Source organism: Salvelinus alpinus, chromosome 1 (assembly GCF_045679555.1).
Source record: "Salvelinus alpinus chromosome 1, SLU_Salpinus.1, whole genome shotgun sequence".
In the NCBI taxonomy this organism is placed as follows: Eukaryota; Metazoa; Chordata; class Actinopteri; order Salmoniformes; family Salmonidae; genus Salvelinus; species Salvelinus alpinus.
The window spans coordinates 48493904-48562766 of record NC_092086.1 but is presented as its reverse complement, the minus strand read 5'-3'; the positions used below and the strand labels follow the sequence as shown (position 1 = coordinate 48562766).

At 44.3% G+C, this 68863-nt stretch overlaps 3 protein-coding genes across 3 annotated transcripts; 1 reads left to right on the top strand and 2 right to left on the bottom strand.

Annotated features, from left to right (window-relative positions):
- Window positions 1-11653: 11653 nt before the first annotated feature.
- Window positions 11654-14853, bottom strand: LOC139578552 (frizzled-2-like). Its single transcript, XM_071406295.1, has one exon. The coding sequence runs from the start codon at window positions 14601-14603 to the stop codon at window positions 12954-12956; it is 1650 nt and encodes a 549-aa protein (XP_071262396.1). The 5' UTR covers window positions 14604-14853; the 3' UTR covers window positions 11654-12953.
- A 2225-nt stretch (window positions 14854-17078) lies between these two features.
- On the top strand, window positions 17079-27474 carry LOC139562165 (meiosis-specific coiled-coil domain-containing protein MEIOC-like). The gene is given in 8 exon segments (XM_071379596.1): window positions 17079-17084; window positions 17526-17645; window positions 17893-18050; window positions 20037-20141; window positions 20326-22147; window positions 22335-22469; window positions 26284-26464; window positions 27302-27474. Coding segments are annotated over 8 exon segments (2700 nt in total).
- Window positions 27475-28715: 1241 nt separating this feature from the next.
- LOC139578556 (coiled-coil domain-containing protein 43-like) lies at window positions 28716-36624 on the bottom strand. Its single transcript, XM_071406307.1, has 5 exons — window positions 36108-36624; window positions 30751-30841; window positions 30471-30615; window positions 30228-30274; window positions 28716-29790 (listed from the first exon to the last, which is right to left on the bottom strand). The coding sequence occupies exons 1-5, from the start codon at window positions 36279-36281 to the stop codon at window positions 29603-29605; spliced, it is 645 nt and encodes a 214-aa protein (XP_071262408.1). The 5' UTR covers window positions 36282-36624; the 3' UTR covers window positions 28716-29602.
- Between the last annotated feature and the right edge of the window lie 32239 nt (window positions 36625-68863).

Sequence of the window (68863 nt, the reverse complement as noted above, 5' to 3'; positions counted from 1 at the left end):
ACATTTGGAGCTATAGAAATGATGTGTTAATTGAGCCGCACAATTCAAGAATTCCAGGTGTTTGTACACATTTCAGATGAGTCTCATGGTTTTGGTGTGTTAGATCTATACTGGTAATGCATATTGGTCAAAACGCTCAATGAAGTACAAAATGTTCCCGTGTACCTACCCTAACTGATATTTTCTTTAGCCTATTAGTACAAAAAATATGTAGGTATAGGCAAAGTTGTACAAGTTATAGAAATATAGAGAAGTGACTATAAAATTAGAAATACTGAATGTGGACTTCAAAATTCCTGTATACTTTTCAGTTTGGAAGAAAATATTTAAAAAGTTCTTCTTTATCCTCCTAAACACTTTATTCTGGGTAAGTCATGCATTCACCTCTTACATGCACAATGTCCTCAAATATACACTACTACCTGTCCTGATCACTCCAGGGGCACTTTCATAGAACACATATGTGCCTGACTGACTCCAATTGCTCTAGAGTGAACCATTAAAAAGGTTTAAAGGTTATATTGAGAAAACTACAGTTGTTTGACTAACCTGTGATTTATATGGCATGTGTTAATGTTCCACCAGGTGTCTGGCTTGGCCCTGGTCCTGGTCGGGGCGATGTCTCGGCCCACCTACACAGAAATGGAGTCTTTCACCCACACATCCCAGGGCATGTCTCACACCTCCATCCTCCTCATAGTGGTGGGCATCATCGTCTCCCTGCTGGCCTTCCTGGGTAGCATTGGGGCGTGGTCAGACAGCCGTCTGCTCCTTGGATTGGTGGGTAGTACAGCACAGTGTGAGATATGGTAACTTGGGGCTTTATGTTTTGGAGAACAGTTAATATGCCGTGTTCCATTCTTCACATACTAAATCATAACCTGTCCGAGCTCTGCCACACTTGCATTTTGTTTTTGGAGAGTAACATCTTACTTGTTTGTACTCTGCAGTTCACACACTTCCTAATGCTGATCCTCAAGTCTGCAGATAGTGTCTGGTAGTGTCTTCAGAAACAAGGTCAACGTGACTCTGCTCGGCTGTCTCAACCTACTGCAGTCTTGGATGATCACTGTATGTTTTCCAGGGAATTCAACTAGTATTGCTTGAGTGACAAGGGTGAAAATGCTTTTTGTGCTCTCTGCACCCTCTGCAGGTGGAGAGAAGGATCACACTGAAAGTCAACGAGGTGATCGTGCAGCACAGCCCCAGGTATAAGGTTTCCATCGTTGACCTACAGCATGCAGTAAGTAGCGTGCTATTCACTCCTTACCAGGGGAATGGTCTCTGTAACTTTGATAGTGTATATGTGCGTTTCAGTTCCATTGTTGTGGTGCAGAGAACTACACTGACTGGCTCCTGCAGAGCTCTCATGGGAATATTAGTTTTGCGCCACACTCCTGTTGCCATGTGGATTCTGTGGCCTGTGTGAAAGTCGTCACCACAGACAAAATCTACCAGAGGGTCAATGTTAACCAGCACAGGGAAGGGCGAGGGGGTTACAAAGGCCTTAGATGAGGTTAACAAAAAGGTGATCATGATTCCCTACATGGGAATTGCTGTGACAATGATGAGAGGTTTTAAGGGCCCTAAAGAGTAATGAGGCTTTATCTAAAATGCCCTGAGTCTTTTCACTAAAACCTATAATAACAAGCTTTTAGTCATGCTTAGCTCAGATCCTGGAGGTCTGCAATTCAGCAAGTAAGACAAGCAGGGACTTGAGGGGATAAAGTTAAACACGGTCAATATATATCAGCTGGTTCTCTGAGTGACTGACTGCAGACACTGTGGCCCCCGGAGGACAGACAGTTCATTAACAGCTCATTTAGTCACAGGAAGAGAGGATTCACAACACTCTGTGTGTGTGTGTGTGTGTGTGTGTGTGTGTGTGTGTGTGTGTGTGTGTGTGTGTGTGTGTGTGTGTGTGTGTGTGTGTGTGTGTGTGTGTGTGTGTGTGTGTGTGTGTGTGTGTGTGTGTGTGTGTGTGTGTGTGTGTGTGTGTGTGTGTGTGTGTCGTCCCTCCAGGGCTTTGTGCAGGTGATCAAAGAGTCCCTGAAGAGGCTGGGTGCCGCCCGCATCGTACAGGGTCTCATAGAGGTAAAACAACATATCAGATGTTCTACTTAGGTCACATGTTGCATCATTGTACTTACTGTGTTATTATCATTTTATCAGTTATCAGTGGGATGCATCATGGGAATTGAGCTCTTTCGGGATGTCAAGAAGAGAGAGAATTTGGGTTAAGGAGGGAGGGAACGGCTTCGGTCAAGATCCAGCCCGATGCTAAAACCATATACCCATGACAATGCCCACGCTATTCTATCGCAAATTGGGGGAGAATGCTGTGACTCTCATCATAATGCAGTTTAGATCCTGTGCAGCCTATTGTCTTTCCCAATATTGAATTTTAATCAGGGATTTTTTGTTTAGTTGTTTTTTTCTTTCTGGAATGTTCAGCATTTTTATGGTGGTGGAGGTAAGGGTGTAGGAATAACAGTGCAGCTTGAATTCACACATTGTTGAGTTGATTTGTTTTTGTTGTCGTTTTGAATGTCTCTATTCTGTGTCTGCCGTGTTTCACCAGGCCATTTGGTCCAGGAGGTGAGGCGGTCACCTGTCACACACAGTCATTCTCCCATGTTATTTAGGCTGTTGTTCCTGGGTGGTTTACTAGGAACATTTGCTCCTGTCACCTCCTGGGGTGTGGTGCTAATTAGAGTTTATTCAGACAGCTGGTATCAGCTAAGGCTGCAGCTCCGCCACCTCCATCGCTCTCCATCCAAGCACATTCCCCCCCGTCTGAACAGGAAGCTTTATTGATAAACTCACATTTTATGCCCGGTGTTTTACGAGCACTCTTACTGCACCCCACCCTGCCTGTTAGTGGATCCAAAGTGTATCCGTCAGCCGGACGCTGGACCCATGGCGGCGGGCTGGGCTGAAGGCGGGTCTCCCTTGGCCTACAGTGAAACAGGAACACTGGGCCTCTGGCTGGCTTCGATGGAGACAGGAGACTGCTGTCTGTCTGCTGTGGGGCCTGCCTGCTGCTCTACCTGGCCCGGCCCCTGTAATGTCAGTAACTAGGTCAGTAGTAGTACTCAACATCGCCAGGAAATTGGATGGGCTCCCAGCAAGTCTTCTGTTATTGAGGATTATGTTGTCAATCCCTAATTCAGCCAACATCCAGGCCAGCAACCCCAATTTGTATGATTTCAGGACCCTTGTTAGTTATTAGACATATTGACCCAGCAGAAGAAAACAAACATTTAGCAAGAGCAGACATTTGTAACTGTGCTAAAACCATGACAGAGTGGCTGCGCCCTGTGTCACCCAGGATAACAGGACATGTAGAAGTGAGCTAACCCAGTGTGAGTGACTGGGGATGGAAGAGCAGCAGAGGATGTTGCTCACTAGAGATAGAAGAACGCTTAGGTAAAGTCATGGACCTCCTCTCCTCTTCTCCTCAGAATGTTTAATACTGTAATGTGTGCCAGGGGGGCATGGTGTAATTTAGGATACTTTTTCTGGTGATTCAGAGGAAATGTTCAAACCAGCAGCACTGGCAGGCAGCAGACACCACTAAATCCAAGCCTACGGGGCCTCTATTCACTGTCTGTATGTAGCCTGCAGTCGCTTCAGGAATGTTCTCTCTCTCTCTCTCTCTGATAAGATCACACGGCATCTCTCCTTTCACCTTTTATTTTTCTCTTTTTACTTTCATCTTCTCATTCAGCCTCTGTTCTGAAGGATGGTAAAGGACGACATAGAACTGATAAGACCTCATTCAGCATTAGGATTGGCCTACTTTAGTTGTCCCTGTGGTCAGCGGTACAGCGGAGATCTATCTGAGCGGTCCGCTTGGCAGAGGGTTTTCTGTGCAGAAGGGCCTGTTTTAATTTTTTGATTATTATTAGTTACGCTGCACGTTGACCATGAACGTCTGGTCTGGAGAGCCTGTCTGTCTCTCCCCAAGGCCTTCCAACATACAGCTCAACATGTGCAGCAGGACAGATGGAACCACCCCCAACAAAGAGGAAGAAACAACCTCACGATTGAAGGAAGGAAATGAGAAAATGCGGTCTTATGCCCTTACCATAACCACACAATGCTAAGAGTTGCTCAATCAATTTCTATTGATAGTGTGGGCTAAAGTTTTCAATGAGATTAAATGTTTTTTTTTCTTTTTCTGATATGACTGGTTTAGAGGGCTAGTAGTAGCAAATGTAATAATGTCCCAGAAGGATTTGATGAGTGGTGCGAGACTGGACATGACTGTTAGGGTGTTTTTGCTTGTCTGAAAGCTTTGTAGAATGTGACTGTTCTACTGTTAGTACGTTTTTGGAATGAGAATATGTAGACTGGATGTGTATATTAGTGGGTGTTGTGTGTCTGCAGGAATATGGGTTATTTATGAGTGTGTGCATATGATATGGGTGTGTGTGTTTAACTCTCACCTCCTTGACGAGGCCCCTCCACCATTTCTCTCTCTCTCTCTCTTTGGGCAGGGCTCAGATGGAAGTGATTACGCTGCACAGGGAGAGAGAAATTACAGAGAGAACCTACAGCGCTCCAGCCCTTCTCCTTTATCCACTCACTCATTCACTCACTTACACATACAGGCACGCAATCACATGCTCAGGAACACATGCCCTGCCGCCAGTCCCACCACCTCGCTTCTGGTGGTACATTTCCACTCCTGGCTGTGTCAGGACAATGCGCCAGTGTGCTCCCCTCCCTCCCATCTCGTGGGCCGAGTGAGTGCGCGAGCGGTGAGGGCCAGGGTTGTAAATTCCTCTGAAAGAGCAGTTAAGAAGGCTCCCATTAAAACGGGGATCGACGCTCGCCAGAAAGGAGCCGAAGAAATGAGTCATCACCAGGAGCCTGAAGGGTTCCAGAGCCTGCAGAACCACAGAGGAGAGGAACTGTAGAAAAATACTGTATCTTTCAGATGTATACAACTTAGGTCAACTAAGTTGAGATGCCAAGGAAGCATTGTGATTAGATAGCATGAGCGTTATAATTGTGATATTTAACTACAATGTCAAATTTCTATGTTTTCTAATTTAATTATTTGGATATATTCAAAAAAAATGATATGTCTTTTCTTTGCTCCATTTCATATGTTTTGGAACCCTAAGGCTAGTGGCGCTAGTTTCCTATGTTGTAGAGTGTAGGTTTAGGCTTAGGGTTCTAACTGACCACTAAATCTTCACATCAGTCACGGAGGTCTATTCTAGCCCGTGAACCCCGCCCTCTCTCAGTTTCAGGTCTGCAGGTCAGCTGAGTTGCCATAGGAGCTCTCTGTGCTGTACCACACAGCTACTATACAGAGGCTGATTCAGAAGGCCAGGCAGCGAGCTCCAACCAGTGAACACAGCTACGTCAGACAGGTGGCTTCCTGTGCACTGAGGTGGGACAGTAAGTGCTTTCACCCCAATCCTTCAACCTAGCTGACCACCGGTGTATGTGTTTGTCTTAGCAAGGGCTCTGTGCCACGGGAGTCAGGACAACAATAGCTGGAAACCAACTCAAACAGAACTGTCTGGGTCGTATACAGGTTGGATTAGAGTTGTAATCGACTGTTTCATGTACTGCCTGGAGCACAACAGTTGCTGGAGTTTCTTATTATAGGAGATCATTCACAGTCAGTTGCGCGAACACAATAGAAGATGATGACATTGACTAGAAGAATTCCCCCCAGTGCTCTGTTTGTATTCTCATCACCAGATTGTTAACCTATACTCGTGCCATGGCCCGAGGAGTGGCATGGTTGTATACACAGTGTGGTGTCTGGCTATGTATCAACCCCCCTCTCTCCTCCAAATCAAGCCCATTATTATCCCAGGCGAACTCCAGGCTCCCAAAATATACGTAACGCAGCTGTCAGCACCACTCTGGGCAGCAGCTGGAGCAGCTCAGGGGCACTCCCTCTCTCCCGACCCTGTCTACCACACACACCCAGACTCCCTCTCTCTCTTGACCCTCTCTCTATCACACAAACCCAGACTCCCTCTCTCTCTCTCTCTCTCTCTCTCTCTCTCTACCACCCCCCCCCCCAGACTCACGCTCTCTCTACCACACACCCCCAGACTCCCTCTCGCTCTCTCTCTCTCTTTCTACCACACACCCCCAGACTCCCTCTCGCTCTCTACCACACATACCCAGACTCCCTCTCGCTCGCTCTCTCTCTAGCACAAACACCCAGACTCCCTCTCTCTTTACCACACACCCCATGGTTTGTGTGTGTGTGTGTGTGTGTGTGTGTGTGTGTGTGTGTGTGTGTGTGTGTGTGTGTGTGTGTGTGTGTGTGTGTGTGTGTGTGTGTGTGTGTGTGTGTGTGTGTGTGTGTGTGTGTGTGTGTGTGTGCCTGCCTGCCTGCCTGCCTAGCCTGAGCCCCACCCGTCTATCTCACTGAAGCCAACTCTGAATGGCCTGTGTGTACTCTGTGGGTCATAAAACCCCAGACAAATGGTGTGTGTGGGGCGTGAGAGTGAGCCAAGGAGGGGGTGGAGCAAGTGAGGCTGGTTGTAACAGAGGCTCTGCCACCACAGTTGTTGTCTGCTTCTGTTCCGTTCCCTACTGCTGTAGTTAACTTACAAATCCTCTGAGCCCCAGAACAGACCATGGACTATCTTGACTGAGTGGCCAGTTGGTAAGATCATCCAAAGTCGAGGAGTTGAGAGTAGGCTTTCCAAATATCCATTCCCTTCTCTTTCTGTGTATCTTTTCCCCTGATAGTGTCCAGTCAAGGAATCTGTGAACATTTCAACTGCTGCCTAATAAATCTAGAACTATGTCCACAAAGACTCTCACAGCATACTGATAAAACCAGGACAGGACATTAAAAACACTCATGTTAAAATGCATTTCATGGCCATTTGCAATGGGTCTGCCCGAAGAGAAGCACTGTGACCGAGCAGGATACCACTATATTGAAGCGGAGGGCCTCTGTAACATAGAAACTGAAAATGCACATTTTAACCTCCTTTCTCCTGCCAACTCTCTGATTACCCCTCCCCCAAATCTATACGGTGGCCTCAGGAAGCAATCCATGCAGGGAATAGGAGGAGAGGGAACATATTGGACTTCCTGTTTTGATTTCAAGGGGAAAACGAGATCCAAAGATATGGAGAGCGCTGGAAAATCTAAACTGCCCTGATTTAGCAGGGCTAATGTCTGACTATAACTAACTGAGCATAAGCGCTCAGAGCATGATACACCTCTCTGAGATCAGAGCAGGACTTGATTAGTAACAGACTGAAGTCTGGGTCTTTTTTTTTACCTTCATCTTTTTTCATGCTAACTTTCACAGAGAGCAACTTTTTTCACTCCCCTATTTGTCTCTTTTTTTTTCAGACCAACAACATGGTCCATCTTTGTTAACAGCCTCTGATTGCTTCTTTCAATCAGGGTGATATGAGATCACATTATTAACATTCTCTGGAAGAGCATTCTTTCTCTCTTTCTGCCCAATCCGCTGCTTGTCCCTTCTTGCCCTCGAGGAGAGAATATGGCAGCATGGCAGATCTCAGACCAACAAAGAGAGAGAGCTAATCCACAGCATAGACAAGCTTAGCTGAGACCACCTAGAAGAGACTTGGTCAATAGCGCGCAGAAAACAGACAATATCTGGTCTACATAGACAGCAACTTTTTTCCCGGTAATACATTTAGCTTGATAGATGTGTCTCTATGCAATAAATGTGAGACCTGTGTACAGGGTGATAGTCATCATACCTCTACATATAGTACAAAAGGACAAAAGGTATAAACCATGTAAAGGTCTACAGTCTCCCTGCTGAGTCATGCTATCAGACTTCAGGTTTCCTGACTGAGAATATCAAGTGAACAGGGCTTTGCTGGCGAAACTCAAACATTCTGAAAAGTGAATCTGGGCTTCTGTTTCTGTTTAGTTTTCAGGCTCCGAAAATACACTTTTTCTTCTTCTACAAATGTACAATATGGCAGCAACATCTTTCCCTACCCTGATACTCCTTTTATTCCCTTCTTTCTTACCTTGAGAGGAAGAAAAAAAGCACCCCTATTAAAGTGCATTTTCCAAAATACCTTCCAATCCCCCTCCCCGCCCACCCCTTGTAACAATCTTAGACTCTACCTGAAACCACCCCACCCCGCCAACCTCCCCCCCTTCTCTTTTCTCTCTCTCCTCATTCGTCTCTCTCTGCTTCACTGAAAAGCCAAACAAGCCAGTCATTAAGTTGAGTTAAGCGCAGGAAGCGGGCCTTCAGGCCAGGCAGCCCTGTTTACAAGGAGCTAGTCGGGTTTCAGCGGCCCTTTTGAAGTGAGGCAGCTCACAGGAGACTGTCACTGGGCCAAGGCCCGGCGCTGCTCCACTGACTCACTGCATTCCCCCCATTTATCAGAGTGAAGAGGGGAAGAGAAAGAGGGGGGCAGGGAGGAGAAAGAAAGGGGGAGCTAGGGCTGAGGCACAAAGAGGTGTGGAGGAGCAGAACATAAGTGGGACAGTTAGATTTATGTATTTTTCCCCCCAACAAGGCATGGTCTCTTTTGCTGTCCTAAATCACACATACTGTACCTGTCAGTTGTTACAACCCTGGTACTTATACTGTACCATGCCATACACTGCCCCCTCTTTCTGTACAAGACAGACAAACGATAGATCTTATCTGACGAGGGGAAATATCCAGTGGTCTTCAGCGAGTACAAACTGTTGAAGCCCTGCATATCGTCAAGTCTACCTCTATAGATTTCTTGTTGTAGATTAGGTGAAAAATTGGTAATCCAATTCTATTCCTTTCTTACATACAGGAGCTGTTCAGAAAGTATTCACACCGCGTGACTTTTTCCACATTTTGTTGTTACAAAGTGGGATTCAAATGGATTTAATTGTATTTTTTTTGTCAACTATCTTAACAAAATACTCTAATGTCAAAGTGGAATAAAAATTATAAAATGTATTAATTAATTAATGGAAAATAAAACACTTATGTATTGATTTAGATAAGTATTCAACCCTCTCAGTCAATACATGTTAGAATCACCTTTGGCAGCGATTACAGCTGTGAGTCTTTCTGGGTAAGTCTCTAAGGGCTTTGCACACCTGGATTGTACAATATTTGCCCATTATTCTTTAAGAAATTCTTCAAGCTCTGTCAAGTTGGTTGTTGATCATTGCTAGACAGCCATTTTCAAGTATTGCCATAGATTTTCAAAATGATTTAAGTCAAAACTGTAACAATGCCACTCAGGAACATTCAATGCCGTCTTGGTAAGCAACTCCAGTGTATATTTGGCCTTGTGTTTCAGGTAATTGTCTTGCTGAAAGGTGAATTTGTCTCCCAGTGTCTGTTGGAAATCAGACTGAACCAAGTTTCCCTCTAGGATTATGCCTGTGTTTAGCTCTATTCCATTTATTTTTATCGTAAAAAAAACTCCCTAGTCCTTTTCGATGACAAGCGTACCCATAACATGATGCAGCCACCACCATGCTTGAAAATATTAAGAGTGGTACTCAGTAATGTGTTGGATTTTCCCCAAACATAAAGCTTTGTTTTCAGAACAAAAAGTTAATTTCTTTGCCACATTTTTTAAAAAGTATTGCTTTAGTGCCTTATTGCAAAAAAGATTATTCTGTACAGGATTCCTTATTTTCACTCTGTCATTTATGTTAGTATTGTGGGGTAACTTCTACAATGTTATTGATCCATCCTCAGTTATCTCCTATCACAGCCATTAAACTCTGTAACTGTTTTAAAATCACAATTGGCCTCATGGTGAAATCCCTGAGTGGTTTTCTTCCTCTCCGGCAACTGAGTTAGGAAGGGCACCTGTATCTTTGTAGTGACTGTGTGTATTGATACCCCATCCAATGTGTAATTAATAACTTCACCATGAACAAAGAGATATTCAATGTACGCTTCTTTTTTTGCCATTTACCAATAGCTGCCCTTCTTTGTGAACCATTGGAAAACCTCCCTGGTCTTTGTGGTTGAATCCTTGCTTGGAATTCACTGCTTGACTGAGGGACCTTACAGATCATTGTTTGTGTGGGGCACAGAGATGGGGTAGTCATTTAAAAATCATGTTAAACACTATTATTGCACAGAGTGAGTCCATGCAACTTATTATGTGACAAGTTAAGCACATTTTTCCTCCTGAACTTATTTAGGCTTGTCATAACAAAAGGGTTGAATACTTATTGACTGAAGACATTTCAGCTTTACATTTTTTATAAATTTGTAAACATTTCTAAAAACATAATTTCACTTTGACATTATGGTGTATTGTGTGTAACCCAAAATTGTGTGACCCAAAATCTCAATTACATTTTTCAAAATTCCGTCTGTAACACAATACAATGTGGAAAAAGTCAAGGGGTGTGAATACTTTCTGAAGGCACTGTATGCTTACAGTATGTTTTGGAAGTATTCCTCATATCCTCAGTGCTGGAGGTGTTGGGGGTCCGGGGGTATCCACTTTCTCCAGCCAGCACTATATTTATTTCATTACATCACCACAGAGGAGGTTCAGTTTCAGCCATCTATCACTCGGGGGATTCCAGCTCAATATTGTGTTTACTTTAAAACGTTTCTTGAAAGATAAAGTACTCTGTGAAGCCAAGCACCATTCTTTTCCTTTGCTTCACTCGCATGTAGAGACGAATGCCATGTTCACAAAGAAACACACACACACCCACACCCACACAAAGTAGCATACTCAAGTTCTTATTGGCATAGAAGCTAATATTCCATCTTAGGGTATGTCATTCCAGGTATCCAATGTTACCTTGGCGAGCAGCGTCAGGGTAATGCATCCTCGTGGCAGCCGCCACACAGTCTGAAAGCTAACAGATGTTGAGGTATGACTCAACTGTCAACACATTGGCGAGGGCAGCGTGATGGAGACTTCTCAGAGTAGGCCTATTTTAGCCACCCATCATGAGAGAGCAAGAGAGAGATAGCTGAGAGAGAGATGCGGCCAGACGGGCAAGTCTACCGACAGACAAGGCTCACGTACGTACAGCCACGCGTTGTGCACACAAGAGCACGTTAAAGTAGGGCTTCTTACAGCACCTCATCATCGTAACTGAATGACTTTGGAGTGAAGGAGGCCATTGTATTGGGTCCAGCCCGTAAAACTGCGTGGCCTCAAGACATACATCAGAGCCCAAATGTGATCCCCTCTTCAACAGAGGCACAGTGATGTTTATAATACCCAGCATTTGGATTGTTTCCAAAGGGGGCATTGTTAGTTTGAACCTGGAGCATACACCGTGGTACAGCTAAGCCCCCTCCAACCAAAGCCATAGAGGTTTCAACCCTATCCCATTTTTGTTGAACCATAACTTTATAACATGATGTAGAAATCCTTTTTATGGTCATTTAATTAGGGAACTGGGAATTTATGATGGACCTGGTGAAGTTGGGCAGAGACCACCATTTTGTAACTTCACTTACATCTTTGTGCATTAACATGTTACCACTCAGTTCTAAGAAATAACGGTAGCTCTTGAAATGACACCGCATAGTTTGTGGTGTAGTATAGAACAATATAGTAACAGGGAACCCCTTTTCTAACCCTCATCGACAAACCCTTACTTTCAGACAGTGACCATATGTATAATGTTATCATTTCCATACTATAACTATTTTATTAGCACATTCTGAGCTGTAATGTAGTGGTAAGAAAATCACTTTTTAATTAAAAGACAAACGAAATAGACAAGTTCAAGAAAATAATCCTGCTAGTCAAGATAACACAGGACACACACAGCAAAACAAAACAAAAATCATGTGGCTTTTATTTTGTCGTCACCTTCCCATCCCCTAACCCCCCCAGCAAATCACGTGAGATACATTTGTTGATTAGTGGTTGCCAGATTCACGGTTGCCAGATTCACACCACTTTTCACGTGACAACATTAAAATACCTGATTCTTCTTTGATTTCGTTTTTCAAAATACTTTTTTTTTTTTTTAACAGTTTGAGCAACAGTCTCCAGAAGTGGATCTTTTTGGTGTGACTTTTTGGTAATGGAGTGTAGTACTGACAATTAGGGCTCGCTTTCCCACCCTGGAGGCATGACCACAGTGTCCTTGCAGCCTTGTCTTCACCCCTACCACCCAGCTCAGCTCAGCTCCTAGGGATTTAATTGGTGGGGGGAGAGGAAGGAGAAGGGCTAAGTAGGGAAAATGCACAGCCAAAGACTGCCTTTACTACAACCCAGCTTCCCTGATCTGATACATCAGAAGGAAAATGATTACAGATCTGGGTTTGACAGGAGAAACTTCAAATGTGTGTGTCATACTGCCAGTGAAAACAGCACTAAGAGACAGACAGTGTGTGCCTCTATGGCTCCTTTCAGAAGGGGTGCTAGTTAACCAGGCACTACGGCTGTCGGAAGACAAAACAAAACATGTCCTTTCTTTAAATACAAATATATAATTTTATATTTTACAATTCCTATTTACAGCATTTAATTACATCTCACACGTTCACAGAGTGAAAATAAAGTCTTAAAATGGCCGCCTGTCCTTTCAGGCCTCCTTCCTTCCCCCGCTCACTGTATTCCCAGCTGGATTCTCACTCACACTGTTTTTATGGCTGATAACTTAAAAAGGGAGTAGGAACAGAGTGGGGGAAGAGAGAGAGCACTTCAGCACATGGCATCCACTGAACACCTTTGTTGTTTGGTCATTCTGAGGTTTGGCCATTCTTCAGGTGAGCAACAGTTTGTCCTTTGGTCAAGACCCCCGTCCCCCACCCCCCGACTCTTAAAGCTTGATTTTGGCATGCAATATTTGACTTCTTAAAAATTCTGTCAATGTTCCATAAAATACTGACAGTATCTGATGGTCAATGTATAAAAGTACCACTGAGTCTCTGACAGTGAGTAAACAAATAGGAGGGAGAAAAACACACTATAAAACATCCAAATGAATGTCCAAAAACAAGTCCCATGTTTTGGCCTCCCTCCCTAGACAGTGGTCTCTCCATGCCTACGATTTGAGAGTCTGGTATAGAACTTGCGCCAGGACTGGAGTGTCTTGCCAGACCAGATCCAGAACCCGGAGGTGATGCCCACTATGAGAGTCATCAGGTACTTGATCATGTAGACGGTGAAGTCGGGGGTCATGCGGGGGGTGTACTGCATGGGGCAGGGGATGGCTAAGCCTTTACAGTTACGACTGACCCAGCTTCTCTCCCAGTGGTGGCGGAAGGCCTGCTCGTAGAAGAAGCAGGCGATGACGATGGTGGCGGGGACGGTGTAGAGCACGCTGAACACCCCGATGCGCACCATCAGGCGCTCCAGCTTCTCCGTCTTGGTGCCGTCGTGCTTCATGATGGTGCGGATGCGGAACAGGGACACGAAGCCGGCCAGGAGGAAGGAGGTACCGATGAAAAGGTAGATGAAGAGGGGGGCCAGGACAAAGCCCCGTATGGGGTTCAGGCTGTTGAGGCCCACAAAGCACACCCCACTGAGCACGTCCCCCTCGATCTGCCCCATGGCCAGGATGCTGATGGTCTTCACGGCGGGCACCGCCCAGGCTGCCAGGTGGAAGTACTGGGAGTTGGCCTCAATAGCCTCATGCCCCCACTTCATCCCAGCTGCCAGGAACCAGGTGAGGGACAGGATGACCCACCAGATGGAGCTGGCCATGCTGAAGAAATACAGCATCATGAAGAGGATGGTGCAGCCTTCCTTCTTGGTCCCCTGGACTATGGTCTTATATCCGTCTGGGGTGAAGCTGTCATTGCACACCACCTTGTCCCCCAGGAAGTAGCCAGCGATATAGGCTATGGAGACCATGGTGTAGCACCCAGAAAGGAAGATGATGGGCCTCTCTGGGTACTTGAAGCGCTGCATGTCCACTAGGTAGGTGGTGACGGTGAATAGGGTGGAGGCACAGCACAGAGACGACCAGATGAGGATCCATATGCGTGCAAAATAAATCTCTTTATCATTGAAGAACATGTAGCCTCCACTGCTCCTGGAGTGTTCACATGGTGCTCCACAATCCAGCTCCCCCAGAAACGAATAATTCAGATAAGTGGGGACTTTGAGCACAGATGGACAGCGGAAAGGCCTGTCTGATGTGGAGTAGACATGGACGCCAGGGGTTCCAGGGACTGGCATGTGTACGGGCGGGGCAGTGGCAGTAGATTCATTCTGACCCACGCAAATGTGCCCGTCTCCAAGCACGGGGAAATTCTCGCACCGGAGGCGTTCTGGCCACTGGAACCCAAATTTATTCATGAGCGCCTCGCAGCCGTGCTTTGCCCTCTCGCAAATTGAGCGACAGGGTGGAATGGCCTTTTCCAAAACTGTACAAACAGGCGCATACATTGAACATAGGAAGAATTTAAGTTCCGGCGAGCACTGTACCTTTACCAAGGGGTAAAACTGGTGCACCTCCAGTCCTGCGTCCTCTTGATTGTAATGCCCCACCAGATTGGGCATGATAGTTTGATTGTAGGCGATGTCCGTGCATAGTGGGATTGAAATAGGCTGGCAAAATCCGTGGTCCGGGAAAGCAATGCCATTATCCCCTTGCGCTGATATCATCAATGACGGCATGATCACTGCGAAAAAAGTCACATAACTCGTTCGAAAATCCATTTTCATTGTGAGCTGATCAATAACAAATCTCCTCTATTTAACTTGATAAAGTAATACAATTTACAGAAACTTTTTATATTCCGTAGCTTCGGTATTTTGGCTATAAATAACGGAATAATTAATACAATTTATGCAGTTGTCCCGGTGAGCGAAAACCTGTTGCTGTTTGCTCGCCTGCAAGAGGCTGCTTGACTTTTCCTTTGTGCAACTTGCATGGCCCAATCAGACAGTTTCAAGTTCCCCCTGCAACTTTCTGTGGTTGGTTTCAAAGTAATGTCGAGAGGAGGAGGGATGGGGATAAGGGGGCTCTGGAAACAGATTCCCACCCCTTCCCAGTGTGTTTCTGGCCAATGGAATTGCAGAGCAGTATCAACTTGGGAGAGTTGGAGTAACTTCAGTACAGCATGCGTCCCCTGAATGAGCCATACTGCAGTGTACTCTCGCTCACAACGCCAAGATGTGCATATATCTATCTATCTATTTACCTATCTACATATCTATTAAGTTTCAAGTTTTATTTGTCACGAGAAATAAGAGATAAGAAAGGCAGAAGAAGAGAAACAGTGACAGTACCAAATTTACAGTGAGCAGGGATACTCGAGATGTACATGTAGGCAGGCATAGATGAGGAAAAAGTGATTGGTAGCTGGATAAATAATAATGATATTAATAGCAATAAACAATATAGCAGTGTAAACTGGGCTGAAAAGTGACTGGTAGCAGGAATATTTCAATACTATGGTAATATACTAATGGTAATATCAACATGTAACCAAGATTAATAGTGACCAGTAGCAGGATAAATTGGACGATATTCATGGGGATGCAATCAATAATCAATGAACAACGAACTGCAGCGTAATGGTAGTAATACATCGAATTAATAATAATTTAGCAGCAGTGTGGGTGTGAGGGTGGGTGTGAGTGTGAGGCATCAGTAATGATTGTGTGTGGATGTGTGTATGTGTGTGTGTGAGTGAGTGTGAGTAAAAGTGACAGTGAAGGTGTGTGTGTGTCAGAGTGGGTAGAGACCTGTGGATGGGCCTAGAGTCCGTGTGGATAGTCTGTGGGAGAGGGAGAGAAGTACTAGTTAGCCATGTAACAGTCTTATGGCCAGGGGATAGAAGCTGCGTAGGCCCTTACCAAAACAGATAGTGGTTTTGAAATTGCAGTAAAAGTGCAGTAACTGCAGTCAACTGTGGTATTTTGGACGCAGTGATTGCACTGTAACTTCAGTTACACTGCAAAATTACTGCAGTAAAAACAATTGTGTTATATTGGACACAGTATTTGCAGCATACTGCAGTTATTCTGCATCCTAACTACAGTTAGTGCAGTTATACTGCACTCTGACTGCAATCTTTTTTCGTAAGGGGGAGTCTGTTGGTCTGAGCCTTGATGCACCGGTACCGCCTGCTGGACGGAAGCATGGAGAAGAGTTCATGTCTCGGTTGGCTGGGTCTTTCTCAGACACCGCCTGGCATGTACGTCCTGGATGGCTGGGAGCTCACACCCAGTGATGTGCTGGGCCATCCTCGCCACTCTATGTAGGGCAGTGGCGGTTGGTGACGTTTAAGAGGAGGAAGGGCGTTTTTTTTAATGGACATGGCCTTATTTCTATTACAGCATATTGGATAACTGTCATTCATATTCCATTCACCCAGTTCAATGTAACATACATATTAATCTATCTATCAAGTCTATCTAGTAGGCCAAAGCAAAAGAACTATGGACATAGCGACATCTTGTGGGTATTGTAGGACAATGCATTTGCAACACTTGTAACCAAAGATGACAAGTCTCCAACAACTTGTACAAGGGAAGTTTATTCATATTTGGTTGAATAAATTGAGGCCCTGGACTTGACTAAGCACTATTTTTGCTATGACTTAGTTATTAGTATTTAATGTAACACATGATTGTATACTTTATTAGGATGTAGCCGACCACATGTTTACTTATTTAAAAAAGTTCCATGAAGATGATTCAAGAAGAACAATACGTGTTCAACAAAATCCTTCACTATGCATGAAAAAGCCTTATGATATAGTCTCTCATTGATAGTAAAATAGGATTCCCCCATCTTTTAATTTTATGAAAATGATTGGTTGCTATGCCCTATATGTGTACAATCCCTATTGGAACCCATTGGGTGAAAAAGCTTCTTTATGGACCAATCATCACCTTTGAGACAGTTAGTGATAAAAGAAGATAATTTTATTCGCGGGGGTTGTTGTGAAGATCTTGAATGAGATGTCCGCTGAATGTCTTGCTCGTGACAATAGTTTACAAAAGCGAGAAGAGCAACTGGCAAGCTCGAGATCAATAATTTTGTAGCTAGCCGCAATGTACTAGTGATTTCCCCTGTCATTGTTTATAGTCCGTTTGATTTAAATCATATTTTTGAAAAGTTAGATTTTTAAATCGTGAACATTTCCTCTGGGAAAATTCCCTACAGAAACGTTGTTTACAAGTGAATTTATGGAGGTAAGTAGCTAGCTAGCTAGCCCAGTTGGCTAGCTAAATTTAGTTAGACATAAATCGTGTGACTGAGGGAGACAAGGGACACAAAAGCTAACTTAGGACAAAAGTGAAACTGTCTGTTATTACTGTGTTTTTCAGAATACGTTGTTGATTGAACTCATAAAAGTTAATTGTTTTGGGTTCAGCTAGTTTAGCTAGCTAGACACCTGCTGAGCATCCTTCTTTCTATCTTTGTAACTAATTTATCTAGTTAACGTTCGCAAACTTACTGTTGCTAGCTAACGTACATTTAATTACAATTTGACTTGGGCCGAGTTAGCATTGTGCAATACAATATGTTATTACCCTGCTAGCTGTAACGTTATATCTAATAATCAAGATAGCTAGTCAATGAAACTGTATTGTTCTGTTGAATGTTTGTATGAATATCTTTGTAATGTTTAGTTTAATAATGCAGTGACGAATAGAATAAGTGCAAGTTCAAGAGGAGTGAGAATGGCGTTTGATCGATTCCAGAGTGCATCAGCAGGTTCCGACTCATTCTTTTCCTCAAATAAGCAGCAGGTGAGACATTCAAAATAAATGTTTTACTTTTCTAGATTGCAGTTCATTACAATGTAGGCTATAGATGATAAATAATTCAAGTAGTATGTTTATTAATGGTTTATATTAAGTAGCTCGTGTTTATTAAGGTATGAATTGGTATGAATTGTCTATTGTAGGCAAAACAGAATCAGAATGGTATATCTCACCAGTGACTGGCTGACGTTTTCACTAGGGTTCATGAATTTCCTTTTTTATTGTCTCACAGACCTGTGGAACTGCGGACAATGAAAGACTCTTGCAGCCATACATCCCCTTACCTGAATTCTCATTGCCAGAAGAACCTCCCATGTCCTACACACCCTGGTCTGCACAGGATGATCCATACCAACTCATTAATTGCACCCAGAACAATGTTAAAAGCAGGTACCTAAACTAACTACTTCAAATGCAACTCTCAGAATTGTATACTGACCTGGTCCATACTGTGTTTTGTCATACCAGTATTTAACATTGACAGTCTGAAGAATGTATTGGGAAAAGGAAGACCAAGTCTTAATTTATACTGAACAAAAATATAAACGCAACATGTAAAGTGTAGGTTCCATGTTTCATGAGCTGAAATAAAAGACCCCAGAAAATGTCCATATGCACAAAAAGCTTATCTCTTTCAAATTTTGGGCACAAATTTGTTTACATCCCTGTTAGTGAGCATTTCTCCTTTGCCAGGAGAAACACAATGCCACAGGTGTCTCAAGTTTTGAGGGAGTGTGCAATTAGCATGCTGACTGCAGGAATGTCCACCCGAGCTGTTGCCAGAGAATTTAATGTTAATTTCTCTACCATACGCCATCTCTGTCGTTTTAGAGAATTTGGCAGTACCTCCAACCGGCCTCACAACCGCAGACCACATGTATGGCGTCGTGTGGGCGAGCGGTTTGCTGATGTCAATGTTGTGAACAGAGTGCCCCATGGTGGCAGTGGGGTTATGGCAGTGGTGGGAAAAGTACACAATTGTCATACTTTAGTAAAAGTAAAGCTACCTTAATCGAAAATGACTCAAGTAAAAGTGAAAGTCACCCAGTAAAATACTACTTGAGTAAAAGTCTAAAAGTATTTGGTTTTAAGTATACTTAAGTATCAAAAGTAAATGTATTTAAGTATCAAAAGTAAAAGTATGAATCATTTCAAATTACTTATATTAAGCAAACCAGTAGGCACAATTTTTGTTTTTTATTTATTTACAGATATTTATTTACAGACTCCAACACTCAGACATCATTTACAAACAAAGTATTTGTGTTTAGTGAGTCCGCCAGATCAGAGGTAGTAGGGATGACCGGGGATGTCCTCTTTATAAGTGTGTGAATTGGACCATGTTCTGTCCTGCCAAGCATTCAAAATGTAACAAGTACTTTTGGGTGTCAGGGAAAATGTATGGAGTAAAAAGTACAACATTTTCTTTAGAAATAGTAGTAAAAGTAGTCAAAAATATGAATATTAAAGTACAGATACCCCAAAAAACTACTTAAGTAGTACTTTCAAGTATTTTTACTTAAAGACTTTACACCACTGGGTTATGGTATGGGCAGGCATTAGCTACAGACAAAAAACACAATTGTATTTTATCAATGGCAATTTGAATGCATAGAGATACCGTGACGAGATCCATTTTCGTGGCATTCATCCACCGCCATCACCTCAGGTTTCAGCATGATAATGCACGGCCCCATATTGCAAGGATCCGTACACAATTCCTGGAAGCTGAAAATGTCCCAGTTCTTCCATGGCCTGCATACTCACCAGACATCTCACCCATTGAGCATGTTTGGGATGCTCTGGATCAATGTGTATGACAGTGTCTTCCAGTTCCTGCCAATATCCAGAAACTTCGCACAGCCATTGAAGAGTAATGGGACAACATTCCACAGGCCACACTCAACAGCCTGATCAACTCTATGCGAAGGAGATGTGTCGAGCTGCATGAGGCAAATGGTGGTCACACCATATACAGACTGGTTTTCTGATCCACTCCCCTACTTTTTTTATGGTACTGTATCTGTGACCAACAGATGCATATCTGTATTCCCAGTCATGTGAAAATTCATAGTTTAGGGTCTAAGGAATTTATTTAAATTGACTGATTTCCTTATATGAACTGTAGCTCAGTAAATCTTTGAAATTGTTGCATGTTGCGTTTATATCTTTGTTTATTATAATTTTATTGTACTGAAATCATAGAGAACATTTCATAGGTGATTTGAAGACACAAGGTGTTCATGAATACACTGTCCATTTGAAATTAAGTTGAACTTCTAATAACCACTAGACTTTTTCATATATGTCCCACTCCATTTGAAATGTAAATGGTCTTCTTTTTGTGTTTTGAATGTTATGTTTTACATCTCCAAGGAATCTCCCAGATGGAAATGACTGTGGAAGTGAAGCTGATCTCTATGGGCTGGTGTCAAATATCTTGGAGGAGGCTGATCAAATGGACAGTTACTATACTGAAGAGTAAGTTATTCATTAGGAGGGTATTTTTTTGTCTTCAGTGATATGAGCTCATTTCATTGTATTGGGAGACAAATTAATGGGAATTGAAAATGGAAACCGCAACGTTTGCCAGTAATGACTTTGAGACTTTCAATTGTGTTTAAAAAACTGTATTTAACCTTTAACTTTTCAACTCTCCTTTCAGGACATTATCCCAATTGAAATCTGTCTGGTCTCCCAAGTCAATGAGCGACAATTGCCAGCAGTACTTCCAATCAGAGTCCAAAGTGCAGTCCAACTTTCTGCCGAACCATGTTTACCCTGAGTCTTTCAGTAAAGCACAAGGGCAGCCAATGAACAGAGGTTCTGAAGAGTTCTACCAGCATTTCAACGGCTTTGATACCAGTGACCAGCAGTGGCTCCTCTCTTCCTGCAATGGAGACATGGACACTAGATACTCTCTACAGACCCAAGAGCTGCCGAAGCCACCGGGGCTACCACTGCCCAACGTGGGGAACACCTACCGTTCAAACACGAGGCCGAGTAAACACGAGTACAACATAGCTGAGAAGGTTGGAGGGTTCTGTGGGTCTGGGAACGCTCTTTCTGACCACATGGATGCTTTTGCACCCTCCTTCTGCCCCCAGAGCAAGATTAACAGCCAGTGCTTTGACCACTACTATGAAGAGTTCCCAGGCCAGATCAGCGCCAAGCCCAGAAGGACCAAGCAGTACACCATGCAAGAGGTCAACAAGCTGGCCAGCAACATCCAGACTCTGATGGTTGGTGAGCAGGACAACGCATGTGGTAGGGAGCCCCAGAACCGGCAGAGTGTGCAGATGCAGTATGACAACATCATGGCCGAACAGAGGAACTTCTCCAACACCAGGATGCCTGGGCAAACCACTCAAGCCATGCAGTTTAAGAAGGAACTAGGAGGGGAGTATGGAGCCATGCAGAGGGAGACTGATGGAGGAATGAAGAGCGAAGAGCTGCTACAGAGTGACTTTGATTCCAAAGACTTATCTGGATTTGGTCCACAACACGTTGAGTATTTCCAAAAAACAAAATCACTCTCAGCATCTTTCAATCCTACAATTTCTCACCAAAACAAGATGGCTGTCCAGAAAGGAAGCAACCCCCTCTCTATGGGCCTGAGTCTGAACCAGTACCATTATAGCCAGCAGGACCAGTTGCAGAACAAACTCAAGCAGCAGCATCAGCAGCCAATGGGAAACTGTTTATCCTCTGGGCCATCCAAGATGCTGTCCCACTCTGTGTCTGAGTTTGTACCTCAGCACTCCCACCAGATGCAGAGAGGACCACCACCGTGCATCCAGGACTACAGTCAGGGGGACGGGCCCAGCCTCCACAACAGCAGGGCAGGACAGAACCAGGTCAGGATGGGCATGGGCGGGCTGAGGAGGGGAGCCAGCGACAGTGACTTTGAGATGCAGCTGGACAAGAGCAGGATGCACATGGCTGGGCTGGTGGCTGATGGCTGCTCCTCCACTCAGCGCTTGGATGGGAAGACAAGGCCCCAGACCAGCACTCACATGACAGGAGACGGGGACAAGAAGCAGGGGCTCCTGCAGAACCCTTACCTCGACCTACTCGGCAGCATGTATGGCTCTCAGAGATTCGGCGGAGGAAATGGCACAGTCAACGCAGGGAAGAACCCAGCCTTTCTGCCTTGCATGTATCAGGCTGTGAATGACCCCAGACAGAACTCCTGCCACATGTCTCTGAACTCTGCCAGCTTCAACTCCAGATCCTCCTTCCCCTACGGCGGTTCCATCCCCCCCATGGACCTGTGTGACCTGCTGCCAGACGGGGAGTTTGCAGCTTTAAACCCTTACCTCAATGACGTTATGGGCTCCAGTGGAGAGAACCCCTACCCAGGGTTGATGGGAGGCCTCCGCTCCCCGAGGATAATGAGGAACCGGGGAGGACCCATGAGCCAGCTCCACTTCCACCTGGAGGAGTGCTATGAGCAGTGGAGAGTCCTGGAGAAGGAGAGGAAGAAGGTGAGCAATAAAAATGAGTGGTTCATTTAGTGGGAATATTTTTGTTTCTTGTGATCATCTTGAAATCCTTATTATTTATCTGATTATGCTGCAATACAATACTTGGTAAGAATGACTCGCAAACTAGGATTAAAATGTATAGTTCGACTGGTTGGCATTAAGTGTTTTTTTGTATTATGTGTTTTAGACCGAGGACGTCCTTACCATGAGTTATCCTGGAAAGCGGATTTCTGTGGTGACCAGCAGTGCCCTCCCCAAAATCCCACCTAACCCTTCCAGAGTGGACCGTCTCATCGTGGACCAGATCCGAGAACAAGCCAAGGTGAGAAATGTTCATTCTTAAAAGTCTAAGCCGGGGGGGGGGGGGGGGGGGGGATTCTAAGCTGACATATGGAATTGTTTTAAGATGGTCATGCTATGGATCATTTGGCTATTTGATTTAGAATTTTAGGACCCCTTTAGGTATCAAATATATATATTTTTAAAGATTTGATAAAGTATTGAATTTGGCCTTTACTACTATAGAAACGCATTGAATAACACATCACATTCATACAGTACATTCGGAAAGTATTCAGATTCACTGACTTTTTCCATATTTTGTTACGTTACAGCCTTATTAAAATTGATTGGGGAAAAATGTTCCCTCATCAACCTATACACAATACCCCATAATGACAAAGCGGAAACAGGTTTTTAGAAATGTTTGCAAATTGATTAAAAATAAAAAACATTAATACCTTATTTACATAAGTATTCAGACCCTTGTGTCGAGGCACAGATCTGGGGAAGGGTACCAAAACATTTCCGCAGCATTAAAGGTCCCCCAAAACACAGTGGCCTCCATCATTCTTATATGGAAGAAGTTTGGAAATACCAAGACTCTTCCTAGAGCTGGCCGCCCGGCCAAACTGAGCAATCGGGGGAGAAGGGCTTGGTCAGGGAGGTAACCAAGAACCCGATGGTCACTCTGACAGAGCTCCAGAGTTCCTCTGTGGAGATGGGAGAACCTTCCAGATGGACAACCATCTTTGCAGCACTCCAGCAATCAGGCCTTAATGGTAGAGTGGCCAGACGGAACCCACTCCTCAGTAAAAGCCACATGACAGCCCGCTTGGAGTTTGCCAAAAGGACTGTTAGACCATGAGAAACAAGATTCTCTGGCCTAATGAAACCAAGATTGAACTATTTGGTCTGAATGCCAAGTGCCACTTCTGGAGGAAACCTGGCACCATCCCTACGGTGATGCATGGTGGTGGCAATATCACAAATCAAGGTAAGACCCAGATGCAGACTGTCGAAGTAATAATGTGTAATGTTCCAACAGAGGCAAGCAGTAGACAGGTCAAGGCAGGCTGAGGTCGGTAATCCAGAGGGAGGCAGAGGTACAGGTCGGCAGGCAGGGTCAGGGGCAGGCAGAGTGGTCAGGCTCAGTCAGAACAGACAGGACCTCAGACTGGGACAAAGGTTCACCTTCCAATAGAACAACAACCCTAAGCACACAGCCAAGACAACGTAGGAGTGGCTTCGGGACAAGTCTCTGAATGTCCTTGAGTGACACAGCCAGAGCCCGGACTTGAACCCAATCGAACATCTCTGGAGAGACCTGAAAATAGCTGTGCAGCAATGCTCTCCATCCAACCTGACAGAGCTTGAGAGGATCTGGAGAGAAGAACTCCCCAAATACAGGTGTGCCAAGCTTGTAGCGTCATACCCAAGAAGAATCAAGGCTGTAATTGCTGCCAAAGGTGCTTCAACAAGGACTGAGTAAAGGGTTTGAATACTTATGTAAATGTTATTTAATTTATACATTTGCAAACATTTCTAAAAACCTTTTCATGCTTTGGCATTATGGAGTATTGTGTAGATTGATGAGGGGGAAAAAAGTGATTTAATCCATTTTAGAATAAGGCTTTAACGTAACAAAATGTGGAAAAAGTCAAGGGGTCTGAATACTTCCCGAATGCACTGTAAATGGCAAAAAAGACAGTCAAAAAAGAAATCATAAGAAACAATGTTTTGAAGTGTTTGTCCTATATCTAGTAGATATAAGAAAGCTCAGGAAATATATATACAGTTGAAGTCGGAAGTTTACATACACTTAGGTTGGAGTCATTAAAACTCGTTTTTCAACCACTCCACAAATGTCTTGTTAACAAACTATAGTTTTGGCAAGTCAGTTAGGACATCTACTTTGTGTAAGACACATGTAATTTTTCCAACAATTGTTTACAGACAGATTATTTCACTTATAATTCACTGTATCACAATTCCATTGGGTCAGAAGTTTACATACACTAAGTTGACTGTGCCTTTAAACAGCTTGGAAAATTCTAGAAAATTATGTCATGGCTTTAGAAGCTTCTGATAGGCTAATTGACATAATTTGAGTCAATTGAAGGTGTACCTGTGGATGTATTTCAAGGCCTACCTTCAAAGTCAGTGCCTCTTTGCTTGACATCATGGGAAAATCAAAAGAAATCAGCCAAGACCTCAGAAGAAAATTACAAGTCTGGTTCATCCTTGGGAGCAATTTCCAAATGCCTGAAGGTACCACGTTCATCTGTATAAACAATTGTACGCAAGTATAAACACCATGGGACCACGCAGCCGTCATACCACTCAGGAAGGAGACGCGTTCTGGCTCCTAGAGATGAACGTACTTTGGTGCGAAAAGTGCAAATCAATCCCAGAACAACAGCAAAAGACCTTGTGAAGATGCTGGAGGAAACAGGTACAAAAGTATCTATATCCACAGTAAAACGAGTCCTATATCGACATAACCTGAAAGGCCGCTCAGCAAGGAAGAAGCCACTGCTCCAAAACCGCCATAAAAAAGACAGACTACGGTTTGCAACTGCACATGGGAACAAAGATCGTACTTTTTGGAGAAATGTCCTCTGGTCTGATGAAACAAAAATAGAACCGTTTGGCCATAATGACCATCGTTATGTTTGGAGGAGAAAAAAAACTTTTTCCTGTTCTTCGGCTTGCAAGCCGAAGAACACCTTCCCGTGGTGGTGCTTTGCTGCAGAAGGGACTGGTGCACTTCACAAAATAGATGGCGTCATGAGCGAGGAAAATTGTGGATATGTTGAAGCAACACCTCAAGACATCAGTCAGGAAGTTAAAGTTTTGTCGCAAATGGGTCTTCCAAATGGACAATGACCCCAAGCATACTTCCAAAGTTGTGGCAAAATGGCTTAAGGACAACAAAGTCAAGGTATTGGGAGTGGCCATCACAAAGCTCTGACCTCAATCCCATAGACAATTTGTGGGCAGAACTGAAAAAGCGTGTGCGAGCAAGGAGGCCTACAAACCCGACTCAGTTGCACCAGCTCTGTCAGGAGGAATGGGCTAAAATTCACCCAACTTATTGTGGGAAGCTTGTGGAAGGCTACCCGAAACATTTGACCCAAGTTAAACAATCTAAAAGCAATGCTACCAAATACTAATTGAGTGTAACTGACCCACTGGGAATGTGATGAAAGAAATAAAAGCTGAAATAAATCATTCTCTCTGCTATTATTCTGACATTTTACATTCTTAAAATAAAGTGGTGATCCTAACTGACCTAAAACAGGGAATTTTTACTAGGATTAAATGTCAGGAATTGTGAAAAACTGAGTTTAAATGTATTTGTCTGTGTATGTAAACTTCTGACTTCAACTGTATATATTTATTACACATTTTTAACCCCTTTTTTGGGTTGGCACAAAACTACCATCATATTTCCATACATTTTTTAAACCAGTACCAGTTTCCTACAGACTAGTCCCGTGACACTTGGGGCCACATTAGTTTTGTAGGCCAAACGCAGATGCGGAAGTGCGACATCGGCAGATGTGGTGGAAAGTGACGCATCCAATGCAGATATCTCTAGGTTAAACTGACGGATTTTAATGGGGATTTAAAAAAATTATGTTACTTAGATTGACGCACCGGTGCCTGATGTTAAATGTTCACTTTGGAATTTTAGGATTGGATGATGGCTAATTCCATGCAAGTTGGCATGAGTGTTGATAGAAGAGTTAAATAAGACCAATACATGAATTAGGCTAGATGAACACCCATCGAGTGTTTCAAAATGCATTTGAAGAATTTTTGATGGAATTTATTTTCCTCTTATATCATAGGTGGTGAGCCTTCTGGGTAAAATGGAGCGTCTGCGTAGCTTCCCCCTCCATGCCAATATTTGTTCAGCGCTGGACAGACACCTCGAGGCTATTTACATTACCCAGGCCAGACGCAAGGAGGAATTTGTCAACACTTCAAACCGTCAGAGACAGGCCAGTGCACATTTCAGAGAGGACAGAGGTAACTCAACACGAAGTCATTAATGAGCTGCAGCTAGTTCTCAACAACTGAATCCCCAAGCATTTGTCTGTGCTTGTCTTCCAATTTGGTTTTAGATTTATTCTGGAAATATGGCTGCCATTTTTTATTCTGTAGAGCCTTTTATATTTTATTTCATTGAAAGAGCAAATAACAGAGCTTATTTTCTACATTTGCCTTTTCGTGTTAGGGATGAGCAGAATTTGTCAACTCTGATGATGAGGCCTAAAAACCAGTGGTGGAAAAAATACCCAATTGTCATACTTGAGTAAAAGTAAAAATACCTTAATAGAAAATGACTCAAATTAAAGTGAAAGTTACCCAGTAAAATCCTACTTGAGTAAAAGTCTAAAAGTATTTCGTTTTAAATATACTTAAGTATCAAAAGGAAAAGTATAAATCCTTTCAAATTTCTTATATTAAGCAAACTAGACGGCACCATTTAAAATAAAAATAGATAGCCAGGGGCATGCTCCAACACTCAAGACATATTTTACAAAGGAAGCATGTGTTTAGTGAGTCTGCCAGATCAGAGGCAGTAGGGATGACCAGGGATGTTCTCTTGATAAGTGTGAATTAGACAATTTTCCTGTCCTGCTAAGCATTAAAAATGTTACGAGTACTTTTGGGTGTCAGGGAAAATGTATGGGGTAAAAAGTACATAATTTTTTTTAGGAATGTAGTGAAGTAAAAGTTGTCAAAAATATAAATAGTACAGTACAGATACCCCAAAAAACAACTTAAGTAGTACTTTCAAGTATTTTTACTTAATTACTTTATACCACTACTGTTTTATTTTTTTGCCTATATTCTTGCTAGATATCCTGCTGCTTGCTACAGCACTGAGGGATCTGTGTTTGACCACAAGGAAGTCCCGCACTGCCCTGTGGTGTGCCCTACAGATGACCCTACCCAAGTCCAACATGGACTAGCTGGATGAGCAGAGCACCTCTGAGGATACCAGCCCAGGGAGAACACTTATCCAGTTCTGATGCCACTGAGCCATCCTATGGTTCACATGTGACACTCACTCACGTTCATGCTATAGATGTTGCTGAGAGCAAGACCAGTGAGGAACATTAGGCCAGATTAAATTTTGATCACATCATTAGACAGAACAGAAGTAATTCTTGTATGTAGGCTCAGTTTGAGCAAATAGAGGAAATTGATTATTTTTGAAGATTATCAGTCTTATTTAAAATGTATCTTTAAGCAGGTGATTCAGAACAATGTAATGGGATAACCGCGGGTGCCTTTATTTTAAATGGCAGTACAATTCTATTATGCTGTTTAATTGAGAATCCCCATAATCCCTTCAGCCCCAGTAATTCCCTGTTAACGAGCTATTATTAGGAACATGAGAGAGAGCAGAGCCTGATCAGATATGGTGGGGGTGATAACTGTAGGAGAATATACAATATTACATTCATCAGTATTGTCAACTACCTTAGAGCTAGGGTCCTTGCAATCATTGCAAGGAAAATTTGTTTAATTTACCTTAGTGGCCACAAATGTTAATACAATTTGATTGATAGTTGCTCTTGGGCTAGGGGAATTCATAATATGAAATGTGTTGAGGCTTAATTTATCTTCAAAATCACCACATTTTGTGATTAGGGTCATCGAAAATAATGGGAATCTTGGAAAGGCCGAATATTATTTAAAGACACTATTTATAATTATTAAAACATGGCAGTCATTTGAATGTTTTCCTGATTGTTTTACTTATTTATTTGAATGTGATTTGACATTCAGTTCTCTAATATGCTTCTTAACAACCAATAATTGTGGATAAGTGATCATTGCCTCCTCTTAAGTTGAGTGGATATGGCAATGGGAACCACTTTTCTGTCATATTCCATGTTAACATACCAATCAATCGTCAACTTGAAGCCTCGTGTTTTCTCGGTTTACCTGAAAAGCAACATAGTCAGTGTATTGTTTTTACTTACTCTCAGTAGGTTAGAAATTTGGACTGGTCATGCATTGATGTTAATTAAATCTTATGTTATTCTTATTTTGAATTTAGTTCTCTGAATGTTAATCACGCTGCATTACAGCTCATTTCAAAAACATAAGAATTAAGTTTGATGGACACATACTATCAAAGACATAATACACACTCGTAAGACAGGTGGCAAACATGTTCAAACCCCTGTATTTTTAATGTTCCTGTTTCAAATGGTATGTTTCACGATAATTGTTTGTTTTATTAAAGCAAAAAACAATAAAGCTCTTTAAAATGGCATTTATTTATTCAAAAAATATGTTGAAAATGAACCCCATTGCCATTCTGCAAACATTGTATAGGATATAATCGAGGTATACAGTATCAACCGCCACGTTGTTCTGATTCTCATACAAGAGAGTGCATAGACAGTACATGAAGACTGGGGTGCCAAACTGAATGTATTTAATATGACTGACATGAGTGTGAGCCTTGAGTGAATCCATCTCCAAAGAGGAAAAGCATTTGCAACACATTGGCATATACTAGCAGTGTCTCAATCTGAGTGAGTTAAGATCCCATAGGGCACTTCCCCTTCCTGTTTTTGTAATTGCAGAACATTTGAATGCCATTTAAAAACATTTATCTTGGAAAATTATTACTTAAACTGGGCAAACATTTTAGAGCGAAGGCTTGCATACTACATCTAGTGAATGACTATTAATTTTCAGAGACAGTCTCCCTATTAGTAGAGGCATATTGAAAAGGAGGCAGGGACAGCAATGATACAGATACATCCGCCTCTAGTTTCAACATGATAGGATGACAGATACAGGCAAGAGCTTGTGCAGGTTGATCATAGCAAGTAGAGATAGACTATTAATGTTGGCTTTTCATAGAGTCACTGATTTACTTTATTAATTAATCAGTTGAGAAATAACACATTGTAGATAGATGGACTGTGTCCCAGCTTTAGATAAAGCTTGATGACTGAAACCAATAGAAAACAAATGGTAATTGGTTAAAACAATGTCCAGACAAATTCTTGTTGTAATATGTTACAATCATAAGGGTGGTAATAAGGGAAATGTAAAAATAGATGTTGATTTCAGTTTTTTATCCAGTAACAAAACATTTCATGTGACAATGTCCCAAAGTGTCATTTGTTTTTCTCATCTTTTGCGTTCCCCTTTCTGTGTGCGTTTCTTCTCCTTGTCCTTCCTGTCCTGCCTGGCTAGTTTATCCTTCTCACGCTGCATCTTGTCCGTCTCTTTCTTCTTATGCGAGTCTTCCTTAGCCTGGTCCCTCTGCTGCTTCTTCCTGCTCAAAACCTCCTCCACGTTGGTGTTCTTAAACAGGGCTGAGGCGACCAGTAAAGGAGTTTCACAGCAAAACCAGCGCCCCTATTCCTAAAGCTTCTCATAGTAGGAGTGCTGATCTAGGATCTGATCTAGGATCATCTTAATCAAGATTTAACAGGCAACACTGATCCTGGATCAGCTCTCTTATTCCAAGGCACTTTACAAATACAGACCAAAATGTACTATTACTTGGGTTAAGAAGTTGATGGTGCCATAAGTGGTCTTTTAAAAATATAGTACTCGTTAAATATTACTTAATGCAGTAAACAATACATTTGCATTCCATTTTAGTCATTTAGCAGACACTCTTATCCAGAGTGACACAGTTAGTGCATTCATCTTAAGATAGCTAGGTAGGACAACCACATATCACAGTAAGTACATTTTTCCTCAATAGGAGTTATAGGAGGAGCAATGGGAGGCATAGACAGGATACATTTATCACCACTGGGGGGAAAAGCCTGCTCCTCCTCTTCAGCTTCAGTGTTCATGTCAAGGAAACTTGAAAAATAGTGTTCCGCATTGCAGTCACATAAAAATGAACATTTTGAGAGACACTGCTTTCATTATAAATTACAGAAATAAACACTTAAGACCTTTAGAGCTGTATAGGCTTAACAAGGGGCAAAGCATAACTGTAGGGGCACACAATAGTTGCAATATATTGAGCCAAGGATATTCCTCGTCATCTGTGATATTGGCATATTGAGCCAGGACTGCTTCTTTAGCTTCTTTCCTCTTCCTGGACTCCTGAGATACTTCCTTCTGTTTCACCACAATCTGTGCCTGCTTCTCTATCAGATTGGCAATGGCCAGTACCTCAGCTAAAGACAGAGAGAGAGAGGAAATTCAACAGATAATTCATACAACGTCTGCTCCAGCTATTAGCTCATGTCTGAAAGTACAGCTAGAATAATGTTCTGTCTTTTAAGTTTCTAGCTTTTGATTGATGTTCATACCATCCTCCTTGTTTTTGGTTGCCGACCGGGCACAGCTCTCAGCCCACTGACTAATGATCTCTTTGCAGATATCTTCAAGTTTCTCATCCTCCTGTGCATGGAAGACAGTGGAGTATGGAGATGCAATTAGTTAGTGAATTTGAACATCACTACTTTGAGACAAGTATGGTTAGATGCAGCCCAATATGGCAACTTTAGTATGGACGAGTGGGTGTGTTGAAAGGAGTGGGTGTATGGAAAGTGAATCAGCTAATTGGGCAGATTTGTTGCCACTCGAGACCATTTTGCGTTGCTGATTGGGCTGCACGACGAGTCGATGAGCCGGCGACCAGTGTACAGGTGTTGTATCGACCAGCCCGCCGACCTAAAGTGCTTCCGACTGGGCAGCTGTATCACGGTCGTGTCGCCGGTGGTAGCTAACATGGCCATTCCCTCCACTGATTTTATTTCAAGTAGGATAGCAGCCTATACAAAAAATAGCATTTATTTGAAAATGTTGAGGTCCATTATAATTTATACATAATTACTAGTTTTAGATGTTCAAGAGTGGCCAGGAGTGTTTAACCCAAAGTATATACAGTGAGAACAAGTATTTGATACACTGCCGATTTTGCAGGTTTTCCTACTTACAAAGCATGTAGAGGTCTGTAATTTTGATCATAAATACACTTCAACTGTGGGAGACGGAATCTAAAACAAAAATCCAGAAAATCACATTGTATGATTTTTAAGTAATTAATTTGCATTTTATTGCATGACATAAGTATTTGATCATCTACCAACCAGTAAGAATTCCAGCTCTCACAGACCTGTTAGTTTTCCTTTAAGAAGCCCTCCTGTTCTCCACTCATTACCTGTATTAACTGCACCTGTTTGAACTCGTTACCTGTATAAAAGACACCTGTCCACACACTCAATCAAACAGACTCCAACCTCTCCACAATGGCCAAGACCAGAGAGCGGTGTAAGGACATCAGGGTTAAATTGTAGACCTGCACAAGGCTGGGATGGGCTACAGAACAATAGGCAAGCAGCTTGGTGAGAAGGCAACAACTGTTGGCGCAATTATTAGAAAATGGAAGAAGTTCAAGATGACGGTCAATCACCCTCGGTCTGGGGCTCCATGCAAGATTTCACCTCGTGGGGCATCAATGATCATGAGGAAGGTGAGGGATCAGCCCAGAACTACACGGCAGGACCTGGTCAATGACCTGAAGAGAGCTGGGACCACAGTCTCAAAGAAAACCATTAGTAACACACTACACTGTCATGGATTAAAATCCTGCAGCGCACGCAAGGTCCCCCTGCTCAAGCCAGCGCATGTCCAGGCCCGTCTGAAGTTTGCCAATGACCACCTGGATGATCCAGAGGAGGAATGGGAGACGGTCATGTGGTCTGATGAGACAAAAATATAGCTTTTTGGTCTAAACTCCACTCGCCGTGTTTGGAGGAAGAAGAAGGATGAGTACAACCCCAAGAACACCATCCCAACCGTGAAGCATGGAGGTGGAAACATCATTCTTTGGGGATGCTTTTCTGCAAAGGGGACAGGACGACTGCACCGTACTGAGGGGAGGATGGATGGGGCCATGTATCGCGAGATCTTGACCAACAACCTCCTTCCCTCAGTAAGAGCATTGAAGATGGGTCGTGACTGGGTCGTCCAGCATGACAACGACCCGAAACACACAGCCAGGGCAACTAAGGAGTGCCTCCATAAGAAGCATCTCAAAATCATACAATGTGATTTTAGATTCCGTCTCTCACAGTTGAAGTGTACCTATGATAAAAATTACAGACCTCTACATGCTTTGTAAGTAGGAAAACCTGCAAAATCGGCAGTGTATCAAATACTTGTTCTCCCCACTGTATATATTTTTTTAACTCAAACCTCCCGCCGGGCTAGATTGAATGGGCTCCCGGGCCGGATTGGAACAAATGGTCTAACCCAGTGGTTCACAAACTATGGGGGGCGCGAGGGGGCGGCAGTCTGGCATTCAACATACTCTTGAAGTTGTAATAGTGGAATGCACAAGGTGCAATTTTGAAATAGGGTAGTGCATCATCAGTTTTCCTCGTCATGTCAGTGATTGTATACATTAGAGCGATATTTATCAATTGTCAGAAATGTCCAGATCAACTAGCCCAGTGGTTCTCAAACGTTTTATAGTCCCGTACCCCTTCAAACATTCAACTTCCAGCTGCGTACCCCCTCTAGCACCAGGGTCAGCACACTCTCAAATGTTGTTTTTTGCCATCATTGTAAGCCTGCCACACACACACACACGATACATTTATTAAACATAAGAATGAGTGTGAGTTTTTGTCACAACCCGGCTCGTGGGAAGTGACAAGGAGATCTTATAGGACCAGGGCACAAATAATATAATAATATAGCTTTTTATTTAGCCATCTTACACACTACCGTTCAAAGGTTTGTGGTCACTTAAGAAATTTCCTTGTTTTTGAAAGAAAAGCAATTTTTTTTGTCCATTAAAATAACATCAAATTGATCAGAAATAGTGTAGACATTGTTAATGTTGTAAATGACTACTGTAGCTGGAAACGGCTGATTTGATATGGAATATCTACATAGGCTTACAGAGGCCCATTATCAGCAACCATCACTCCTGTGTTCCAATGGCACGTTGTGTTAGCTAATCCAAGTTTATCATTTTAAAAGGCTAATTGATTATTAGAAAACCCTCTTCCAATTATGTTAGCACAGCTGAAAACTGGTGTTCTGCTTAAAGGAGCAATAAAACTGGCCTTCTTTAGACTATCAGCATTTGTGGGTTCGATTACAGGCTCAAAATGGCCAGAAACAAAGAACTTTCTTCTGAAACTCGTTAGTCTATTCTTGTTCTGAGAAATTAAGGCTATTCCATTCGGGAAATTGCCAAGAAACTGAAGATCTCGTACAACGCTGTGTACTACTCCCTTCACAGAACTGCGCAAACTGGCTCTAACCAGAATAGAAAGAGGAGTGGGAGGCCCCGGTGCACAACTGAGCAAAAGGACATGTACATTAGTGTCTAGTTTGAGAAACAAGGACATTTCTAAGTGACCACAAACTTTTGAACGGTAGTGTGTGTGTGTGTATATATATATATATATACACACACATACACACAAACAGAGTGGAAGTCGGAAGTTTACATACACTTAGGTTGGAGTCATTAAAACCTGTTTTTCAACCACTCCACACATGTCTTGTTAACAAACTATAGTTTTGGCTAGTCGGTTAGGACATCTACATTGTGCATGACAAGTCATTTTTCCAACAATTGAACAGACGGATTATTTCACTTATAATTCACTGTATCACAATTCCATTGGGTCAGAAGTGTACATACACTAAAGGTGACTGTGCCTTTAAACAGCTTGGAAAATTCCAGAAAATGATGTCATGGCTTTAGAAGCTTTTGATAGGCTAATTGACATCATTTGAGTCAATTGGAGGTGTACCTGTGGATGCATTTCAAGGCCTACCTTCAAACTCAGTGCCTCTTTGCTTGACATCATGGGAAAATCAAAAGAAATCAGCCAAGACCTCAGAAAAAAAATTTGTGGACCTACACAAGTCTGGTTCATCCTTGGGAGCAATTTCCAAACGCCTGAAGGTACCACATTCATCTGTACAAACAATAGTACGCAAGTATAAACACCATGGGACCACGCAGCCGGTATACCGCTCAGGAAGGAGACGCGTTCTGTCTCCTGCTTTGCTGCAGGAGGGACTGGTGGACTTCACAAAATAGATGGCATCATGAGGGAGGAAAATTATGTGACATTGAAGCAACATCTCAAGACATCAATCAGGAATTTAAAGCTTGGTCGCAAATGGGTCTTCCAAATGGACAATGACCCCAAGCATACTTCCTAAGTTGTGACAAAATGGCTTAAGGACAACAAAGCCAAGGTATTGGAGTGGCCATCACAAAGCCCTGACCTCAATCCCATAGAACATTTGTGGGCAGAACTGAAAAAGTGTGTGCGAGCAAGGAGCCTTACAAACCCGACTCAGTTACACCAGCTCTGTCAGGAGGAAATGGGCCAAAATTCACCCAACTTATTGTGGGAAGCTTGTGGAAGGCTGCACAAAACGTTTGACCCAAGTTAAACATTTTAAAGGCAATGCTACCAAATACTAATTGAGTGTATGTAAACTTCTGACCCACTGGGAATGTGATGAAAGAAATAAAAGCTGAAAGAAATAATTCTCTATTATTCTGACATTTCACATTCTTAAAATAAAGTGGTGATCCTAACTGACCTAAAACAGGGAATGTTTACTCGGATTAAATGTCAGGAATAGTGAAAAACGGAGTTTAAATGTATTTGGCTAAGGTGAATGTAAACTACCGAGAACTGTGATATATATATTTTTTATGTTAATCACATTTTTATTTAGCTTACCCCCGACGGCATTGCGTGTACACCCCAGTTTGGGAATACCTGTACTAGCCCATGTCAGCTAACGGTTTTTAGCTAGGTTGTATTTAGCCCATAAATGTTGTAATGTTTGAGTCACTGAAATATCAAATGAATACGCATTAGACATGGCAAAATGTTTAGAATTGCAAGACAATGAGCTTTAAAACCGCTAAATATTCTGTGCACGTCATGACAAAATGTGTAGAATATAAGGAAATAAACGTTCAACCTTCCAAATTTTCTCTCAAAAAGAGGGGTGAACAGTTTGTGTCATGAACAGTGCTTGTGCCCATGGAAATAGATGTGGCGCATTGTTCCACAATGCTGAAAGAGGGCCACTACTTTTCTTTCGAGACACCCACACGCCACATTGAGCTGCAGCGACCACCTTCTCCTTTGAGAGCAAGTAGGAAGGACGTAGTGTCAGTGAATCGTCAGTTAGTATAATGTGCCATGTCAGGTGTTGCCAACTTTTGGAGTAGCCTACAGAGTATGTAGGCTTTCTCCAACCCTGATCTAACAAACTTGATTCAACTGAACCGGACGAGCAGCTGATTAGTGAAAACAACTAAATCCTGCAAATGGATCGGTACTCAGTAGCTCTCGAGACATGGCCACCCTGCTGTATGTCATAACCATCTGTTTGTCTGGAGAGTTCCACCGAAGTCTCAACATGGGCTAGCCGGCTAATAATAGAAAGGGTCTGGATAACTTCAGGTTTGATTCCCCATCTCCAAATATGGCTAATGGTAGATTGGCACATGTTGCTAACGTTGTTACCAGTTAGTTATATGGGAACAGATCAATTGTAGTCACTCAGTTAGTTAGCGTAGTTAAAACCCACGTGTAACCATTGAGCAGTTAGCCAGCTGACTAACTTACCACGGCGCAAGCATGGCATGTCTGCCCCCTATATTTACCAAAAACGCAGATAGAATTCCTAGCAGTGCGTCCTCCTTCTCTTCGTCACTCTCCTCCTCTTGAAGTATTCCTAAAATATAAGCTCCATACACCTCCTGGTCCACTTCCAAGGAGTCTAGTCGATCATTCAACCACTTCTCAAACTCCCCGGCATCTGCCATGGACGCCGCCATCTTGGCCGTTCAGGGTCTTCCACACCCTACGACTATCCGCGTGTATTGCCTGCTAGATAAAACTTTAGCAGAATATGGTTGCTGCCTCGTATATTGTTTTAGTGATTGCCAGGAAATAATTAATAATTTCCATTATTGCATTTGAGGGAATAATTAATCAACTACATAATCAATTTGAAATGTTATTCTTTCGTTCATAGACGTTAGAACTCTTTAAAAATCTTCATGCGAGATTATGTGACCAATTAATACATTTAAATTATAACTCTGAATCAAACGGACGTAGTTAACACACCCCTATAATAAAATGTTCATGAGATTTTATCATGGTTTTCTATGAGATTCGAGAGCCTCCCTCCGCCTTGACTCAGGTGACGTGGACACATATGTGATTCTCTACTTTTCACCACTGGGTGGGAGTATAAGACATAGTCTGACTTTTTAGTGAAGTATATTTTTTCTCCAGTTCTACAGCCCCAAAAAGTTTATATTTGCCTCAAAAAATATATTATCTCACATGCTTGACCATCACCTGGATATGCTGAAAGATTGTTGTGCATCTAAATGTATCTCTGACTCTGGACATTATTTCCTGATCACTAGTTGCTGCTCCCAGTCACACTAACTATTACTGTTCTCTGTTGAAGTGGGACAAGTAACGCCGCCCAGCTGTTTAATACATTAAGGAGGGTTTCCAAGGGGATGGTCTCACCCTGCATCCAGCGAAGCCTCACTGTGTTTTGGGGTATCAGTTGCCCCTTATCTTCCCTCCCTACCTCCCTGCTTCTCTATAATGGTTTCACACGTCACTGGTCTTGTAATAATGAAGTGTGAAGCTCCTGTGCTGCCATGGGGAAGCTGCCATGGTACAACTGCACCCTTTATTTTCATCCTCTGCATCCATTTCCTCATGGCCTATATACATTTAGCCAGATCCTGACATTGATGTGAGCAAAGTTTAAATTCAACATACAAGGGCCAAGTCCACTCCACACACAAACACACATTTTTATTGGAAATTGGGAGTAGCAAGTGTTGTGGTCTGGTTTGGTTTGAAGAGGTCACTGGGGTAGACTGGTTACACAAGTTTGTTGTTGCAACTGTTGTGTTCTAATAGGTAATACACTTGTGGTTGTTTGTGTGCTGTAACTGAAGACAAGGTCAAGAGAGATTGAGATGCTATGGAACAGTGTGTATTTTTGAGAGAGGAGATATGACAACGTGGCTGGCATGACAACAGACTGTCTCAGTCTCATCTGAGCCAGAGAGGCCCAAAGTCGGCCCATGCCGCTCTCCACAGTACCACATAGCTTAAGGACGGCTGTCCTATTTTTATCGAGGGGCTGTGGATTGATGCGAAGTGACGAGGGCCGCGAGCCGCTGAGTGGGTGGGCACCCACATGCTCGGCTCCACAGGCAAACTCCCTCCACAGACACCCCACACACACACCACACACACGCACAAACACCGACATGCATGCACACGGAGGCAACGCACTCATGCAAGCACACATACGCACACATACGCACTCATGCAAGCACACACTCTCCTATCTTCATCCCTCCCCCCAATGCCATCGGCCTAAAAAAGCCCTATGGTCACAATTTGCAATGTCCTCCCTGTCAACATCTTCTCTGCCCCGGTGTCAATGTGACAGCACAATCCAGCCCCTACTACAGTATTTATCATTTTAGTACTATTTTCTTAAGTATGTGTTGCATTTTATAAACTCCTAGAGCAATACCCCAACCTGGTAACACTTGATACGCAGCCAGTCTTACATTCAAAACCTTTCATTGTGCATTCATTTTGTTTGGAGACATCTTTCACCTCACAGCCATTGATCCAAAATATAAGTTTACTGCAAAATATAATGAGTACTTTGGTTTAATCATCAAAACACAATTTAGTTATCTTAACAACCAGTTAATCCAATAGCATTTTTTTTTAGATACATGTTTGAAAAGTGCTATTTGAGTGTAGTATGCTACAGTACTGTAAATTACAGTACATTACACTGTTTTCACATTAGGCAATACACTTTCACTACCGATTAAAATTGACTGAACATGAAATTTCCATCATTTCTATCCCATGTGTGATCAAAGGTGTGATCATTAAAGATGTCTTTCACAATGTAACAAATTAAATAAATGACAGAAACATCATGTTTAGCAGGCACTATTTTGCATCACGCCTGTCTTGAGCATTTGGCCATAGGTTCTCATCGGAATCGCAGTAAATATCCTTATTATTCATGCACCTGGGGAAAAACCTTTTGGTATGGTGAATCCAAGCCTGACATAGGTCTGGGTTGATGTTATTTCATGCCTCACCAATGCCCTGAAGGAGGGTGTTACGTTTATGAGGATAGCAATCGTACATCTTCCACCTGTATTGTAATCGTGTATTGTATTTTACACTATTGTGTTGTACTTCTGTATTGGACTGGTCCTGTATGCGGCTCAGTTCATAAGAGTATGACATTAGCAACACTAGAGTTGTGGGTTCAATTCCCACCGGGGTCACATACCAAAATATGTTGAATGTTGCCACTTTGGATTAAAGTATCTGCTATGTAAATAATAATAGATATAATAATAATTTGGGGGGTGCTTATATTTGTCCTGTTACACACAGTGTGTAAAGGAGATGTATTTTTTGCATATCCCAACTCCCCCTGAGATACCCGCAGGGAGTGGGGTCACGGCCAGGGTCGCCATTGTACATCACCTCTGGAGCAATTAGGGTTAAGTGTGAGCTAGAAACACAAGCATTTTCCTGCACCTGGTGTAACATGCTAATCTGTGTACGCGACCAATACACTTTGATTTGAATACATCAACATCAGATTCTTTCCAAATTTACTGTGACGTAAAATCATTAGTCATCATCATAGTAGTACATTTGAGTATATATCATACTATTTATGTTTCTACTTTAGAAACATACATTTTTTTATTATCTTTTGTAGTTCTCAAAATCTGTAGTAAACAAACCAGTATACATGTCAAATCTATAGGTCTACCAAATGTTTAAGTGATCAACCCCCCCTTATTTCATGCAATTCTAATCATTTTGTCATGGGGTGCAGATAACTGTTGATGCACTACCCAATTTCAAAATTGCACCTTGTACATTCTACCATTACGACTTTCAGGAGTAAGTTGAGTTCCTTTAAAAACAGAATGGAAAAAAGCACTATGAAGCGCAGAGCCAGAGCTCTGACGTCATGAATAGCATGTTACTGTACAGCAACAGCTTTCCAATTTAGGTGCTTAGTGTCCAAATCTGCTATTTTGAACCTGTATGCAGGTAGAGTATGAAGAGCCACATAATAGCAAACGTATTTTAACAAAAGAGAAGAGAATCATATCAAAAGTAATTGGAGCATTGCATTGTGAAAGGCACAAACTTTTCAGTTAGCCTTCCACAAGCTTCCCACAATAAGTTGGGTGAATTTTGGCCCGCTCCTCCTGACAGAGCTGGTGTAACTGAGTCAGGTTTGTAGGCCTCCTGCTCGCACACACTTTTTCAGTTCTGCCCACGAATTCTCTATGGGATTGAGGTCAGGGCTTTGTGATGGCCACTTCAATACCTTGACTTTGTTGTCCTTAAGCCATTTTGCCACAACTTTGTAAGTATGCTTGGGGTCATTGTTCATTTGGAAGACCCATTTGCGACAAGCTTTAACTACCTGATTGATGTGTTGAGATGTTGCTTCAACATATCCACAATTTTCCTGCCTCATGATGCCATCTATTTTGTGAAGTGCACCAGTCCCTCCTGCAGCAAAGCACCCCCATATGATGCTGCCACCCCCGTGCTTCACGGTTGGGATGGTGTTCTTCGGCTTGCAAGCCTCCCCCTTTTTCCTCCAAACATAACGATGGTCATTATGGGCAAACTGTTCTATTTTTGTTTCATCAGACCAGAGGACATTTCTCCAAAAAGTGCAATCTTTGTCCCCATGTGCAGTTACAAACTATAGTCTGGCTTTTTTCTGGAGGATTTGGCGCAGTGACTTCTTCCTTGCTGAGTGGGCTTTCAGGTTATGTTGCTATGGGACTTGTTTTACTGTGGATATAGATACTTTTGTACCTGTTTCCTCCAGCATCTTCACAAGGTCCTTTGCTGTTGTTCTGGGATTGATTTGCACTTTTCGCACCAAAGTATGTTAATCTCTAGGAGACAGAACACGTCTACTTCCTGAGCGGTATGACGGCTGCGTGGTCCCATGGTGTTTATACTTGCGTACTATTGTTTGTACAGATGAACGTGGTACCTTCAGGCATTTGGAAATTGCCCTCAAGGATGAACCAGCCTTGTGGAGGTCAACAATTTTTTTCTGAGGTCTTGGCTGATTTCTTTTGATTTTCCCATGATGTCAAGCAAAGAGGCACTGAGTTTAAGGTAGGCCTTGAAATGCATCCACAGGTACACCTCCAATTGACTCAAATAATGTCAATTAGCCTATCAAAAGCTTCTAAAGCCATGACATAATTTTCTGGAATTTTCCAAGCTGTTTAAAGGTGTCACGTTCGCTGTCTTCAAACTCCCTGTCATAAATGAGCTAAGGCGCAGCGTGCATGTAATTCCACATTTCTTTTAATCGTAGTGAAACCTTCACAAAAAGAACAGGTAAACAGAAACAAACGTGATGCAACCGTGGCGCACACAAGCACACACAAAAAATAAATAATTACCCACAACATAGGTGGGAAAAAAGGCTGCCTAAGTAAAACGTGGGAAAAGGTGGGAAAATAGGTGGGAAAAAGGCTGCCTCTGATTGGGAACCACACTCTTCCAAAAACAAAGAAATAGAAAACATAGAATGCCCACCCAAATCACACCCTGACCTAACCAAATAGTGAAATAAAAAGGCTCTCTAAGGTCAGGGCGTGACAGTACTCCCCCCCCCCCCCCAAAGGTGCGGACTCCGGCCGCAAAACCTGACTCTATAGGGGAGGGTCCAGGTGGACATCTATCCTCGGTGGCGTCTCCGGTTCGGGACGTTTCCCCCGCTCCGCACGCTGATCCCTCCGCTTTCGTGGAACCGGACCATGGATCGTCGCCGGAGACTCTGGATTGGGAACCCCCGCTGGAGGTTCCGTACTGCGGACCGCCGCTGGAGGTTCCGTACTGCGGACCGCCGCTGGAGGCTCCGGACTGCGGACCGCCGCTGGAGGCTCCGGACTGCGGACCGCCGCTGCAGGCTCCGGACTGCGGACCGCCGCTGCAGCCTCCGGACTGCGGACCGCCGCTGGAGGCTCCGGACTAGGTACCTTCGCTGGAGGCTCCGGACTGGGGACCGTCGCTGGAGGCTCCGGACTGTGGACCGTCGCTGGAGGCTCCGGACTGGGGACCGTTGCTGGAGGATCCGTTCCCTGGATTTCCACTGCAGGCTCCGGGCCATGGATCATCACTGGAGGCTTCGTGCCATGGATCATCACTACAGGCTCCGGGCCATGGATCATCACTGGAGGCTTCGTGCCATGGATCATCACTACAGGCTCCGGGCCATGGATCATCACTGGAGGCTTCGTGCTATGGATCATCACTACAGGCTCCGGGCCATGGATCATCACTGGAGGCTTCGTGCTATGGATCATCACTACAGGCTCCGGGCCATGGATCATCACTGGAGGCTTCGTACTATGGATCATCACTACAGGCTCCAGGCCATGGATCATCACTGGAGGCTTCGTGCAATGGATCATCACTACAGGCTCCGGGCCATGGATCATCACTAGAGGCTTCGTACGTGGAGACGGAACAGGTCTCACCGGACTGAGGAGACGTACTGGAATCCTGGTGCGTGGAGCTGCCACAGGGCTTACAAGGCTGGGGAGACACACTGGAGGCCTGGTACGTGGAACCGGATACACTGGGCCGTGGAGGCGCACTGGAGGTCTCAAGCGTAGAGCTGGCACAACCCGTCCTGGCTGGATGCCCACTTCCGCCCGGCAAATGCGGGGCGCTGGCACAGAGCGCACCGGCCTGTGAATGCTCACTGGAGACATAGTGCGCATCACCGCATAACACGGTGCCTGACCGGTCACATGCTCCCCACGGTAAGCACGGGGAGTAGGCTCAGGTCTAAACCCTGACTCCACCAATCTCCCCGTGTGCCTCTTCCTCCCCAATTTTTGGGGGGAGCTGCCTCTCGGGCTTCCGTGACCGGGTCTTGTCCCCTGCCAATATCTCCTCCCCGGTCCAGCTCGTCCTCCAAGTTGGCGCACGCTGCTTGGTCTTTTTGTTGTGGGTAATTCTGTCACGTTCGCTGTCTTCAAACTCCCTGTCATAAATGAGCCAAGGCACAGCGTGCATGTAATTCCACATTTCTTTTAATCGTAGTGAAACCTTCACAAAAAGAACAGGTAAACAGAAACAAACGTGGCGCACACAAACACACACAGAAAATAAATAATTACCCACAACATAGGTGGGCAAAAGGCTCCCTAAGTATGATTCTCAATCAGAGACAACGATAGACAGCTGCCTCTGATTGGGAACCACACTCGGCCAAAAACAAAGAAAGAAAACATAGAATGCCCACCCAAATCATACCCTCACCTAACCAAATAGAGAAATAAAACTGCTCTCTAAGGTCAGGCACAGTCAACTTAGTGTATGTAAACTTCTGACCTACTGGAATTGTGATACAGTGAATTATAAGTGAAATAATCCGTCTGTAAACAATTGTTGGAAAAATGACTTGTGTCATGCACAATGTAGATGTCCTAACTGACTTGCCAAAACTATAGTTTGTTAACAAGAAATGTGTGGAGTGGTTGAAAAACGAGTTTTAATGACTCCAACCTAAGTCTATGTAAACTTCCGACTTCCACTGTGTTTGTGTGTGTATATATATATATATATATATACATATATATATATATATACATACACACACACATATATACACACACACACTACGTTCAAAAGTTTGTGGTCACTTAGAAATGCCCTTGTTTCTCAAAATGTCCTTTTGCTCAGTTGTGCACCGGGGCCTCCCACTCCTCTTTCTATTCTGGTTAGAGCCAGTTTGCGCAGTTCTGTGAAGGGAGTAGTACACAGAGTTGTACAAGATTTTCAGTTTCTTGGCAATTTCCCGCATGGAATAGCCTTCGTGGTATAGGCCTGTGGATTTAGTTTAAAATGATAGTCATGTTAGTCATGTTATTGTGATGATCTTAAAAGGTGCTTTGATATGGTATAGACGAGATTTTGGTGGGATAGTGTCATTTATCTGCAGGACAGGTGTGCCATAGTGCAGGTTTGATTGGATTGGCCACAGAAAGGCAGTGCTGGTTGCTGAGTCACTGCTGTCCTGTTGCTCAGTGGCTCAGTAGCTCTTTGGTAGATCAAATGGTAGCCTAGAGCAGATACGTTCACAGGAACGTTTAGCTGTAGGACAGTATGTGATGATGAGGGCAGTTGTTAGTAGTTGTTGTGAGGTTGAGTCTGATGTTGTTGGCAGTCCACCCCCATCACCCCTGGAGGGACACGTCTGCACTGTCTGTCTGTCTGTCTGTCTGTTTGTCTGTCTATGGTTCCCTCCAGCTAGCTCTTTACTCTGAATTATAGCAATTAAAAACCCACCACATGAGAGAGAGAGCAGAGATAGTGAGAGATCATGAATATGCAACACTAACTGGACGTTGGAGACCTCTCTTAGAGTTCTGAGGCTTCCTTTCTCCAAGTCATTTGGACGCACAAAGACCAGTTGACAGCGCTTCCCTCCCGTTTTGTGCGTGTGGCGCCCCGAACTGGTTGGTGAACTTTCGTGACCTCCCAGAGCGAGAGGAAACTTTTTGTCGTCGTGGCTTTGGCAGCCTGCCTCGCTGGCCGTGCCAAGTGAACTCCTGCCTACCGCACCCCTATTGGGGGTCTAGGGGGAGGAAGCAGGGTGGACATTTCTAGACCTAGATAACCAAGAGGAAGAGGGCAAATATTTAGCCCTGCCACTGGAAGAGGAGGGGGTGGGGGGGGGGTCCAGGCAGAGACAGCCTTCCCAGTGCATAGGCGTACCTGTAGGCCAAGGATCAGGCCATGTCTCTCCCCTGGTGCTCCTCACTCTGTATTCAGAGTCACGGATCTCATTTCTGGGGGTAATATTTCAAGCGGGCCACAGATGTGGAATTAAATTGAAGACCTGGCTTGGAATGGGGCAGAGGGTAGGTGGAAAGGGCAGGCTAGGAGAGCGGGAAGGGAAAGGTTGTGCTTCTATAATGGTTAGGGGGTTTTGGTGAAGTGATTTCTGCAAATGTCACCCAAATCGTATGGTCCAGAGAAAGGCTAAAGGGTGACCATTTTCCACACTCATTGTTATACTATAAGGGTTAGGAGGGTTTGAGCACCCGCAGTAGCCAGAGATCAAAATATGGTGCAAAATGTACGGTTTTATTTACAGTGCAGCCCCTGATAGTGCCAATATTTAGGTATAAGAAGCTTTGATGAATGCAACCAAAGTTCCACATTGCACAAAAATGACAAAAGAGACTAAATGTCAGGTTTACCAAAACTTCAGTAGTCCACTGGACACAAAACACCTATAGGGATAGACAGACAAGTCCCTCATCTGAGCGTGACTGGAGAAAACCACACATCGCCACACTCATCAGGTTAGTCTACGGACGCAAAAAACTGTTGACATTCTGTAATGTCTCTCTGATTTACCATGAACACGTTTGTCCATGAACACACACAAGCCGACTCATTACAACGGTGATGGTCTTTGCACAGTGGATTGCTAAATGCATTTAGTTTACGTCGTGCTTTCTTCGCAAAAAGACAACAGCTAACAGACTCAGACAGACAGGGTCACGGTGACATCTCACTGGCTCCGCAGTTGTTTACACACACGTGCAAATATTTACCCTGATGTGTTGCACATCACGGCTTTGCTCTGCCACGGGAGCCTGCATCTGCCTTAAGGTCTTACGATTTCCATCATCTGAGTCTGAATATGTTTCCTCGTGGATGAGAAGATGATCGAGTAGGAAACGCCTCCCGAAGAAGCTAGACAAATCAGAGGTCATTTAACCTTGACTTTGCAATACAGAAGATATGCGCTATGATGGTCCCATTTTATGTCGTAACAAGCTGCTATCTTCATCCAGGGCTATACAGGGACGAGACGACCCTTCACCCCCTAACCTCTCCCAGCTAGACAGAACAGGAGAGCCCAAGGTTAAAGAGGGAGTTGGAAGAGAAGCAGGTGGGATTGATGTAGCTACTGTCTACAGTTCCACTGGGTGAGTGGTGAGTGTTAGTGCATGCTGCAGTGTATTGTCTGTCTGAGTCTGGCCTGTCTGTCACGTCTGCTCCCGGGCTCAGTCAACCCTGCACTACTGGTGGCCGTCACTCACACACACACAGCGCCGCGCAGTCTCACACCACCTGTGTCGTCGGTGACGTTTCATCTGAGCTGATCTGTCTCTACAGCCTCGTCAACCTCTGCACTTAGCCAATGTGAGGAGGGTTTGCTCTCTGGTGAGGGGAAGTTAATCTCTCTCTCTGAATTTTAATAGTGGACAGAAACAAAGACGATTACATTAATCAACCCTGACCTCACCGTGGGCAAACCTTTTTTAGCCCCTACAGTGCTCCATCTTTAAAGCCAATACTTGCTTTGTGCAAGGTCTGATATTTATTTTAAGATCGCCTCGCTTTATGTACTATCTGTCGGTGAGTGAATGTGTCTGCCTACCAGACCTTTCTCCTAGCCGCTGTTGCCTTTACATTTGTGGGAGCCTAGTTTTGTCGTCTAACTTCAAAAGTTTGTCATTAATGACTGTGATGCCACGGTTGTCTTAATTACTGCTTACTAGTTCCGATACCAACTGGCGACAAATTGTATCAGGGAAAACATCTTGTTTTCTCTCCTCCCACCTCCTTCGGGTTAATTTTTCCCCTCAGGACGTACTGTCATATGGACTGGTATCTATTGATGGCAGGCAGCCCGGGCCCAGCAGTTATTAGAACTTCACACTTCACTTCGATTGGTTCATTTGATTTGAGTGGAGCCAAGTGACATGGCGGGAGGGGCGGGAGACGATAATGCATTTATTTATAGTCGGCTAGGCTGGCTGGGGTGAGTAAGTTCTCCAGACAGAACCCGGTTGGCTTGGTTCTTAATACATGAGGTTCTAACGGAGCACAGCTTTGAGAGGCTGGTGGTGGAGGAGAGGAGGCAGCCAGGGTTGGGGGTGCTGGGGAGCAAGGGTGGGTTGGGGGGCTGCTGTTAGGGGGCCAGGATGAGGGTGGGTTTATGCGTCACAGTGTGAGGGTGTGTGGCTGATATGCCAGTGTATCTCTCACCTCCTGGCCTCATGAGTGAGTGACAGAGTCACAGGCCACTACAGTCTGTCTGGCTTTTTTGTTCCCTTCACAATAGCTCTGTCTTGTCAGATATAGATACGCTCCTGTCTGTCACTTTAAAACTGATATTTCCCTTCTTTTGTTTAAATGGCTAATATACCATAGTGTTTCCATGGCCTGCGCACCCGCTTGGGCAAAGGTGTGTGAGTGTGTATGTGGCCTGTGAATTTGCTTTAGAGTGCATGCCTGTGTGTGTGTTGAGATACTGATCTGCTGACGGCTAGGCTAGTCCCTCCGATGCCCCTCTGTCTCCATAACACTACCCCACGCGTTGCATCACCCGCAGAGCGAGATAGAGATCTGAGCCGGCCTCTCTCCAGCCTGCAACCCCGCTGTCTGCTCCATAATAGAGCGGTCCCTTAAAAGGGCTTTACCACTAAACCCCACTTCCACCTTTATCTCTCTCCCCCCTCTCTCTTTCTCCCTCTCTCTGTCTCTCTCTCTTTCTCTCTCTCTCTGTCTCTCTCTCTTTCTCTCTCTATATTTCTTTCTCTCTGTCTCTTCTCTCTCCCCCTCTACCTCTCTCTCCTCTCTCCCCCATTCCCTCTCTCTCCCTCCTCCCTCCTCCCTCTCTCCTCTCTCCCCCATTCCCTCCCTCTGTCTCTCCCCGCCCTTCTCTCTCTCTCTCTCGCTCTCTTTCTTTCTTTCTTTCTCTCTGTCTCTTCTCTCTCTCCCTCTCTCCCTCTCTCTCCTCCATTCCCTCTCTCTCCCTCCTCCCTCTCTCCTCTCTCCTCTCTCCCCCATTCCCTCTCTCTGTCTCTCCCCGCCCTTCTCTCTCTCTCTCTCTTTCTTTATCTCTCTCTCTTTTCTCAGAAGCTATTGCACATGGAGGCAATTTGCCTCAAGTGTCTACAGCTTTGTTCCTCTCATCCCTACATTGGAGTCTTCCATCCGTTCATTTTTCACATGGTATTACCCCACTGCGCTCGTATTAATCATGCTTTTTCCAATCGTTCCAGTGTTCGAACTCAACTTTTCTTCCCAGCCAATTAAATCCCATGATATATCTGTGGAAATATGGGAGAATGGGAAAGAAGCAGCGTCTCTACGTTCCTCCGCCCCGCCTCCCGGTTTGTCTCCTCAAGGCCTGGGTCTCATCAATTGGTGGGAGATAATCAGCAGCTCTCACACCAATAGAACAGAAAGAAAAAAATAGAAAAGGATGCGAGAGCGAAAGAGAGATTTACTCCCTCCCTGCCTGCCGGGGAGCACTGCGAGTAGCAGCAGCAAAAGCACGCAGGGGAATTATCTTGGCAGCGACACTAATGTGACGACGGTTGTTGTTTCCTAAACTGATTTCCTTAATCCGCCGCTTGTTCCACGCTCTGTAAAGACGGGGGCTTGTTTTTGTTATCTGGGAGGTCCCTCCAACCCCTTCCACCCACCACCCACTAACACACACCACCCACCAGCGTTAACACCTCTCCCCTCTACCCCCCCCCCCCCCCCCAGTCAGTCAGCCACGCCCTAATTAGTCAGAATTAAGACGAATGCCTGGGCCTCCCACAATCAATTGGTATCGAGCGGACCTCCGTCTGCCCCTGCCCAGGGGGCTCTCGCGGCCGGCAGATCGTTTATATCAATCGCTTTTGTTTTTCTTTATCTTCTCCCCTTCCACAGTCCTCCCGCCATCCTCCAGCCCACTCCCTCTCGCAAGCAAGTAGCAGTGAAAGGCTCTTTGTATGGGATGGAGGGGTGGAGGGTAGGAGGGAGGGCGGGGGGAGAAGGACAATGGCAGGAGAGTAAATGGCGTTGCCTACGACGTTAACTTCTAGAGTTGTATCGACGTGACTGAAACCAAGTGGAGACCTGGGGTTAACGGAGAGAGTGATGGTGTGTGTATGTGAGGTGTGTGTCTTTGTGAGGTGTGTGGGTGTGTGTGAAGTAGGCCTTTGTGTAGGCCTTTGTTTTGTGCGTGTGTGAAAAGCAAGGCTAAACTGACCAGTCCCTTTCGACGCTGCCTCCTTTGGCGTTGTACTAACAAGCTCACCCTTTCGAAGCTGAATCCCCTCTGCCCTTTAGTGCCTGACTGGGGGGGGCCCCTATCCTCCTGGGGGGGGGTGTAGAGGGGAGAGGTGTTAATGCTGGTGTGTGTTAGTGGGTGGAAGGGGTTAGAAGGACCTCCCAGATAACAAAAACAAGCCCCCGTCTTTACAGAGTGTGGAACAAGGTCTCCCGAGTGGTGCAGCGGTCTAAGGCACTGCATCTCAGTGCAAGAGGCATCACTGCAATCCAGGCTGCATAACATCTGGCCGTGATTGGGAGTCCCATAGGGCGACGCACAATTGGCCCAGTGTCGTCCGGGTTTGGCCGGGATAGGCCGTCATTGTAAATAAGAATTTGTTCTTAACTGACTTGCCTAGTTAAATAAAATAGTTTGTGAATTGTTGAACACCTTCTCTCCTCTCACTTCCTTGTTATTTGTTTGTGTGAAACAAGGCCGTACATGCTCCATACACATCTATCGATTCAGCCCCTCTGGACCTTCTCTCAACAAGGGTACCAGAGCATCCTCCCTCCACCCCCCCGGTCCTTCTCCACCCTTCATACACCATCCCCCTCTAACACATTGAGCTCCGCATTGTGTGGCCAGCCAAGAGATCTTAGACAAAAATGAAAAAGAAAAAATGATGGGGGTGAAAAGAATGAGTATTTAGATCCATAGAGTAGGAGTACAAAATGCTATTTTTTACAAGTAGCCTACAGTACTGCAGAGTGTGTCCTCTGCATGGGTCCCTAGATCCCTTTGACATCCTTTACTTTCATCTGCATAGCACATTCTAGGCCTGTGTGGTGGTGTGAGATGAGAGCATGGTGCATTGTCCACCCTGGGGACAGGCTTAAGCCTCTCAGGTTAGCGTTAGCCGCTTCTCCATGAGACGCTTGGTGTGCAGGTCTGGTGGATTAGCCATGCTGTGGCGAGCTTTAGGCTAGCTTAAGTTAGCCATGCCGCTGATAACGCTATGCCAAGCTTAGACTTCAGGCAAGGTATTTTGGCCATGCTGGGTGTAGTTGGAGACTGGACCAAGGTTAACCATTGCTATGTAGTGCATCAGAATGAGGTTGTGTATGATACAGCTGGAATGCAGACCTGATGAATTATCTATGCTTGGACTTGGCTGGGTCTTGGTATGCTGCTAAGCTACAGTAAGACAGACCTCGAGCTCTCCTTGTCGCTCAGGCTTGTTGACTGTGGCAGGACCAGATGATCTCTCTCTCTCTCTCTCTCTCTCTCTCTCTCTCTCTCTCTCTCTCTCTCTCTCTCTCTCTCTCTCTCTCTCTCTCTCTCTCTCTCTCTCTCTCTCTCTCTCTCTCTCTCTCTCTCTCTCTCTCTCTCTCTCTCTCTCTCTCTCTCTCTCTCTCTCTCTCTCTATGTAAGTGCATATTTTGAGTTGAGAGGAAGAGAAGGAGTGTTTTTTTGTGTGAGCTCCCTGCTCTTTCTGCCCTGGCCCTAAGGCTGCGGCTGTTCTGGCATAGTGACTGTCCTCCTCTCTTTCCCTCTCTCTCTGTGCCACCTGCTATTTAGTGACGAGGCCTGCCCTTTCCAACCCCCAAGACATGGGCTCTACGCAGCATGCTCTAGACAAACCCCATCTGCACAACCAACTATCTCTCCATACTCTGTTTCCCTGCACTCAAAATATGGGTGGAGGGAGACTGGTGATAGAGAGAGAGCTTGTGTGTGTGTGTGTGTGTGTGTGTGTGTGTGTGTGTGTGTGTGTGTGTGTGTGTGTGTGTGTGTGTGTGTGTGTGTGTGTGTGTGTGTGTGTGTGTGTGTGTGTGTGTGTGTGTGTGTGTGTGTGTGTGTGTGTGTGTGTGTGTGTGAGAAAGAGCTTACTCCATATGCTATATACGTTCTGGATAAAGGGGAGGAGATCACAGCAGCTATTAAAGGATGCATGTGACTATTAGACCACTGTATCGTCACCTCCCCTTCCCTCTCCCCCATTCTTCTCTCTCTCTCTCTCTCTTTCTCTCTCTCTCTCTCTCTCTCTCTCTCTCTCTCTCTCTCTCTCTCTCTCTCTCTCTCTCTCTCTCTCTCTCTCTCTCTCTCTCTCTCTCTCTCTCTCTCTCTCTCTCTCTCTCTCTCTCTCACACTCTCACACTCTCACACTCTCACACTCTCTCACTCTTTCCTCCTTTCTCTCTCTTTCTCCTCTCTCAGCACTTAAAAAAAGAATATCATTTTAATCATCGCCCCACCGTGTGTGATGGTGACAAAGTGCCATGGTAAATATTAACCAGTGTGTTTTTTATTGTGCCCATTCACCTATATTTCTCCTGATTCTCTGCTTTCTAATGAGTCTCAGAGGAGTGTACTAGGAGTTCCTTAAGTTCAGATTAATTCAGCAGTGAGGTGTGTGTGTGTTTCGTGTGTGTGTGTTCCGTACGTATATGAGTGTGGGAGTGGTTTCTGATTCAAATTGTTTGTGATGCCGTAGTGAATGTACCATTGGGTGAGAGGAGGAACTGAGGCATGTCAGTTTTATGTTGTGTCCTAAACCCCTGATGCGGCTATAGCATAGCACTACTATAACACTAGCCCCGTAAGCGTTCCTGTGAGAGGTATCAGGGGAACGAAACATCGCAGTAGCCTGTGAGGAACATATTGGATGCTGATGAAGCAGAGAGCAGGAGCTGTGGGGAGAGACTAATTTTCATACGGGGCCCAAGCCATGGCATTCTTCAACAGCTTGGCATGTCATGCCAGCCAGCCGCCATAAATGGGCCCCTTGGGAGACCCAATGGTACAGGTCATGGGTGGGCTGATGAGCCCCTGCCAGGTCTACTGCCCAATCGGGCTGTCACAGATGGCAGAGAGTAGCACTGGTGTGGCAGGTCAGAGGGCAGCGGTCATAGGAGGCAGATGGGGTGAGGGTGCAGAAGGGTAAAGACGGGGGGAGAAGCATAGAGATCCACTCATTTATCTTCCGCAATAACAAAATAGATGTTTTCAGGGGATGTGTGTCTGTTCCAGGAGAAGGAGATGGTGGAAGATTGGGTGTGTTGAGAGTATATTATTATTATTGTTATTATTATTCGAATGGTGATACCGGTCCCCGAGGTCAAAGAGAGGTCCATTCATACTTGTACAGGTCTTGTCAACTCTTACAGCAGAGTAGAGACAGGGATGCCAATTCCATACAAGATCCATTCATAACCCTGTAGAAACAGAAGGGAAGTAGGCTAAACTCTACATGTTTCACGCTATGGCACCTATGACCCTGAGAACTGAGCCGTGTGGACAAACAGCATGGCCCCTCCAGAATAACCAGTCAGAATAATTACTGACCAGCACGGTGAGGAAACAAGGTTGTACATCACAGGCACACCACCACCACCACACACACTCACACTGGGGTCACTGTAGAGGGCACAAAGAATGTAGGTGTTAAGGGTACTAAGGTAGTGTATGGTTAGGGTTTGGATTTAGGGTTCATAATCTTAATCTGTGTAGGAGGAATTGTTAAAACAATAGTCTGTATCACAATGAAGAGAATCAAATTGTTAAAACAATAGTCCTTATCACAATGAAGAGAATCAAATTGTTAAAACAATAGTCTTTATCACAATGAAGAGAATCAAATTGTTAAAACAATAGTCTTTATCACAATGAAGAGAGTCAAATTGTTAAAACAATCATCTTTATTCCAATGAAGAGAATCAAATTGTTAAAACAATAGTCTTTATTACAATGAAGAGAATCATGTATCTGCGGTATTTGATCTGTTTTGTAATTGCTCTCTGGCGTATTCCCTTTCAGTAAAGGCATTGTAAATGGGTGGCCTTTAGCACCAACTGAAAGCTGCTGTGTGTTTACTGAGCACCAGGGGGCAAACTATAGATCATGTGTTCCTTTTGACCTGTGATGTGTTCAGGAGTTTACAGGTCTTGACGCTGGCTTTTACCGTCACAGACCGGCTAATTCCTGAATAATCATTTGTTGTCACGACTCACCAACGCAAACAGACCAGGGCAAGAGATAGAGAGAGACAGAGACGTCCCCAGAGGGCTACAGTGTGTGGTGCTGTGTAGGCAGGGTCCTCTGGTGTCAGGAGATTTGTGTGGCTGCTGGGGGAATAGGGAGTGAGCCGGAGTGGGACAGTGTCAGGGCAATACCCTTGACGCTGATGTGATCGAGTAGACAGCAGCGACCCTCTCCTCATCTCCTCTCTTTGCCCACATCACTCCCTCCCCTCCACCCTCCTTCCTACACGACAGCACCCAGAGTGAGCGATCATTTAGACATTAAAAGAGGCTGGTTATTGTACGTAAGCACATCCTAGTAATTTATGCATGATTGCCTGGCGTTCGGAAGCCATTTATCTTCCACTGCCTATCGTTGTCTTTTTAATCTGTTGGCGTCTTGTTCCTCTGCAGTTTAATCTATAGCGCTATTAAGAATGCCTGTGTTATAATTGGTCCTGCTCAGATGACAGTGCGACATTGCCGGCGCCATTGTTGAGAGAATGGCACATTCGATTTAAGAATGTTGCAGTTGTGGATTGGAATGGTCCTCTGGCATGACTGGTCCTCTGGCATTACTGGTCCTCTGACATGACTGGTCCTCTGACATGACTGGTCCTCTGACATGACTGGTCCTCTGACATGACTGGTCCTCTGACATGACTGGTCCTCTGACATTACTGGTCCTCTGACATGACTGGTCCTCTGACATGACTGGTCCTCTGACATGACTGGTCCTCTGACATGACTGGTCCTCTGACATGACTGGTCCTCTGACATGACTGGTCCTCTGACATGACTGGTCCTCTGACATTACTGGTCCTCTGACATTACTGGTCCTCTGACATTACTGGTCCTCTGACATTACTGGTCCTGTGACTTTACTGGTCCTGTGACTTTACTGGTCCTATGACTTTACTGGTCCTGTGACTTTACTGGTCCTGTGACTTTACTGCGGCACTGGGGCTTCACCACACAGTTGCGGTGCTATCATTCTTTGCTCTGGTTAAAAACAAGAGCAGAGCCGTGCTCCCTCCCATCAGCAAGAGAGAAGTGCCACTGCCACGTCAGAACATTCTCTAACTATGATGTCAGGCCTTTCCTGATGCCTTGTTGAATTGTTGTCTGTGTGCGCGTGTGTGTATAACGCAAATGCACATGTACAATGTTTTTTTAAAAGCATTGTTGTGTGTAGTCCGTGTATGTCAGTGTGACTGAAGTCTGTGTCCCTGTTTCCTCTCTCCAGGAAACACTATAGGTGCTAGTTTCTGTCAGATCAGATGGCCTCAATCAGCCGTACAGTGTATGAGGAAGCAGAACACCAACCAGCAGGCTGACCTGGCGCTCCTGGTTCTCTCTCTCTGTGACTCTGAGTCATAATGGATGCAGACCTTCCTCCATGTACTCTATCTGTTCCATTCAGCCTCTATCAGCCCAGGGATGCATCTTGATTTACTCCCTGCTCCCCTCTCACTCTCTGGCCTGCCTCCCTGGCCTGCCTGCCTGCCTGCCTCCGTCGTGTAATAGCCGAGTGCCCCCTGGGCTATGTTCTTCCACTGATCCACCTGCGCTCTGGAGTGGGAGGGGAAAAAGAAAAGAATGTGGTGCATGAGAAAAGGTACAGGTTTTTATTTTCCACCAGGTTATTACAGAGGGAAGTGTTCCACAGGTGCAGCCACTCATTTCTCCTGATCCCGCTCCTCTCTCTGATAACCCCGGTGGGCTCAGTTCTATAACATACAGTGTTTCTGGGTTTAATTTGGGTCTAAATTAAGGCCTAACTTCATTCACAGTGGAATTTGTCCGGCGTTTAGAGCATGTTGGAGATCTGAGAAATTATTCTTCAAGGGCCTCTCTCACCCTGTCTCTTTCTGGTTGTGCTCCTCCTCTTCTCTCTGGTAATATTTTAAGCGACTATTTTCCCCTCTCTCGGTTCCTGTGTGGAGGAGGACCCTGTTGACAGTGTGGTCTTCCCTGGGGATGGAGGGGTGTTAGAGAAGCGTAGGGATGGATTGTGTTAATATCAGTAGGGGGTTGGAGGGACATGAGTCACACCACCCTACTAGCCCCTCTAAGGTCATTTGTGGCGTTATCTGCTCACCCAAACTCAGCCAATCCTCGACGTCACAGTGACACTGTAGGACGTTGTTGGGATGTTTATAAATGTGGTGCAGTATTCATATCCCTGTGAGCTGTTAACTTATTGTTATGTTCTTTTCTTCCACTTTCTTGTCCATTGACATGGCTATATCAAGGCTGTTTAAATGAATGAAAGATTGAGGGGGCTTGCAAAGTATCTTTTTTGTATGCTTTACTGTGCAATAGGAAGTAATTAAATGAGCCAACATTTCATGACACCTAAATGCTATTTATTGAGTTTATTCTGTGGATTTGTGTATATATTTAAACAATTGTTGGTTCACTAATGTTTTTATTACCACTATGTACCGCCCTCGCACAGGAGGGGGCAATTGTAATTTTCACCTAGACACCTGCATGTAAATCAAACAATGGCTTTGGCACATCTCTTGATGCTCTGATGAAGGCATGACCGCCGAAACGCAGTTATGGCAAAATTAGACTTTTTGTCTTTTTTAAAAACGTTTCGGAGTGCCGCCATTTCCCAATGTTCTTGAACTTTAATTTGAAGTCAAAAGAAGTAACTTCTTGAACATCCCATGTGCCTAAATTTCACCTTCAGACTTGATAGCATCATTTCATCTCCCAGTAACATGTCCCATGGGTTAGTTGGAGGAACAAACACTGGCACTCTAGCAATAAAGCTAAACGCACCCAGTTGTATTTTTTTGAAGTCTAGTGTTTGTTTGTGTGTCGGCTGTGCGGGTTAGTTGGCCTGTGTGAGAGACAATATACAGTTGAAGTCGGAAGTTTGCATACACCTTAGCCAAGTACATTTAAACTCAGTTTTTCACAATTCCTGACATTTAATCCTAGTAAAAATTATCTGTTTTAGGTCAGTTAGGATCACCATTTTATTTTAAGAATGTGAAATGTCAGACAGAATAATAGTAGAGAGAATGATTTATTTCGGCTTTTACTTCTTTCATCACATTCCCAGTGGGTCAGAAGTTTACATACACTCAATTAGTATTTGGTAGCATTGCCTTTGGATTGTTTAACTTGGGTCAAACGTTTCAGGTAGCCTTCCACAAGCTTCCAATAATAAGTTGGGTGAATTTTGGCCCATTCCTCCTGACAGAGCTGGTGTAACTGAGTCAGGTTTTTAGGCCTCCTTGCTCCCACATGCTTTTTCAGTTCTGCCCACAAGTTTTCTATGGGATTGAGGTCAGGCGTTGTGATGGCCACTCCAATACCTTGACTTTGTTGTCCTTAAGCCATTTTGCCACAACTTTGGAAGTATGCTTGGGGTCATTGTCCATTTGGAAGACCCATTTGCGACCAAGCTTTAAATTCCTGACTGATGTCTTGAGATGTTTCTTCAATATATCCACATAATTTCCCTGCCTCATGATGCCATCTATTTTGTGAAGTGCACCAGTCCCTCCTGCAGCAAAGCACCTCCACATGATGCTGGCACCCCCGTGCTTCACGGTTGGGATGGTGTTCTTTGGCTTGCAAGCCTCCCCCCTTTTCCTCCAAACATAACGATGGTCATTATGGCCAAACAGTTCTATTTTTGTTTCATCAGACCAGAGGACATTTCTCCAAAAAGTACAGTCTTTGTCCCCATGTGCAGTTGCAACTAGTCTGTTTTTTTTATGGTGGTTTTGAAGCAGTGGCTTCCTCCTTGCTGAGCGGCCTTTCAGGTTATGTCGATATAGGACTCGTTTTACTGTGGATATAGATACTTTTGTACCTGTTTCCTCCAGCATCTTCACAAGGTCCTTTGCTGTTGTTCTGGGATTGATTTGCACCTTTCGAACCAAAGTACGTTCATCTCTAGGAGACAGAACACGTCTCCTTCCTGAGCGGTATGACGGCTGCGTGGTCCCATGGTGTTCATACTTGCGTGCTGTTGATTGTACAGATGAGCGTGGTACCTTCAGGAGTTTGGAAATTGCTCCCAAGGATGAACCAGACTTGTGGAGGTCCACAATTTTTTTCTGAGGTCTTGGCTGATTTCTTTTGATTTTCCCATGATGTCACGCAAAGAGGCACTGAGTTTGAAGGTAGGCCTTGAAATACATCCACAGGTACACCTCCAATTGACTGAAATTATGTCAATTAGCCTATCAGAAGCTTCTAAAGCAATGACATAATTTTCTGGAATTTTCCAAGCTGTTTAAAGGCACATTCAACTTAGTGTATGTAAACTTCTGACCCACTGGACTAAGTGAAATATAAGTGAAATAATCTGTCTGTAAACAATTGTTGGAAAAATGACTTGTGTCATGCACAAAGTAGATTTCCTAACCGACTTTTCCAAAACTATAGTTTGTTAACAAGACATTTGTGGAGTGGTTGAAAAACGAGTTGTGATGACTCCAACCTAAGTGTATGTAAACTTCCGACTTCAACTGTAGGTGTATTTTGGATGGCACTCACAGCATCAGTCAGCCCATTGATTTCCCATTGGTCGATGCCAGTTAAGGTTATATTCAACACAGAATGCAGTGCATCTCTGAAATGGTTCCTCTCTCACCCTTTCTCTACAGTCACTATACCATTCTCTACCAGCCTTTAGTCTTTAGAAGAGGGAGCTACCGACTGACCTTTTCTTCACAAAAAGATTAAGAACCACGGTGAGAGTCAGGAAGAGATAGTGGCTGGTTTCTAATGCACACTTTATTTCTGTCAATAGATCAGCCTCGCCTGTTGGCTGGACTGGCCAGGGAGAAGAGAAGGGAGAGGAGTTTTGCGGGAGTGTCTTATGGGATTTAGCCATGCTGTTGAACTGGCCCTCCTAGTCTGCTACTCCTTGGAGGCCAGTGTTGCACTCCGCCATGTTCTCAGATAGAACATTGGGCCTGCTGGCCACTGCTTGGGAGTCCCCTGAAAGTTGAATGTGATATTTTATTTTCATATCATCTCTTTACTTCCTCGCTCTTTCATCACACACTCTCTCCATCTTGCCTCTAACCCTCCCTGTCACCACTTGGGAGCTCTCAAACTTATACCAGACAGTAGAGAGAGCGAGAGGCAGGCAGATAGTGAGAGGACATACAGAAGATGTTTGTTGTATTCATGGGCTATTTTGCTTCAAAACATATACCAGTGTACCTCAGTTTTGGAGGTCAGGTCAGGGTATACTGTCGGTGATGGTGACAAATCAAGGCACAGCCTCCTGATGAATTAACACCCTCTTTCTCTCCAGCCTCTGATGAATTAACACCCTCTTTCTCTCCAGCCTCTCTGATGGTGACATCTCCTGCCCCTCCCTAAAACAATCCTTCTCTGGCTGGCTCCTCAGAGACCGAGTGGCGAGGGCATGTGTCAGACAGCTGTGTTACTGTTCAGGGTTTGATAGAAGACAGATAGCGGATGGGCGGAAAGGGAGACGTGCTGTAATCAGAGAGGGCTTGGGATGATGTCAATCACGGCGACTGCTGTCCTGGTAGAGGGAGAGGGGCTGGAAGGGCAGGATGGCAGGATCCAAAATGTCTCCACAGTAACCATGCCAGTTTTTCTGCAGTCAGAGTCCTGAAAGGATTAATCTCTCCATGCTGCTCATAAACACCCTCACTCTTCTGATGTCATCATCCGTCAGCGATGTTATTTCTACAGCCTGTCCCCTTTGACCTCTTCCTCTGATGGGCAATGCCGCTGTTTTGACTGCTATGTGGTAGAAACAGCATGTCACCAATTCATTTTTTACTACTTAACAATGAGAGAAGGATGAAATCAGATGCTGTACTTGTGATCTATCCCGATGGGTTCTAGGCTAGGCTGTCATTGTGCCACTGTAAATGCCTGATAAAGCGTTGACTAATCTAATAATCCTTTCTTTTCCATCCACTCTCTGTCCTTGAGATGCACATGCTTAACTCTGACTTATCATGAATTGATGTCAATGGAAGACTCAAGTGAAAAGTTAAGCTTGTGTATCTCGAGTTAGGATTTGGCCATTTATTTGCATCCATTTGTTTTCTTTGGAAATAGGATCCAATTTGACAAAATGGCTGCATTCAATTGTGTTTGCTTCACACTGACTCAACACTGCCCTGGTTGTGTTTGTCACAGACAGGCAATAGAGTCCCTCATCAACAGCAGCATCAGTCAAAACCAGGCAGAGAAATGATAAGAGATTGGGTTTCAGACAGGCGTTTTAGTCAGGCACCTCAGAGGGGGCCTCTCTCCTGACAGTTCCACATCAAGGCCCCCCAATGAAACGAGAATGGAAGAGAGAGGATCAACTCCTCACATCACACGAGGTGGAGGTGTCAGCACAATTTCCCCTGCTGATCTGTCGACAAGCGTCAAGCCCGTAAGTATTTACTTATTTATCCACATCTGTTTGTTTGCATATTTCATCTCTCCTACTTTTCCTATGCTTGGTTTTCCAGCAACCTTCATAGTGGAAATGTGTGTTTTTGTATTTCCCAATTTCTTGGAAGAAGGGGATGAGATGTTACATTTGAGATGCTAAATTTGATGACCTTAAAAGAGGATCAGGATGCATCGTATTTTCTGTCCTGTTTCTTTTTAAAATTGCATTTTGATTTGTTGGATGGTTGGGTGGACGGCTGTTTGGTATGAAAGAGCCCCAGTTCTGCTCTGCCCGGAGTGACCGTCCAGCACAGTTAATCACAGAGCCCTCCCCACAGGGTTGTTGGTGCTATACACTGTATCGGGACACAGCACAGGACAACACGTTATTATGGCAAATGCTGATGTATGTCAGTCATTCATTCATTTCTGCCCTGAAAAGCTGACACTCTTGATGTTATAATACATTGAATTAATCAAACACAATTTATTTCGTTTGATATCTCAACTTAATGTAATGTACAAGTGCATGATTCAACTTAGGTCATTCACCTCTACAAAAAAAAACATCCAACACCCATCCACCCTTACTACAAACTGACACTTTAATCTTTTTTTTTACCTTTACTTTATCAGGAAGTCATACTGAGACCAAGGTCTCTTTTTACAGAGCCCTGAATGACATAAATTACAGAAAATACAGACATCAAAAATATAAATACAAAATGCAAGGAGAAAGAACAACATGGTCATAAAAACCAAACACATTCAACAGTAATACGGTCCTCAATCAGCTTTCTGAATGGACCTAGAGGCACCAGAACATCACATTGAAGAACGTTTTGAAGATTTTTCCAGAAATAAGGTGCAAGAAAACTAAAAACTGATTTTCCTGACTCAGTAGAGACCAAAGGAGTTAACCATCCCGGTGTGCTAACTCGTATGTCTAAAGTTTATTAATGATGTTAGGTACAGTGAGACTTTTTGTAAAAGGGATATATAAATTGAAACATAGCAATGTATCAACTTACGTGACATCAAAGAGGGCCAACCAACTTTCTGGTAGAGAATGCAGTGATGAGTACTAAAATTGTCGCCCGTAATAAAGCATAGTACGCTATGTTAAACGGTATCTAATGGCTTTAATGAAGTGGGAGCTGTGTTCCTATAGATGAGGTTGCCATAGTCTAGGAACAATAGGAACGTCAACTTTAGAATCTGCTTTCTACTATTTAGCGAGAGGCAGGACCTATTTCTATAGAAGAAGCCCGTTATATTTCTATAGAGGAAGCCCATTATATTTCTATAGAAGAAGCCCATTATATTTCTATAGAAGAAGCCCATTATATTTCTACAGAAGAAGCCCATTATATTTCTATAGAAGAAGCCCATTATATTTCTATCGAAGAAGCCCATTATATTTCTATCGAAGAAGCCCATTATATTTCTATAGAAGAAGCCCATTATATTTCTATAGAAGAAGCCCATTATATTTCTATAGAAGAAGCCCATTATATTTCTATAGAAGAAGCCCATTATATTTCTATAGAAGAAGCCCATTATATTTCTATAGAAGAAGCCCATTATATTTCTATAGAAGGAGCTTCTTACTAACTCATCAACATGCTTTTTAAAGACAGTTTTCATCTATCCAGATGCCCAGATAAATATGGACACATCCAAGGTGCATATGCTTAAATCATTACTTATTTTTACGTGCTCTAGAGAACAACATATTCCTGCATTCAATACTAATTTCAGATCAATAAAGTTTTTCTGCAATGCACGGAAGGCAGACTGTAGTTCGGATAGAGCCTGGTCAACTGTGGGGGCAATAGGATACACAACAGTATCATCAGAATACAGAATGCAGATATTGCTCATGTAAACAGTAAAAAGTACAGGACCCGGAATCGACCCCTGCGGGACATCTTTCATAGTATCCAGGAAACCTGATTTAACACCATCAGTAGATATACAATGAGTTATTTCAAGTCATTTTTAAACCAGTTACATTCAGCCTGGTCTAGACCACTTGAGGAAAGCCTCTGAATTAGCAGTGAATTATCAACAGTATCAAAAGGTCAATGAAGAGGGCAGCTCAATGTTGCCTTTTATCCATACAGTTAACCACATCATTTATAACTAGAGATGCAGCAGAGATGGTGCTATGACCTGGTCTAAAACCCAACTGATGTACATTTAGAATACATTTCAAAGATAAGAAAATTCTTAGCTGAGAATGAATCAAGGAGTCTAATATTTTCTCGAGGCAAGAAATAGGCTGATATTTATTTAGGTCACAAGGGTCACCACCTTGGTGAAGGGGGAGTACATGGGCCGTCTTCCAAACCTTGGGGATTGTACCAGATATAATCGTCAGGTTAAACATATGGGTTAATGATTCAGCAATCAGGGGGGCAGTGAGCTGCAGCAAAAATATATCAAGCATATCAGCCCCAGTGGATTTTTTTATTTTACATCAATCTGAAGCAAGGCATCTAGCACATCACAGATAGTAGATTGTGAAATGAAAAGAAAGTTTCACTAGTAGTTGACTGGTTAACCGTCGAGTCAGCTAGAGGCTGGCTGAGGGAAGCAGTCGATTGACTCACCAGGGTCAATTAAACTACCGTTTCTCTCAAATAAAAAGCCTGCTGAGATAAAATGATGATTAAAAGCATCACATTCTTCCCAGTCATGATGCCAGAGTCAGACAGAACTTGCTTAGGCAGGGAAGAAAAGGAATTTGTACACTTCAGTGTATTTAATGTTTTCCAAAATGTAGAAGGATCACCAGCAGAGTCAGAGAGCTTAAAAAGTAGCTTGATTTAGCTTATCTTCATCGAGATGGTACATCTGTTTCTCACTTGACGTAGTCGTTCTTTTCCACCTCTCCCTCACTTTACCTTATTCCCTACTCTCATTTTATTTTCTATTTCTCTCTAGCTCCTCTCTCTTTTTCCATTTTCATGCATCAAAAGAGATTGACGGTTTGACAGGAGGGGCCCCGGAAACTTGCTGCCTCCCTCCAGACCCTCCAAAGTCTCTGCTCCCTCATTGAACTGTTATCTGCCCCCATTTATGGACTTTTCCATGGCAACAAGCCGGCGAGTGAGCGAAAGAAGCAGGGTCTCCAGCGGAAGCAGCATCTTGTCTCAGACAGCTGTCTGCTAAAAGATACGTTTAAAAAAACAAGAGGAGGCCTCCCGAGTGGTGCAGCGGTGTAAGGCACTGCATCGCACTGCTTGAGGTGTCACTACAGACCCAGGTTCCATCCCAGGGTGTGTCACAACCGGCCGTGACCGGGAGTCCCATAGGGTGGTGCACAATTGGCCCAGCGTTGTCCGGGTTCAGGGAGTATTGGCCGGAGTGGCTTTACTTGGCTCATTGCACTCTAGCAACTCCTTGTGGCGGGCCGGGCACCTGCAAGCTGACTTCGGTCGTCAGTTGAACGGTGTTTCCTCCGAAATATTGGTGCAGCTGGCTTCCGGGTTAACCGGACGGGTGTTAAGGAGCACGGTTTAGAGGGCCATGTTTCGGAGGACACATGACTCGACCTTCACCTCTCCCGAGCCTGTTGGGGAGTTGCAGTGATGAGACAAGATTGAAAAAACGAAGAAAAAAAAAATTTAAAACAAGAGAAGGAGAAAAGTTTATAGAGTCATTTTCTTTCGCCGTTTTCGTATATCTGAGACCCACTAAGAGGCATTTTGCTCCGTTTTTATTTTGAGGTTCAACACAAAAAGGTATTTGACCATTCCTCAATATGTGAGGGGTCAGGAGCCTGAATTTGGAAATACTGTAAAATGTGTTCCTGGAATTGTTCCCATTGCGGAGACAAGGTTGACATGAATCAGAGATCTCCCCTGATGTCAGAAGTTGCTTGAGTTTCCTCTGGAGTTCCTGCACAACCTGTTCACTTGAAACAAGCCTAAAACGTGACAGCCTGCCAATTCCCTTGATCCATCCATATTTGAGAAGACCCCTCAGTGGAAGTAACCCAAATTTCACTCTATTTTAGGATTCATGTCATAAATAGGGGTTTACTAAAATACATGGGTCTCCCACTCCCACATGTATGAGGTAGGCCTCTGAAAAAGATAAGATGTGCTATGGTTCTTTCGGATGCCATTGCTTATTCATGCTACTTAGTTTATCTTCTATAGGTTCCCTCACTTGGCTGCAGAATGACAAGACAAAAGACTTTAACGTTGGGTTAAGTTTGTGTCTACAGGATTACACCAGAATCCCTATGGTTTTAAACCGTTCACAGTCGGCGACACAGAAGCGAGAAATTTTTCGTTTGTGGCGTTTATTAAAGAGGCCCGGGAGACTGTGGTGACAACTCAAGCGTTTTGTAGAAACAAAATGAGGGATAGAGGCAGAGAGAGAGTGCTATGCAATTGGGTTACTCCTTTTAAAAGTTTAAATCGCAAGGCTTTCGGAGCCTTTGTCAGTCAGTTTAGAGAATATAAGTCAAGTCGCAGGCAAGCATGGCCCATGGACATTAAGGCCCCTAGGAATGGGAAGGAACTGAGAGACAGAAAGTCAGAGAGAGAATCTGCACATTGTGATAACCATTCTTTTTCTATAGTGCTGATTTAGTACAAGAGTCCCAATTCAGATTATTGTCTTCCAAACCACCAGTTCTTACGTCAACCCTTCCATCTTTCCTCATTGCCATATCCTACATGCCCATGTTCTGAGTGGAAATAAGCCCAGGAATTCCAGACCATTCTTTGTAGATATTCTTGTGCTTTTTTCCCCGCACCCAGTCCCTTGTGCTGCTGTTTCAGTTTGCCTGCCTGTTTGATGGAGGTGCCAGGTGCTTCTGCCCCCCCCCCCTTCCCCAGCCCGCCCCCAGGGGGAGGGTTAAGGATGAGAGGACCTGGAACTATCTCTGAGAGCTAGCTGTATGCTGCCTGCCTGCCTGGAACCTCAGTTGGCTGACGGCAAAAAAAAATTCAACAACAACAAACCAACCAAAGCACAATTCAATCCCTAATCTCTCTGTATGCGCTTACCCCCTGAGCGAGGTGGGGATACTGGATGAAGGCATGGCAATGCTTCCTTCTTCAGTGGACCCGCCCTTGGGGCCAGAGAGACTGATCCTGTTTCCATGAGTCGGTTGGCGTGGCTTAGTGTAGTGTATTACCATGGCTCTGCTCCGGCCTCAGCTCTGAGAAAGCCAGCTCCGTCACAGATCGCTGGTCTATATCTGTCTCTGGCCTCCTGAACTCCAATGGTCATGCTCGAGCTCCTTCCTCCACGGTTTCTTCATGTTCCTCAGACACACAGCTGTTTCTCTCAACTCTCTAAACTCCAAATCCCCATCTATGTCTGTTTTTCCCTCTGTTCTCTCCCTCTGATCCAGATCGAGCTGGTCGCACCCCTCGCTCTAGCTACTGCTGCTGCCTGCAGGTGAGTCCTGTTTCTGGGGTGATAATGCTGCTCACTCCTGCATCGCCACAGACACCAAGGTAAAGCAACACAACACAACATTCCTCACCTCAACTCACCACCAAATACACAGGAGTGCAATTACCCGTCATTTTCTATTTAAAAAATCTTAAAAAGTGAGTAATCAAACCGAATATATGGTACAAGTTCAAGTACTGTGCTCCATGAGAGTCACAAAAAGAAACACTCACCCACATGTCTAGTGTTCCTAGTAGTCCCTGAGACTGTGCCTCAGACTAGTAGTCCCTGAGACTGTGCCTCAGACTAGTAGTACCTGAGACTGTGCCTCAGACTAGTAGTACCTGAGACTGTGCCTCGGAATAGTAGTCCCTGAGACTGTGCCTCAGACTAGTAGTACCTGAGACTGTGCCTCAGACTAGTAGTCCCTGAGACTGTGCCTCAGACTAGTAGTCCCTGAGACTGTGCCTCAGAATAGTAGTCCCTGAGACTGTGCCTCAGACTAGTAGTACCTGAGACTGTGCCTCAGACTAGTAGTCCCTGAGACTGTGCCTCACACTAGTAGTACCTGAGACTGTGCCTCGGAATAGTAGTCCCTGAGACTGTGCCTCGGGAATAGTAGTCCCTGAGACTGTGCCTCAGACTTGTAGTCCCTGGGACTGTGCCTCAGACTAGTAGTTCCTGGGCCTGTGACTGCTGTGTCTTTTCTCCCTGAACAGCAGCAGATGCAGAGAGTCCTAGAGGTCCCAGCTGACCCAGCGGTGTCCTGTAGTCTCTGCCTGGGACTCTGGGATGTGTTGTGACAGAGGCTGTAACGCCAGGAAGACTATCCACTCTTCACCTGTCACCTCGCCCCCGAAAGCAGCCGCGGCTACTACCGCCACCCTGCCGCGTCTGGTCCTCTGACAGGAAGTGTTTGACAGGAGGAACAGGTAGTTGACCTCTCTCTCTCTCTCTCTCTCTCTCTCTCTCTCTCTCTCTCTCTCAAGATTTCTCTCATCTCCCTTTCTCTTTAGCTCCTCTCCCTCTCACTTACCACAGGCACAATGCTCTCCCCACTCCTGACCCACTGGGTATGGTCAGGGATCTAATAGACTCCTGGTACGTGACATGGTGGTGTGCTAGTGCTTTTTCATTGTTTGTTTATTCACACCATTTTCTCTGACCTTTCCCTCCGTGGGGTGGAAGCCATGCGAAGGACATGCTTTTTGTTGTTGTCTCTCAGGCCTCCGTGCGCAGTCTCCCGTCGCTGTTCTACTTCTGCATGTATTACTGTGGAGGTTAGAGCCTCAAGATACAGTTTAACTTAGGGTTGGGTTTGGAGTCAAGGTCAGTATGATATGAGGATGAAACTAAAATATTGATTACAGTTAAGGTTATGGGTCACTGTTAGGGTTAAGGCTTTGGTTATGGATGAACTAGAGTCAAAGTGTTGCTTGTCTTAGTGAGGGCAGTGATAAGGATTCACGTTAGTATGATGGTTAAGCTAAGGACTTTATTGTTAGTTACTGCAAAAGCTAGGTTTGGGGTTGTTGGGTTATGAACGCACTGTGTGCTGAACATAGATCCAGTGCTAGTGTTTACCCTAGACAGGGTGCCATGTATTCAGCTTTTAAAACAATGATGCAATGTCAGAAGACTTTCAGGCAGCTCAGAATGAAACATTAATCCTCTCTGAGTATAGGACTATTTTAGGACTGAGTATAGGATGTTTCTCCTCTCCTCCTTTTCACACATTGGTCAATCGAGCAATGAGTGTACCTTCTCAGTCCCAATGGATCATGATGGTGATGGTGGCATATGGTTTGGGTACTTTAGTCTACAGTTGTACCTTAACACAATTCTTCCCTCATCCCTTTCATGGGTCCCACCCTGAGAACCCGGTCCTGGAAAAAGTGAGACGGCCCCAAAACTTTGCGACAAGGGTTTAAGTAAGGAGGGGGGATATTTTATTAATGGCAGCTATTAATATTCCATCGCAGTGGGATCACGGTGTATTTCTTTTTACAGAGGGATCACGAATAACTGAGTACCTCCACACCACCAGAATCCTCCACATGAATATTCAGGCTCTGACTGGGGCTGATGGAGGCCAGTGGGGCCTCTGCCCTAGTCTGTGGTGGGACAGTCAGCCTCACTGTCTCAGCCCTTCTCTCTCTCTCTCTCTCTCTCTCTTTGTGCTGGTACAACTCAGTCTCAGCCCCCTTTCTCTCTGAGCTGCCTGGTACACATGGGGTTGAAGCTTATAGATCTGAGGGTGTGCTTTCACTAGGGCCTCCGTGGAGGCTGGGATTGATTGATTACGGGAGTGTGGCTCCGTGTGGGTTTTTAATTGATTGATTAATTGTGGGCCTTGACTGCGGGGCGTCTGAGGCACACAGGGCGAGAGGTGAACTCTTGTGTTCTCTCTCTCTCTGGCTAGAGCTCTTTCGTTTGTGATTGCATCTCTCTCATCTTCACCGCCACCGTTACGTCTGTAGGTGTGTGCACGCGTGGGTGTGATTTTCTCTGTATGTCCTGTACCCGCCTGGAAGCTGTTGTACAAACCTGGCCGAAGGCATTCAAAGTCTGACAAAGAATTCTTTACAGATGCAGACATTTTCCACAGTGGTGCTGAACTGAAGGAGATTAAGGGAGTTCACCAAGGGAGAGGAGAGGTACAAAGAGAGCCAGGAGATGAGAGAATAGAGGTGATCTGGATAAAAGAAAGTGAACAAAGAAAAGACAAGCAGACTGCCTGACAGAGAGAAGGACGGGTTGGCATGCAAACAGAACATGCATGGAATGCAATGGAGAAATAGAGAGAAAATGTTTCAAGACAGTAACAGTATGAAAGAAAGAAAGAAAGAAAGAACAGAACTATGTATAAAAAAAATAAGAAGGGAAAAAATGAAGAAAGAACTCAACAACATCCAGTCCTTGGACGGGCTCTGCCTGCCTGTGCCTCCCCTCCCTGGTGGGCTACGGAACAGTGCAGTGAGTGGTGCCGGGCCAACCCTCTCTGCCTCTATTAGAGACAGAAAACCAGAGGATTACTGCCAGGGCCAAGGCTAATGACTGTCACGGCCACAGAAAGCCGATTTACAGAAGAAGCCTACTGCATAGAGAAGCCAAAAATCTATCTCCCACTAAGAGAGACAGTTTTAAATAAACCAGCCTTTTTGCGTTTTTTGCATTTTTGCATTTTTACATGAGATGGGAGAAAATTGTATAGGATGCAAAAATATTTATCTGGGTCATTCCACAAAATGAGTGCCTTTTGTGTCCCTTTGATATTTTAGGTAGCAATTGTGCACCAATGTTGAATTTTAAAAGTCTGTTATATTCACAGAATTCTTTTGCAAAGCTTGCATTCAATTGCCGCTCCCTGTTGCACACAACAAGCTTCCATTCTCACTTTCACAAGGGGCTGATTTTAAGATGAAATAGTCAACCCTGTTATGGTCAACCCTTTTACTTCATATGGCACTTAATATGCACTTACTATAGTCATTTTTTATTTAAGGAAGTTGAACCTGTGCTCTTTACGACAGAATATTAAAATGAGGTGATATCAAACATTTTTAGTTGTCGTTGACCAAGTTAAGCATCTCAAAAGGCACCGAATTGGTGGAACGACCCATCTATCCTATTCTGTTCTTATCCCTAATGTCCTAGAGAAGGAGGGAGGGAGAGAAAATGAGTGGGTGAGAGATAGGGGATGTAGATTGACACAGTAAACAGCCGAATAAAACTCCAATACCGCAGTTCAAGCTTTCTCTGACCCGTTAGAATGGAGTCTATCAAGTAACTGACTCACAACTCACTATCCATATCTTAACTAAAGCATTTGTGAAAGTCTAGCCACCTGAATCTCGAAGCATACGTACTGTACACAACTGCTAGACATTCTGCACTTGCTCTAATCCAATTAGCCAGGGCCTGACTGAGCAATAGTTGGCCAACGTTCTGTGCTCAGTAGGTTTAGTATTCAGAGAGCATCTCTTGGGTGACTTAACTGAAGGCCACAATTTAATCACCCCCAGAGAGACTAATAAAAAAACAATGGGCCCTCATCCCAGGCCAACAGTATCATGGTGTCACTGGACGTGCTATCATGGTAGGATACACAAACAGGTTAGTTCTTCATCATGCACATTGTGTCCCATGTAGGTTAGAATATGGGGGAGGCTAGGTAAGGGTTGAATGATGTAAAGAATAGGCCTATTCTTTTGTGGTACTATAATAGGTCTTTGTTGGCATTTGTTTTAACTTTCATGGTAGTAGGTTGTTTGACGTCCTATATTCCAAAAAGGGCTCACATGTTTTTAAGGCCACCAAATCTAAAGTGTAATCATGGAGCAATGAGAAAGGGAAGGGAAATTGGTGATGAAAAGGCTCTTTGTTGCATAGCGTAGTG

What these genes read in the sequence shown, in the direction of transcription:
- LOC139578552 (XM_071406295.1), bottom strand. Translation starts at nt 14,603, where the DNA reads ATGAAAATGGATTTTCGAACGAGTTATGTGACTTTTTTCGCAGTGATC.
- LOC139578556 (XM_071406307.1), bottom strand. Translation starts at nt 36,281, where the DNA reads ATGGCGGCGTCCATGGCAGATGCCGGGGAGTTTGAGAAGTGGTTGAAT. An exon ending in GAATTCTATCTGCGTTTTTG is followed by an intron (nt 30,842 to 36,107) that starts GTAAATATAGGG and finishes TTCCATGCACAG; the next exon opens with GAGGATGAGAAACTTGAAGA. An exon ending in TCCCCCCAGTGGTGATAAAT is followed by an intron (nt 29,791 to 30,227) that starts GTATCCTGTCTA and finishes TGGTCGCCTCAG; the next exon opens with CCCTGTTTAAGAACACCAAC.